At 35.4% G+C, this 72,089-nt stretch overlaps 1 non-coding gene across 1 annotated transcript; it reads right to left on the minus strand.

Moving 5' to 3' along the window:
• Window positions 1-30,062: 30,062 nt before the first annotated feature.
• LOC126025093 (U6 spliceosomal RNA) lies at window positions 30,063-30,169 on the minus strand. Its single transcript, XR_007501139.1, has one exon. It is a non-coding gene; the product is annotated as a U6 spliceosomal RNA (small nuclear RNA).
• Window positions 30,170-72,089: the final 41,920 nt, after the last annotated feature.

Below are 72,089 nucleotides of genomic sequence, written 5' to 3' on the forward strand. Positions count from 1 at the left end.
ACTTTGATTTGGGGCTCACACTCAGTGATACTGAAGAGTTCTGCTCTCAGAAATCACCCCTAGTAGTGCCAGTGGGTAATATGTGATACCTGGAAGCAAACCATACTTGGTTTCATGCAAGGCAAGTGCCCTACCTACTGAACCATTTCCCCAGCCCTCTCCCACTCCCTATACCTCTTTGGTCTTAACAGATTTTGTTCAATAATCCTTTCCTCACTTTTTTTTTATAAAGTAGGTGAGAGGGTAAAATTAAAGCAGTCCCAATCAATTTTGAATGTAATAGTATTATTCCAGATTGCTTTTAAATCATGTGGTTTTACTTAAAACTGTAGTTTCCAGTTAAGTAAAAATATTATAGTATGTCAAGTATTGAGTAGACATAATTCAAAAATTAAAAATATAAGTTTAATTTAGAAAAGCAAAGTGTGGGTAAAGGCAAAATAAAAGATCAGCTTGAAACCAAGGTATTTGAAAACTAAATATCTTATACATTATATCATATACTTAAAAAAATTTATGTTCACCAAAGCCCAATAAATTTGGACTTGTTTTTTATGACCTGTGAAATTATAAAAGTCAAAATATAAAACAAGAACTCATTCAAATGAACAAGGGGCAAGAAATTTAATTATAAATTACTTTTCTTTTTCCAAGATCACTTGGGAAGATATCAAGAGTAATTCAGGAAACTCACAGATTTTTTGTATCAGTGTATTTTTCTCCACACTTTGGCTATGTTGATCCCTCATTGATGTCCTTTATGTTAGAACAAAATGAAGCTATTAAAACTTTCCACTATTAAGATTTTAGAAGTAATGGAAGCACAGCAGATAATATAGTACGTAGGGTGCTTGCCTTGCAATCAACCAACCTAGATTTGATCCCCAGATTTCTATATGGTCCTGCTTGCACTGCCAGAAGTAATTTTTCTCAATGCAAAGCCAGCAGTGAGTTTGGCTCAAACATTTAAAAAAATTTTTTATTAGAAATGTTCATTATTAGCAACTATAATAATGACACTGTGTAGATAAGTATTGCTTTGTGTCAGTGTTTAAATCCCTTTTTAAGATTTTAAAATTTAATTTAAGTTAGTTTTTCATAATTAGAACTTTATAAATTTGGTAAGAACACAAAAGGAAAGGTCATGAAAAGTTTTAATTATGCCTTTATCCTAGAGAATAGAAGGGAATAATTTAAGAAATTAAATACTTTCTGAACTTATGCTGTTTTAGTTCTTAATATATTTAAGTTTTTCCTATCTCTGAATTGATAGTTCTCCCAGTTTTCTTTTATTTGTGGGGGAGGGAGAGATATATACTAGATGGCTCATAGGAGTTATTCCTGGCTCTGCACTCAGAAGTTACTCCCGACAGGTTCTGAGGAACATATTAGATGTCAGGTTTTGAACCTGGGTCGGCCTCATGCAAGGCAAATGCTCTACCTACTGTGCAATCACTCTGGCCCTCTCCCTGTTTTCTATTTAGAAAATTCTTATATGTCTCTCAATATTCAAATTATGAATCCTTCCCCAACCACAATTAATTTCAACTCACCTTGACTTAATTATGTTATCTGTATTTGCATCACACTCTTACCATGGAATTCACATATTTTTTGTCTATATCCCCCTGACAACTGTAATTTTATATAGATTATTTTACCACTCCATAATCAACCTGGTTTTAGCATACTGTTAACCCAACAAATACTTGTCAAATAATAGAGAGTATGTTATTATTCCATTCTTGCTGAAAACTTTTGTCTCATCATTTTAAAGTCTTTTATATGTGTTCAGTTAGTAATTGGCAATATAATTTTGTCAAGAGCAGGAACAAATTAATTTAACTCAATATACTATCTCAAACAGGTAAATATCAGTTTTCCTTTCATCATTGTTTTATATATATTGTGTGTATGATATAATTATATACATATATACATATAAATGAAGAGAAGTAAAATTCATGTTAACTCCATCTGGTTCACTTAATTGTGAACCTCGTTAAACTTAAGAATGAGTTCGCAATGAAAATAAAACAATGAAACATAATATAAAAATGACACCTGCCTTAATTGCTTTCATCATTTTCTTACTCAATATGAGAATCTTGTACAAAGATTAAAGATATTGAGGAAAGAAGCAGTGAATGTCAATGAAAAAGCTTTCAAAGTGTAAAGACAAGGCAGTTCAAAAACCTGAAAGTGGATACTTGTTTAAAGTGTTTAAAATAATTGTAAAGAGACCAGGAGGGCAGCAAAGAGAGCAATAAGCAAGAGTGAAGGTAATGCAAATTGAATGAAGAAAGATGCATCAGAAACTGAAATCATAGAAGGCCTTGTAAACACTTAGAAGGTTGTGACTTTTAGTTTGAAGAACATGGATGTTCTTTAGAAGATTTGAGTTGAATAATGCCATGTCCAAAACATAATTTTTGGAAAACTGTGGTAATAGAGTTGAGAACATAGTGTAGTTAGCAATGAATGGTAAAAAAAGGAGACTACTTGATTCTCTAGGTAAGCAATTATGATACTAATTTAGGTAAATATGAATATATTAACCCAAATAAAAGGGAGAGAAATCAGAAATTCAGCTGTAGGAATGTTAATTACTTTAATGCAACCAAAAGAAGACATCAAGAAATAAACAAGAGAAGGTAGTTCAAGATCTAAATTTGTGTAGATATATGAAACTAAAGTCATTAATTTATGTCTTATAAATTAAAGTTATTAATGTATTGGTTAGATTACCAATATTAACATAGATTAAGTAAAAGAATGGCAGAGAAGCTGCAAGATATGAGCCCTGAGAACCAGAGATATAATCAAAATTTAAGTACCCAGAATTTGAAGCTCTAAGAATTCTGTAATTTATTAGCATATATATTTGTAAGGATATATATCCATATTTTAGGCACTGAAACATGTCTCCTGGTAAATGTTCACATGTAGCAGTTATTTGATAATGCTGATGATTAAAATTTTCCTAACAGCAGTTTCCAAAGAGTTTCATGACATTATATATATTTGGATGGGTTCAAATTCTAAATCCCAATTTGGTATGAGCAACTTATATAATATTCTTGCTTACTTAGGAAGGTGAGAAACAGGAAACATAGACAAGGCTTTTATTGCCAATGCTGAAGATGTTTCTCGACTATATGCTTGTTTTATTGTTGGGGGGTTATTAATATTTGAGGTCACACTTTGTTATGCCAGGGCTTACTCCTGGATTTTTGCCCAGGAATCACTCCTGGCAGAATTGGGGATCAAACAAGGGTTGTCTGCATGCAAGGCAAGACCCTTAGTCCTAAAAATGAGGGATGTGGATGATATATTTTTCTTGGAAGACTTACACAGAGCTGGGGATAGACTGTTGTCAGTTGCATGCAAAGTAAGAGCTTTAGCACTTGTATTATATTACTGGTCCCAATCCTAACCTTTAATGTTGGTAGCAAATAAACTGTTAATATCTATATACTTTCTAGAAGTACGTCTTCATATGTATCAGGAATGGTTTTGACTTTCTAACTTTTTGACTGTTCCTTAAATTTGGAGTTTTCAGAAATGAATTGTATTCTGTACCACATTAATAAAGAGAATTCTCTAATTATGAATCTAAAATATTTATGTATAATAAAGATTTCTATCATGATATTGGACTCATATTTCTGACCATAGACTATTTTTTAAACATGCACCTACTTTCTTAGAACTTGATATGCATTATTCCTGCACCCTGGGAACTTATTGGCCATGTATTGCCTATCACTTAGACTGAAGATATTTACTTCCAGAATCTTTACTAATAACTTGGTTGTACTTTCATGTATACATGTTCTAAAAAATGTACCTTATTCAGGATCAGTGGCCAACTCACTTCTTATATTCAAATATATTTAAAAGTAGCTGATAACTAGCATTCTTTAACATTCATGAGCAATGGAACTGTAATCATGCCCACAAATGTTGTCACCATATTTAAACACAGCCAGCTCCATTGACTCACTCTTTTCTTGAATGAGATGTAAACCAAGTTATGAAAGACTGGTCACACTGGCCCATGCAGCACAAATCTAGCCATCTCAGGGGGAGAGTTTGGACCAACCTGCTGACGTCCAGCTTGCTACCTCTATTATCCAGATGCACTGTTTCCCTGATGGCCTGCCTCATCACTGACCTCTACAATTCTCTGTGGGGATGCTCATCTATCTGATCATGCTTCAGGCATACAGGATGGTGGGCTGATATCACCTGGGATTTTTTTTTTTTTCAGAGAAAGTGCAGGCACCTTTCCCTGTATCATCTTTTCCCAGGGATTCCTGGCATCTGAAACCACACTTACAAATTCATTCACCATACTTTAACTGAGCCTTCTTTCAGGAGGCCAGGTAGCTAAGTATATGCCCAAAAAATTCATAGTATTGTAGCTTTGCATTTTTTAACACTTCATTTGTTTGATGCTGTCATCCCTAAAGGCACACCCCAACTTAACAGAGTGGACATATAACAGTTAAGTTATGTGTAAACTTACTAAAACATCAGCCATTATATTAATGACTTCATTGGTGATACAATAATTTTTACAAATGAGCTTGCTACTGTAATTTCATTTCTTTCTTTTTCTTCGCTTCTCTTTTTTTTCCATTTTTTCAATAATTTTGCTTTCACTTATCTGGAAACAAATGTATTATGATGAACTATGTCATTATGTGATGCATTTTCTTCAAATAAGTAAAATAAAAATCAAAACAAAAAACTTACATGGGAGCCAGAGTGATAGCATTTGCCTTGCATGACAGACCCGGGTTCAATTCCCAGCATCCCACATGGTTCCCTGAGTTTGCAAAAAGCAATTTCTGAGTGAAGAGACAGGAGCAACTCCTGCATACTACCTGGTATGGCTCAAAATATGAGAAAAATTAAATTAAATTAAATTTAAAACAAATTTACACTAGCAATGAAAAAAGAAGTGATTTTACTAAGGAAAAGTGAGAGTCAGTAATAAATATAAAGATAATACAGAAACAGTTAAAATTCAAACTAGCAAACAAACAAAAACAGCCTTTGTGCATGTCCTATTGATAGGGAGTTGATAATTAAAAAATCATAAATATCTAAGTTATAGCTCTTTATTCATGGATGTCTCTGCATGTTCACACATATACACAATTTTGTGAGTCATATTTAATTTCTGGTATAATCTTGATGTTATATTTCAAAATTAATATTTTACTGTCTTTCTAGGATTCCTTAAAGATATAAAATCAGAAAGATAGTAATTAAGGTCTTACTTTGCTATATACCATTTTGATTCATGGGAACTCTATGTTTCACAAATACTGCCAGTAGTGCTTCCTGAGTACAGAGCTAGCAGTAAGCCTTGAGCACAATATATTGTGGCCAAAGCCTCCACCTCTTCCCATATACCTAGAAAATTTTTAACTTTAAAAATAGTAGTAAAACGATAAATCTTATGAAACAATTATGAGTTAGAATACGGAACTGGTTAGTTCTAAAAAGTCCTTTCTTATATAGGTAGATATAAATAATATCAATATAATTATATAGATAAATATAGATGATGATATGAATAAAATAGTATTTTGGACCCAATGTAATTAGTGTGTAGAGGATTCCACACTCAAGTAATTCTTAAACATCCAAAGGGTTTCAGAAAATTCAACTCAGATCTGATACTGTTAACCAGAGGACACCAATAAAATCCATAGATAACACCCTCCACTTAGACCAAGTTTTAAATCAGAGCTATTATTTCTGCTTCTGACCAACAAGCTGTATCAGAGGATTCTACAGCTCCCTCCTGTTGTTACTTTTTGTTTGTTTGTTTTTATTTGGGGGGCACACCCAGTGACTCTCAGAGGTTACTGAGGGGGCACACCCAGTGACTCTCACAGGTTACTCTTGGCTATGCACTCAGAAATCACTCCTGTCTTGGGGGACCACATGGGATGCTGGGGGATTGAACTGTGGTCCTTCCTAGGTTAGCATGTGCAAAGCAAATGCCCTACCACTTGAGTCACCGCTCTGGCCTCTTAAGATTGTTACTTTTTATTCTGAAAAACTGGCTATAAATCAGAGGTTCTCAGGAAACTATCCTCAACTTCATTAACATTCTACAACAGTCCACAAAACTCAGGAAGCCATTTTACTCACAAGCTTACCAATTTATTTAAAAGAATAATATTTAAGAATAGATCATTGGGGCCGGGAAGGTGGCGCTACAGATAAGGTGTCTGCCTTGTAAGCGCTACCAAGGAACGGACCGCGGTTCGATCCCCGGCATCCCATATGGTCCCCCCAAGCCAGGGGCGATTTCTGAGCACATAGCCAGGAGTAACCCCTGAGCGTCAAACGGGTGTGGCCCAAAAACCAAAAAAAAAAAAAAAAAAGAATAGATTATTAGAAGAGATAGGTGAAAATGGAAATTTTGTGTCCCCTCAGTACATCATTCTTTTCAAATCACCATGAAATGAAATCACTGACTTTAAATACCCTAATTTTTGTTTTTATAGAATCTTTATTAGCAATGGATAACTAAGACTGGCAATTGAACTCAATTTTCAACCGTTCACATCTCCCTGAAGGGCTGAGAGCAGGACTGAAAGTTCTAAACTTTAAATGATATTGTTGGTTCTATGGGGAAATAGCTCTCATTCTGAGGGACCTCCCCCAAAGTTGCTTCATTAATATTATAAAAGAAATTTTGGGGCCGGCAAGGTGGCGCTAGAGGTAAGCTGTTTGCCTTGCGAGCCCTAGACAAGGAAGGACTACAGTTCGAAACCCCAGTGTCCCATATGGTCCCCCCAAGCCAGGGGCAATTTCTGAGCCCTTAGCCAGGAGTAAACCCTGAGCATCAAACGGGTGTGGCCCAGAAAACAAAAAAAAAAATTGGTTTTTGGGCCACACCCAGCAGTGCTCCAGAGTTACTCCTAGCTATCTGCTCAGAAATAAATTGCTCCTGGCAGGCACAGACGACCATATGGTACAACGGGATTTGAACCAACCACCTTAGGTCCTGGGTCTGCTGCTTGCAAGGCAAATGCCGCTATGCTATCTCTCCGGCCCCTATAAAAGAAATTTTAATGTTAATCTCAACTCTTAGGAAATCTTAAGGCAAGTTAATGAACAGAAACTATGAATGGAGGCAAAATATACATCAGAAATGTATTTTGTTCACCAAAATAATTTTTTTTTTTACAAATCATAGTATCACAAAGATATGTGTATGTAGCCCATTACAGTTCAAATACCAGATAGTCTTTATGGTTAGAGAATGAAAACTTCAGAGATCCTAATACAATAAAAAACAGGAAATTCTGTAGTCAGAGCAGTGGCACAGTGGTAGGGCATTTGCCTTGCACACTCTAGCTTAGGACTGACCGTGGTTTGATCCCCTGGTGTCCCACATGGCCCCCCAAGCCAGGAGTAACCCCTGAGCATCACTGGGTGTGGCCCAATAAAAAACAAAAAACAACAAAAATACCAAGAAAATACATAATAATAACTTTATATGTAACATTCTATAATACAAGGATACTCATGTATCTAATTTAATTCTTTTCTCAAGAAAATGTTGACTGCTCTATTCCACTGCTCTACTGATAATGCAAGCCATGTCTGCTGATTTAATATTCAAACAGAATTGAAAAGAATAATCACCTGCTACCCTAAAAGCCTTTGAGATATAACTCATGGGGAATCAGAAAGATCCATAAGCTTTTAATCCTGAAAATAAAATAGAAACATTTATGGGAGACATCAAAAGGAAATAGGCAGCTAATATAAAACTTCTCAATCAGCCTTTAATGAACTAAAAAATTCTAGTCTATTAAAAATTCTACTACTTAAATGCCAGTGATTTAGGAAAATTGGATTATATGATTCTTTTCTTACAATCTGAGATTTTTTCTTATCTAAACTATTACTTAAATTTTCTTAATTTTCATCAATAAATATTTCAAAGAATATAGTCTAATAATAAGTATAAAACAAAACTTTGTAAGAAAGTATAAAAGTTAAAAGATAAAAGAGGACAGAAAGAAGAGTAGGAAGGGTATAGAATCGAGGATAGAAGGAAAATTAAGGGAAGGAAACAGGAGAAAAATTGGCATAAATATGAATAAAGCTGAAAATTTAAGATTCTATGGAATGGAAGCTGAGAAGACAGCAGGGAAATAAATGATGAGATGTGACATGGAAACAAAAAAAATTCACTCATAATCTGACACTGAAAACATTGCAATATTTGCCTTTATGTTTTTAGCCTTAAGCTTTTCACAGTCTACTACTAGGTAGGTTTGTTAATCCAGGTTTTAAAAGAAGAGAGTTTTGCTGTTCAGAGAACTTTGCTTAAAATGAATGATGTCAGAAACAGAATCTCAAATAACTTCTGTTTATGTATTCAACTATGCTCTTTAAAACTACGTGTTCAAAAATCTACAAAGGGCTCCATAGATTCTGAAAGAAGAGTGTGGTTACCAGAACACAAATTCTTTTTTTTGTGAATGATTTTCTAGACCAGTGCTTGCAAAAACTAAGTTTTCTATGAGGACTTCTTGGAAATACAAATTAAGCATTTGCACCTAGTATTCTATTAAATTTAGGTAATAGAACCTAGAAAGCTACGCCTTAATAAGATGTCAGTGTTGTTAGTTTCAGAACCACTGTTGAAGGTCATTGGAATACCTTGATCTCAATTATTTTTAATTTATTTTGTCTTACTTAGAGTATTTCTTATTTAGTGTGCATTTCTTTATCCAACTCTGCCTTCAAAGGAAAATATTATATATTAGTCTCAGGAACCATTTTGATAATTTTCAAAAACCAACTATGTTGTCTCATTGTATTGACCAAATGATGAAAATTAAGCCTATGGTTTTCAAAAACTTTCAATCTATTGAAAGGAACGTATTTAAAACAAAATTTGCTATGACTTAAACAGGATAATATTAGAGTTCTAAAACAGGGCAGAGGTAATGCATTTGGCATTTTAAAACACAGTTTAATTTATAGGGGTCCACTTTCACAGTTTTTTTTTCATCAGTGGTTTTTTGCATGCATAATTGGTTGAATACAAAGGTAGAGTGTCAGCTGTCAGTTTTTCATGCATTTTTGAGAGTATGGGAGATCTTCACCATCTCTAACTCCACTTTGCTCAAGGCTCAGCTATAAATCTAAATAGATACAATACAAAATGACTTTCCATAAAAAATGTAGCATTTAAAAAAATCAAGAGTATCAGAGATGAACCATCATCATGTGGGTCAATAGGCACCAAAGTTGAAGAAAGTTAATTTAGACTACCTACATTCTATCGTATGTTCTTTTTGATCCTAAGCTCCCATCTTCTACATAAAGAATATCCTAGCTATCAAAAATAAATAGAATTTCACTTTATGACCCCACTCTTAGCATTATGAATTTTTCTTTCTGAAAAGATTAGAATTTATATTGTCTACTTTAAAATCTCTCATGATCTACAAAGACTATATACATTAATTAGGACAAGAACCAACAGCTCTATTTTATCTCCCATTTTTACTTATAAAAGCACCTGATAAACAATTTACACACAATGGATAAGTGCTTGCTAAAGAGAAAAGTGTGAACACAATCATCATGGTCAGAAGTAGAATTATCTTTGGAATCAGAGAGACTAGGTTCAAATCTTGAGTCTGCCTTTCTTAAACTAAGTTTTTACAACTCTGATAACTCCTCCTTTCTCCTTATTACTATTGTTTTAAAATAGAGATAAGCTTACTTTACTAACATGCTATAAAATTTTAAAGAAGAAAATTTACTTAAGGGGCTGGAATGAAAGCACAGCGGCAGGACGTTTGACCTTGGTTCGATCCTGGTGTCCCTTTTGGTCCCCAAGTCAGGAGCGATTTCTGAGCACCATACCCAGGTAACCCCTGAGTGTCACAGTGTGTGGCCCAAAAAGCAAATAAATAAATAAAATTTAAAAAATGTATTTAAACTACTTGGTACAAAAGCACTCACTACAATGATAACTCAATATTTAATATTATGTAAAAGGCAGTATCTAGGAGACAGAAAAAATCGAATAGAGGTTATAGAATAGAGAGAGGGGGAAATAACATGTAAAACAATTAAATGTGCTAGAAAACCTTATTGTTCCTGCCCTTTCCAGACAAATAACTGTCAATCTTTAGTTAGCAGTTTAGTAAGGGAGGAAATATGGATACAGTGTGTGGAATTAAAAAAAGAAAATGATGCCAAAGGGAAAAATGAGAGAGAAATGGAGGAACACAATTCTGGAAGATAATTAACTCACTCAATATAGTCACTGTGTTCAGTGTGGGTGGGGTAGATGGTATGGGTTTTTCTACCTGAAAATAATTTATGCCTGTTTCTTATTGTGTCCTCTATTCATACTTGTTTTTACTATCTCAGTCACAGTTTATTGATTAATTCCTTATAACTAAGGAGATCATAAAGACTCGTATATAGATATAATATAGAAAAGGGAAATACCAGCAAGAATAGAATAAAAAGAAGAAACAAAAGGTAATACTTCACGACTATTATAAGTAGAATTTTACTGATCAATTAATTTAAATAATCATGCCAAAGTATTGTATTTCTGAGAAACTAAAATTAAGCATGAGCACTATTCCATAAGGAGAGAGATGAAAGTTGGGAGACAAAAAAAAATAAAGAACACAAAAGAAAAATACAGGAATTTAAATTGTGATATGAAAGAAATTTAAGAAAAAAAGCCAGATTGGCAGAAAGAAATTAACTTATAAAGGTATGATGAGGTCAGATTGAAATGTTCCTCCAGGTATAAGGTAAAAATAAAAATTACACACACAAATAGGTTCATGCTAGCATAATTTTTGAAGGGTAAAGTTAAGCTACTTTCTTGTATTTCTTAAAGTTTTAAGATAAAAATGTAAGTTACACAGAAAATAAGAGGATTAAATTGAAATCAGATATCTATTTTAACAATAAATGCAATATATTTTAGAATTCTAAAACATGTATCCTTGTTTTCAGTTTAATGTTTCAAACCCAGATAAATTATCCTCTTGACATTTTATCATAACTTACATATGAGAGAGTAAAATTACATCAAGTAAAACACAAGTAGCTAATACATTTATATAGTTTTTAAACAAATGGCTCATGATAAAAGTAACTTAGCAAAATTATATAATTTGGAATTATTACTAAAAATATATTTCTATACTGAGCACTATTTAAAATACAAACGATTGTTATTGTTATTTGTTTTGTTTTGGTCCAATGCTGACAATGCTCTGAGTTAATTTCTGACCCAGTGTTCAGGAATCATGCCTGCTTTGCTCAGGAATAATATGGTGTTAACATCCAATCTGAGCATGCAAAACATATCCTCAGCCATTGATATGTCTCTCTGACTCTAAATGACAGCTTTTAGAAGATAAGATATTATTTACTGATATTCTAAGCAATGGATACTCATTTAATTCTTTTGTGGGGGTAGTTTGGCCACACCTGGCAGTGCTCAGGGAATATTCCTGGCTCTGTGCTCAGTAATCGCTCCTGGCAGGCTTGGGGAACCATGTGGGATGCTGGGTATTGAATTCCGGTTGGTCTGGAGTCAGTTGTGGCTTGGCCATGTGCAAGGCAAATATCCTACAGCTGCATTATCACTCCGGCCCCATAATTCTTAAAAAAAATAAAATAAAAATCTAAGAAGTAATTTTTATAGGCATACATTACAGAAGTAAAAATTGAGGCACAGAGAGTATTTGGGATTATTCCAGATCATGTAGGTGCCATATACTAAAACAGAACTGAAACCAATCTCCAGAATCCACACTTTGTCAATGTAGATTATTGCATATAGATTTCAGAAAGTAAAATCACAAAATGTGTATTAACTCCTCATTGAAATATTCTATTAAGACTGAGGGAGTTATCCTCATTGAAATCTTCTGTTAAGATTGAAGGAATGTGTCAGAGAGTTTAATGAGATGATCTCATATTTTGTATAAAGAGGCTCTAGTTTCAGTTCCAGCACCCAAACAACCCTGCAGTAGAAATCACATAGTAGTGCCTATGGTTGTGAGCCCTAAAGCAAATAAAATAGTTTAATGGAAAACAATGAAAACTTTACTTTTAAGAAATCACTTAATGGAGTAGCAAGGGCAAAAATATTATACCTAAAACAATGAAAGATAAAAATGAAAGGTGAAAAAATGGATCATATGGAAAGCAAAATAAAATGCCAGTGATTTTCTAACATATCATTAATTATTATTAAAATATTCATTTCTATTATAAAATTATCATAAAATATTCTTAAAATATTTATAAATATTATAAAATATTGTTTGATTGGTATCATTAAAATTAATTATTAATTATCATTAATTAATTATAGAACATGGTAATTTTTTCTCCAGGTAAAAATTTTAAACATTCTTATATGAAATTAACATATGATAGTGAAACTATTCATATATTGCTGGAGAAAATGCATTAGGAATATTCCAGGGACCGGAGAGATAGCATAGTGGTAGGGCATTTGCCTTGCTTGTGGCCAATCCAGGATGGACTTGGGTTCGATTTCTGGCATCCTATATGGTCTTCCGAGCCTGCCACGAGTGATTTCTGAGCACAGAGCCAGAAGTAACCCCTGAAAGCCACCGGGTGTGCCCTCCGCCCCAAAAAGACTATTCCAGGTATAATAATATTCATTTATAAATTTTATAATAAGTATTTAATAACTATATTGCTAAAATCTTCAGCAAAATTTTTATATATTTAAAAAGAAAAAATATATATGAAATAATTGTGAAGGATATAAAATGTTGAAACCTTAGATAAACTAGAAAACTATCCCAAACTGTCTCAGTTAGTGGATCTCCTAAATACTGCTGGGAGAAGCTCCTTCTATACTATACACCATCCCCTCAAGTACAATCAAAATAATGAACAGAATAAATTAGACCTAGTGGTAAAATGTTGAATGCCATTTACAGATATTGGCAAAGAGATAATAATAGCCTATATAATTTATATCAATATTTGACCAAAGGTCACAATGAGTGAGATAATTTTTGATAAGGAGAGTATTTATGAAGATAGGTAAGGGGCAAATTTGTTATAATATGTATCCACAGATGGAATGCTTATTTTGCAAAATCTCAAAAAAAATTTGAAGAAAAGTCTTAATAAAAGAAAACTTTAAAAAGTTAGCAAACTTTAAACAAAACTTAAAAAAACGTCCTGCCATTAAATCTAAGATATCATCATCAGCAGTATTAATTTTTTCAAGATAAATTTGATTTAGTTTGGTGAACTAAACTGACTTAAATCTAAAGATGGGTTAAGTCAATACTTCTTATATTAGACTACAATATCTCCCAAATGTAACTAACTCTAAAATAAATAGCTATAATTATGCAGTAGACATTTTCTAGATGTTAAATTATTCTTAAATTGATATTGTCCTAATACTAATTAATGTTTTTAATATCAGTTGAAAAATTACATAAAGGAATTATGCATTGGTTATGCAAAAATAAAATTTCGAGGACAAAGTGGTGGTGCAAGCGATAGGGCATCTGCCTTGCAAGCGCTAACCTAGGACAGAACACGTTTCAATTCCCTGGCATCACATATGGTCCCCCAAGCCAAGAGCGATTTCTGAGCTCAGAGCCAGGAGTAACCCCTGAGCATTACTGAGTGTGGCCCAACCCCTCAAAAAAAAGAATAGTTAAAAAATAAATAAAATAAATAAAATTGGGCCAGTGAGGTGGTGCTAGCGGTAAGGTGCCTTGCAAGCGCTAGCCAAGGAAGGACCGTGGTTTGATCCCCAGACGTCCCATATGGTCCCCCCAAGCCAGGGGCAATTTCTGAGTGCTTAGTCAGGAGTAACCCCTGAGCATCAAACAGGTGTGGCCCAGAAAACAAAATAAATAAATAAATAAATAAATCAAATTTCAAGCCTGATTGATGATATTCAGAGCTAGGTATTTATAAATAAATAGGAATAGAAAGGCCACATTATAAATTCCATCATGTTTTGATCTCTTAGTTGGAAATGCTATGCCTTTATGTTGAGAAAATTGGTTCCTATGTAATTGCTATATAATCCCACACAAAATATTGTAGTTTACAATAATAATAATACATCATAGTCAATATTACAAAAACCTAAGCTTAGAAAGATCTAAGGTTAGATACAAGTAAATTCAATGTCTTTTTTTTGGCCACACCCGTTTGATGCTCAGGGGTTACCCCTGGCTAAGCGCTCAGAAATTGCCCCTGGCTTGGGGGACCATATGGGACACTAGGGGATCGAACCACGGTCCTTTCTTGGCTAGTGCTTGCAAGGCAGACACCTTACCTCTAGCGCCACCTCACGGGCCCCTAAAGTCAATGTCAATGATTATACAAACAACAAAATATTGATTTGGAAATATATTCACTATGTGAGTACATAAAATTTACTTATGTTTGTGAAGAGTTTTATTCATTTTTAGGTTCCAAAAATTAAAGTATCTATCAACAATCATATATATAACAAATATAATTAACAACAAATTTTAATCATCATAAAGACTATAATGTTTTTATTAAGAATATGTTCTTAATAGTACCCAAACCTAATAATATCCCATTGAACTTATTATTTATAAAACGATACACAGAAAAATAACAACAAAGAACCAACATAACAAAATTTCTATTTTAAGAAACAGATAAGAACTAAAATGCCTTTCAAAGAATTTAAATTACTGTTTATTTCATTGGGTGACATTTCAGCATCATTTACAAAGATAATACCTAAATCTTCACTCCAGAGTCCACAGTTAAAAATCAAAGAAAGCAACACCTTTCATTTAAATTATTTTTCAAATACTATCATTGCATTATTTTCTATTATATCCCTAGGCCAGACATAAAATCTAAAGTGAGTTCTTCAACATCATAGACAGTATCTCTTCATAAACTCCCAGTTTATCACAGTTTCTAGATTACTCTGGGTACTTAGATAACAAGAGAATAGTTCACATTCTTCAAGATCTCTGGATATAACCATCTTAGGAAAGTCAGAGGACATTGAATCTGTACATCTTCAATCAAGCCCAGAGAGCAAGTGTTATGCAGTGGCCTATCTGCTGAGACACATTGCAGATCTCCATTTTTCTGTCAGCCTCATCTGTATGTTCTGCATCTTTGGCTACCCAGAATTTTGGCTGTTCAGTTGAAAAGAGAAAAATGCATCAATCGGTTTCAGTCACCCACTCTTCCCACAGCACCATCTGGTGTTCTCACTTTGTGCTTAAGAGAATAAACTTTCACCAGAAAACAACTTTTTCATAAATCAGTCACAAAACCTGGTTGGTTCTCTAATAAGCAGAATTTCAATGATTAAAAAAATTCTTACATAGTTTAGGTTTTAAATCCAGAACAATTTGACTGAGTACTGGTCAAAATATTTCTCATGGTTTCTTTTATTTTGGAAAGAGTGGAGTTCCAATGGATTTTCTCCAAAAGTTAGGAAAAATGTTTAAGAATAGAAAGCTTACCCATGTTCACTTAAATTCAACAAAATATTGACTGATTTTAGCTCCTGTGAGGCTACTATTTTGTCTGGCAAAGGTTATTTTTCTAGAAACTGACTCTATAGGAACCATTTTTAAAACACTGAAAAACATCACAAGTTAATGTAAAATGACTTAATTCCCCAAAACTTATTTTATCTTTTGAGTTATTCATCCCGAAGGTCAAGGAATATGGCTAACAACAGTATCCAACATGGTTCTGAACTTCCAAAATATGTCTACATCCTTAAAATAGATATTTTCTCAAAATCAGAGGCACTGGAACCTCCCTCTTATTCCCATAAAAAATTAAAACAAGTAAGATGTTTTGATTCCAACAATTTACACTCCAGTCTTTGTTTCATATATAGATCAGACACAAAGAGAATGTAAGGAAAGGTGTCCCCATCTCATTCTGGAAATTACCGTGATCAATGATCTCCTCCCTTTCACTCCAGATCAACCCTTATTAATGATGCAAAATACTTTAGAGCCACTTGGGTTTCCTTCTTCCATCATTGTGCAATCCATTTCTTCCATTCTGCAGGAAAGAGACAGAAAAGCTGCCTTCTCTACAGCAGTGGCCCATGACCACAGGTACTGCGGTATAGTATAGAAATCATACTACTATGACAGGCCAAACTTGGCATGACTTATATGCTCAACTTTGGCCAACTTTTCACTCAAGTTAACAACTATTGGAAAAACATTACCACTAATTAAAGTAAACACCCCCCCCAAAAAATATGAAAACAATTTTCAATAGTAATTGTAGGGTTCTTGCCCCAGGCCCCCTAATGAGGCCGATGCAAGGGTGGGTAAGGGTCTCTTCCAGTCCGTGGCCTCGAGGCTGGACTCTGGAAAGAGAGGGAAGACTGTGAGCCACAGTCCACTCACAGGGAAGTATTGTCAGAGCAATAGACTTCATTTATTGAAGGTAGGGACAAGTTTTTTAAAGGTAAACTTTAGGCGGGAAACAGAATGTGGGTGATATAGTTTAGACATTACAGCAACAAGATGGTATGCAGAGACAACAGTCACAAAGTACATGGCATCATTAAATCAGGAAGCATGTAAAGATAGCAGTTGCAATGTTTGTGGCACTATTAGCCTAGACAGTTTGTTTGACCTAGATGACTTTCTTCTGCTCTCATGACAGCAAGGGACATTTGTCTCTAAACAGAGACTTTCTTTTATATTCAAGGCCTGCTTGCTATTTCCTGACATCTCTTCCCACAAGTAACTATGTTCTTGTGAGGGGATTTATAAAACAAACAAAAGCAGAAAGAAAGAAAAATAATCAGGCTTTGGCCCAGCCCAGCGTTTAGAGCATCTTTCCATTGAATAATCTCTATTCTAGAGTTAAGGACTAGAACCAGACAGCCACCTCTCAACTGTCCAATAATGGTGTTCCAGATAGTTTAAGTGCCATTCCTTATTAGAAGCTGTATATCAATTCTGTGCTTTAAAAGCACAGGGCACAAGGCAGAGTAGTCTGAGGATGACAAAGGAGACTACATATCACCAGCACTCTAGTGCAAGATACAGTCTTTTCTGCACCATCAGAAATAACTGAACAACTTCTCTCATCTTGGCAGAGGTGTGGGAGAAAGAGAATTGCATCAGTGTAGGGAAATATTTTCTTTTTTTGTCAAAAATTGATCCCTTTTAAACTCCCTCCCTTCATTCTTCTTTGGGAACTTTATTATTTACTTGGAGTTTTTGTCTGTAAAAACTCTATAATGTGGCAGCCAAATGAACATTTATTTTTGTTTAGGTTTATATTTTGCAGCCTGGGTTCCATTTTGGAGGAGTTAGGGCTCTGTTGGATCAAGAAGCATCTGCAGGGTCTCATCCTCTAGGAATTTTGGGTGAGTCGCAAAGAACTCTGCTTGGAAGCAGGCAGAGTCAAGAAAATTAACTTTGAATATTTGATTTCTTTATCTTGGTGAGTTGAAACAAGACAGTGTGGGCATTCTGTGGCAGAGAGAGAGACAGAGAGAGAGAGAGAGGTGTTCTTAAACAGCATCTGTATACAGCACGGGTTTGCATTCATGAATATTCTCCAGTATAAACCTGGATATTATTAGCAGGTTCAGGGACTAGTTTTCTGAGGTTGCCTTCTGTGTTGGGTATGGGTCTTGCTCTGGGCCCATTGTGGAGTAAAAGGCTGCAGAACGGTGCAGCCCCTAAGAGCTGTTAACTTTCATGCTACAGGAAGTTTCTCATCATCCTTTTGCTTTGTGACCAAAATAATCTGTTATTTTGCATTGTAAATTTCTAACAAATGCTTTCCAATCAATAGTGTTGCTTTAAATTGTGCCCCTCCCAACCTGCTTGATGTTTTTGGCCTGATCTCCAGGCAAAAGGAATGAGATAAATAAAAACCAGTGAACTTTTTTTTTTCATTAATGTTGTATGTCTCCTGAAATGCAAACACTCCGAAATTGCACCGTTTCTAAAACGCTTTCAACTGTTTTTTTTTAAGTGACCCCAACTATTTCTAAAAAGCATACAACTCAGGAAGATCTGTAAGATTGCCAATCACTCCACCCCTACTTCAGCTTTGTAGAGAAAAAGAGATGAGCCCAACCCTGGTCCTATCACAGCTGCTAATTCTCAGAGAAATTGGCATTGACACAGACCTGAAACTAACTCCCTCCTCTCAGGAAAACATTCAAAATTCAACTTCTGTGGTTTTAAACATGGAATATCTCTGTCAATTTAAGATAGAGTGCTTGGAGTATGGCATAATGTCTTCATTTTGTGTTGAATTTCTTGGTAACTCAAGTAACTGTGGGTGTTGGACCCATTGGGACTTTAATACTGTGGCTAAAATCTGCCTGAGTGCTTCCCAACTTTTACAGTGGAAGATGTGGTTTTATGAAGGAGTTAAGACTAAGCTTACTAGCCTAGATCACTCTGGAAGGATGATTTCAGATATTCCTTTGTCTTATGAGCTTTTGATAGAAGGCGAGTTCTCAGAAATAAATACCTGTAAGCAGGAAAAATTACGCTGGACTGTTTTGGGACTCGTTAAAGAGCTCATATTGAAAACTTGGGAAAAAATGATTCTGATGCTGAAATTAATGGTAGCTATACAAAGATTTCCCAGGAAGCTTCTGAGTCATATGCAGAATTTCTAGGGAAATTGACAGAAGCTATCCAGTGGCAGATTAAAGACCTTGTAACAAAACAGTTTCTGACAAAAACAGCTTTTGACAATGCCAATGAAAATGGTTAGGATACATTATGTTCCATTACGGAGAGAGATGTCATGAGATTTCTACATAGTGTAGAAATTTTGGAATATAAAATTCTCCCTCGACATTTGCTGCTGCCACTTTATCCACAAATGTTATTCAGATATAAAATCTGGGGAACCAGAATGGATACAATTATCTATTTAGTGGGCACAATGGATTTTCCCAAGGAGACCACCTGGAGTTTCCCTGTGGTATGGCAAAAGATTCCATTGAGCTAGAGATTGTTCTAATCTTCTTATAATATCTTATAATATCTCAGAAAATTGAGAAGGGGCCCCAAATCAGTCCTGTGAGTTCAGATCAGATTCTTTAACTATGGCAAAATGGAATATTTATGTAGAGACTACAGGATGTAACTCTTTTCTGCTCTTGCTCCTAGATCCATCATCTTGAGGCTAAGGCTTAGCCATCCTGTATGAGGAAATTGGCCAGGGTCCAATTCCAGGCCCCACAAAATAGGGGAATTTTTTTCATCAATAATTCAGCTTCCCATCCCAGCTGAAGACAACTCCACAGCTTAAGCTCATTAAAACATGGTAATGCCCCTGATTCAATCTCACTATGTACCTGAAATATTACTGTGAATGATTTGTAATCCACCTTGGTCAAAATAATAATAATTATTAGTAAAAAAAAAAGCCTGTCACTTCAGAAAACTGTTCCCTGAATATATACTGTCCAGATAATTAACCATAATACCAGCTCAGTGCCCCCTAGAAGACAAGATCTGGCAAAAAAAAAAAAGTCCAATTCCTTCAGAAACTGTGGGTCTGATAAGAAGCAGCAAGTCTGACTCTTAGAAGTATTTCTGTTCATCTTGGAAGTATAGATTTTCACCATGTTGAGAAATAATAGTTCTTCTTGTATCCATGCGCACAACTGGAACTTTATAAAAAGGTGAAAACATAGCTCAAATTGTATTACTTCCAGGCCAGAGAGATAACATGGGGGTAGGGAGTTTGCTTTGCATGCAAAATGACAGTGGTTAGAATCCTGGCATCCCATAGAGTCCCTGAGCCTGCCAGGAGCGATTTCTGAGTGTAGAGCCAGGAGTAATCCCTAAGCGCAGCCATGTATGACTCAAAAAACCAAAACTGGCCAGGGTAAGGCACCCATTCATGGGAACTTTGAGCTCCCAGGACAGGCCAGAGGGAATGTGGGGAGATCGTTGACTGGATAGCTGCAGAAAAACACATGTTTTATATTTTTATTTAAACACCTTGATTACAAATATGATTGTAGTTGGGTTTCAGTCATGTAATGAACATCACCCTTCACCAGTGCAACATTCCCATCACCAGTGTCCTAAAGTTCCCCTCTCCTCAGGCCACCCCCACCTGTACTCTAGACAGGCTTCCTATTTCCCTCAATCATTCACATTGTCAAGATAGTTCTCAATGTAGTTATTTCTTTACATGCACTCATCACTCTTTGTGGTGAGCTTCATGTAGTGAGCTGGACCTTCCAGCCCTCTTCTCTTTTGTCTCTGAGAATTATTGCAAAAATATCTTTTATTTTTCTTAAGCCCCATAGATGAGTGAGACTATTCTGCATCTATATCTCTCCCTCTGACTTATTTCACTCAGCATAATAGATTCCATGTACATTCTTGTATAGGAAAATTTTCATGACTTCATCTCTCCTGATGGCTGCATAGTATTCCATTGTGTATATGTACCATAGTTTCTTTAGCTATTAATATGTTAAAGGGCATCTTGGTTGTTTCCAGAGTTTGGCTATTGTAAATAGCACTGAATATAGGTGTGAGGTAGGGATTTTTGTATTGTATTTTCATGTTCCTAGGGTATATCCCTAGGAGTGGTATAGTTGCATCATATGGGAGCTCAATTTCCAGGTTTGGGAGGAATCTCCATATCGCTTTCCATAAAGGTTGGACTAGATAGCATTCCCACCAGCAGCGAATAAGAGTTCCTTTCTCTCCATATCCTTACCAGCATTTTTTATTGTCATTCTTTGTGATGTGTGCCAGTATCAGTGGCGTGATATCATACCTCGTAGTTGTTTTTGATTTACATCTCCCTGATGATTAGTGATGTGGACCATTTTTTCATGTACCTTTTGGCCATTTGTATTTCTTCTTTGACAAAGTGTCTGTTGATTTCTTCTCTCCATTTTTTGATGGATTAGATGATTTTTTTCTTGTAAAGTTCTATTAGTTCCTTGTATATTTTTGATATTAGTTCCTTATCTGATGGGTATTGGATGAATATTTTTTCCCACTCAATGGGTGGCTCTTGTATTCTGGGCACTATTTCCTTTGAAGTACAGAAGTTTCTCATCTTAATATAGTCCTATCTGTTTATCTCTGCTTCCACTTGTTTGGAGAATGCTGTTTCTTCCTTAAAGATGTATTTAGACTCAATCTCATGGAGTGTTTTGCCTATGTGTTGTTCTATATACCTTATGGTTTCAGGTCTGATATCAAGGTTTTTAATCCATTTGGATTTTACCTTCGTACATGGTGTTATCTGGGGGTCTGAAATCGCTTTTTTGCAAATGTCTAACCAGTTGTGCCAACACCACTGTTGAAGAGGCTTTCCCTGCTTCATTTAGGAATTCTTGCTCCTTTATTAAAAATTAAGTGATTGTATGTCTGGGGTGAATTCTCTGAGTACTCAAGCCTATTCCAGTGATCTGAGGGTCTGTCTTAATTCCAATACCATGCTGTTTTGATAATTATTGTTTTGTAATACAGTTTAAAATTAAGGAAAGTAATGCCTCCCATATTCCTTTTCCCAAGGATTGTTTTAGCAATTCCAGGGTGTTTTCTTCCAAATGAATTTTGTATGCGTTTAATCCACTTCTTTGAAAAATGTCATGGGAATCTCTGGAGAGACCACATTAAAGTAGAAAAAACACTTTAATGAAGGTGCTAAGTGCAAAAACCAATTGATTTATCTATTTAGGTAAAAATTTAAAATGACGGGATTTCTGGTAATCTATTTTGACAAAAGGGATATATTTATGTTTCCACAGATGACAACCTTGTTAAGCTTGTTAAGTTTGAGTCCCCCCAAATCTTGTCAGAAGCAGGATTCTCTTCTACAGATGAAAACAACACAGATACCAGTACATGATAAGGCTCTCAGCTACTCCTCAAACCCAACACAGATTACTTGAAAGGATGAAAGGAGGAAACAAACTGTGACCCCAAAAAATTATAAGGATAATAAGCTGAAAAACACACTGAGACATAGACTATGAGGAGTGGAAATGAACAGGTCCAGGACCTCTGTTTTGTAGATAAGGGAACAGGTCCTGCTCTTACCAAACTTCATAATTTAGTAAACATTTGTTACATGAACTCAATCTTACAGAACTGAATAATATTTTAGTGCTGACATATTAAATTCATTATTTTTACCAGAAATATTACAATGAGGACATTAACAGGTCAAATTTATTTGGAAATAAAGGCACAGTGGCAGAAGCATTCAGTAAAATTATAAAAAGCCTGTGGGCAGGAAAATACAGGTATATCAACAAAAAATACTTTAAGTTGACTAACGGAAATTAAAAGACCATGGTTTTCATGGCACAATTGACACGATCTACATAAAGTACTTCTATTCCTGATGGATATTTTTCATCATTACTTGAACAAAGCTGACAGGCAGAAAAGAGATAAAGAGGAAAATAGTGTTCACATTGTCTCAAAAATCACAAAGAGTGTTTGGCAGAGACACATGCAGTTTATTATTGCTATACTTTTCAAAGGCCAGTTAAAATTCACAGTTCAATGTCTCCTCTGTCACCAATAATCTCACACATTTGAGATCTTTACTCATTTATCCTTGCCTTTGATATCTACAGATAAATGTGTATTATAAGATAGCCTTAAGTTATTTTTCAAATAGGGAAAATTGAGATCCAATATAGATTTTATTACTACCAGGTAGTGGAAACAAACCAGGAAAGCTCCATCCCAGGCACCCAGGCTCTGTAGTGGCCAAGTTGGCAGAACAGACCGGAGCTCTGTATGGGCAATGAACTCCAGAAAAACATGTAGATAAAACCACACTACAAGCATGACAATGGGAAAATAACACAGGTCAATACCATGCATAAAGAATGAAGATGGCAGCTCTGATGATGTGACCTCATAAGAGCTAGCCACGTGTTTTGCCTCTCAGTTTAGAGGAGGAAAATGGAGGATCCTCATAGAAATCAAAGAAATCATGAATAGATCTTTACAAATCACAAATAAGAATCAAGAGGATATGAAGATAAAAATAAGAAAAGTCCAAACTAAATTAATAGTACTGATAAACTCAGTAGATAAAATGCAAACCTCAGTGTAAAGCCTCTCCAACTGAATAACAACTGGTGAGGAAAGAATCCGTGATTTTGAAGATGAGATGCATAACAACTTCATACAACAAAAGAGAATGGAAAAGAGCCTTAAAGAAAATGATCAGACAACAAAAAAAATTCTCAAAGAATGGGAATATATGAGAGTAGAAGTATTTTTATAAACTCAACAGAAACATTGGAGTAATAATAATAATAATAATTACTACTCCTACTCCTACTACTACTACTAATAATAATAAGAAGAATTATTGGATTTCCAGACATACAGGAAGAAAGTCCCCAGGAAGACTCCCAGGAAGAATCAACAGTCAAGGACATCATTGCAGAAGAACTCCCTGAGCTAAAGACTGCATGCCCAATATAAACTAATATGCAAAAGGATCCAATCAGAAACAGTACAGCAAACCACAATGCCTAAAATGGAAAATAGTTAAGGAAAGGAGAATGAGGACAAAGAGTAGTAGAAGAGAATAATAAGGAGAAAAGAAGAAAGAAAAAAGATGAAGTAAAAGAGAAAGAATAGGAAGGAGGAGGAGAAAGAGAAGAACAGGAACAAGAACAAAAACAAGAACAAGAAAAATAAGAACAAGGACAGGAAGAACAAGAATAAGAAGTACAAGAAGAAGAAGAAAAAGAGGAGGAGGAGAAAAAGAACAAGAAAAAGAAAACTAGAATAATTAGTGGATAAAGAAGAAGAAGAGGAGGAGGAGAAGGTGATGGAGGAGGAGTAGGAGGAGGAGAAAAAAACAAGAACAAGAAGAATAAAACTAAGAACAAGAACAAGAAGAACAAAACCAAGACCAAGAATAAGAACAAGAACAAGAAAAACTAGAAGAATTAGGGGATGAAGAAGAAGAAGAAGAAGAAGAAGAAGAAGAAGAAGAAGAAGAAGAAGAAGAAGAAGAAGAAAGAAGAAGAAGAAGAACAAGAACAAGAACAAGAACAAGAAGAAGAACAACAATAACAAGAAGAAGAAGAAGAAGAAGAAGAAGAAGAAGAAGAAGAAGAAGAAGAAGAAGAAGAAGAAGAAGAAGAAGAAGAAGAAGAAAAAGAAGAAGAAAAAGAAGAAGAAGAAGAAGAAGAAGAAGAAGAAGAAGAAGAAGAAGAAGAAGAAGAAGAAGAAGAAGAAGAAGAAGAAGAAGAAGAATGGTGTCATAGTGACTGTCATAAAACTCTCTTGGGATTAAAGGAAAACTGGGGAATTAGGTTCAAGGAATAATAGTCAAGGGATGGGTGTTGAAACACTATGATTAAACTCAACTATCAATGACTTTTAACTATGTATCTTATAATGTTTTAATTTAAAAAGTAAAAGTATGCTAAAATACAACCAAATCAACTTCTCATTCTTCATTATCCTATACCTCCCCCTTACCTTTCTCTTCTATCTACCATTCTTCTTCTCTATATTCTGGACTTACATGCTTACGTTCTGGTTTTGAGAAACACATAGTGTGCAAAGCATCCTACCCACAGTACCCCAAAACTAACTATCTCTGGCCTCTAAACTTCTATTCAATTCATATTAAGGGAGGATATCTGATCAATCACTTTATTTGAGCATTAAAGGTCAAAATCCTGGCGTGCTGATGAAATTGCAGAGTAGGTTAAAACTTCATCCCAGAAAGCTGCAATGTGATAGTTGTGGGAATTGAGCAGGGAGAGGGTCTGCTCTGTAGCCATCACATCTCCAGGATCCCAGTGAGAAAGAAAAGATCCGGAGCTTCCAGGTTCTGAGCATTGTAGTCCATGAATGGGTAGGGGAGGTTTACTTTTAATAGTAAATTTGCTGTGTGTGTGTGTGTGTGTGTGTGTGTGTGTGTGTGTGTGTGTGTGTGTGTGTGTGTGTGTGTGTATTGCTTAATTTTGGGCCACACCAGGCAATGTTCAGGGTTTACTTCTGGATATGCCCTCAGGAATCACTCTTGGGGATGCTTATCCACCCTTGATGACCCAGCAATTCTATCTTCAAAGCTAAATTGGCACTGCCAACAAAAATTACAGAAAACTTCCTAACAGTTTGTGCCAATATGAAAGAAGATAATGGAAGAGTTTGGAAAAACAATGAAATATAGAGCTAGAGATATAGTTCAAAGGCTTATGCACACTAGGAGCAACACCTTCCCTTCTCCCTCACCTTTAAAAAATATACTATATGGAGAAATCCTTTGAGATTTATTAGAGTCTAGTAAGATAGATTACAAGAATTATTAATATCTCAGAATATGAAGAAAGAGATGGGAGCCAAAGTTTATTAAAGTTTTATTAATAACAGAACTTCCCAAACTTAAGGAAAGAACTAAACCTTACAATTCCAAGAAACTGATAAAACACCCAAGTTCCTGAATGCTAAATAGAACTGCACCAAGATACATCATTGCGAAAAGATATGAAGTCAATAAATTATATTAAAAGATTACTAAGAGAGAATAGAAATCATACAAAGTAAAATCAAACTCATGAAAGTTCTCAGGCTTAAGTGCATAGGCTGAAAAACTGCTTTTTGCAATGATTTTACTTTGCAAGATTCATAATTGTATCTTGGTTATTTTTTTATGTCTGGGCAGTTAGCTTTCCTTTCAATCTGAAATAATTTTACAAGAAATATATTAAAATTAGCATTGAGATAAAATCCCCCAAATTAAATCTATCTGCTGGTTCAAGGCATATTGTTCCTTTGGTGAGAACTAAAAGATACTTGGGACTGGAGCAATAGCACAGTGATAGAGTGTTTTTCTTGCATGCAACCAACACAGGACAAACCCCAGTTCCTGGCATCCCATTTGGTCACCTGAGCTTGCCAGGAGCAATTTCTGATGCAGAACCAGGAGTAATTCCTGAGTGCTTCTGTGTGTGACCTAAAACCCAAAACCAAAAAAAAAAAAAAAAACACCCCCCCCAAAAAAAACAAATAAACAAACAAACAAAAAAAACATACTAAAGTAGCTCTTGACTGAGAAAATTTAAAACCTAAATCATAGTTACTTTATTTATTATAATCAGCCACTCTTCGGAAATTATAAAATTCTTATTGAAGAAATGCATACTGCCATTCATACAGTAGTTTGAATGATCAAAATGTGATCATTTAACACTGTATAAAAAAGAATACTTTGCAAAACCAAGATGCCACTGGGGACATCTAAATTTGTATATTAGAGAGAGTTGCAATCATTACTGGATTGAAAGCAAATAAAGGGATATTTATGAATGGGGTAAGGATCAACTGTACTTTCTTCATATTACTGATTTAGCAGTAAAACATTATTTCTCACTATTCAGTGAAATATGACAACTTGTTTAATATATGGACCTTAGAATTAGATTCCTATTTTAATTTTATTTATTCCTTTACTATCTGTAACATCAAGGGAAATGTATAAACTTCATTTGTGGATTAAGTTGTAAAATTTCTATACAGTTTATGTACAATTTATCTAAACAGATTTAGTTTGCAATTTTTAAAACATATAATATCTTTTTGAACATATATTTTGAATATATTTTGAACATATAATATCTTGGTCTTATTTTTTTAAAGGACTTACAAGTGCTGTGAGTCTCAACATTGTCTGGTTATTGTTTAAGTTGTGACAAATAATTACTAAGTACATGCTCTATTCACATTAAAATGAGGAATTAGGCAAAGAGCAACAAAGAAATAACAATATAATTTTTATTATTACACTCTCAGAAATTTTTATGGAGTTAACAAATATTTCCAAATCATATGAGGATTTCCTAAAAGTAATATTCTTAATAGATTAAATCATATATTCATGTAATTTTTAAATATCTCTTCATTCAAACTAAGTATTCTAGATATCTGGAGGAGGCTCGAAGCACTGTTGAGTCTGTCCCCTCCAAAAAATGTACTTCATTGCCTTAGCTTTAATTGGCATCCTCCTGTTACAGGTTTTCTTTTTTTCCTGGTTCTTTATGTAATAGAGAGCTGGAAATACTATCTTTCTCATTTGTGTCAGTAGTAATAATTTCTACTTAAGTGGATATCAAACAGAATAATCCCCTTGACTTTTTTCCTGTTTTCTAGAGATTATTTAGATTATTTTTCTTTTTTATTTTTTTCTGTTTCTTTTCTCTTTGCTTACTTGCTTTCTTCTTTCTTTCTCTTTCTTTCTTTCTTTCTTTCTTTCTTTTTCTTCTTTCTTTCCTTTCTTCCTTCTTTCTTTTTCTTTCTTTCCTTTCTTCCTTTTTTTCTTCCTTCCTTTCTTTCTTCCTTCCTTCCTTCCTTCCTTCCTTTCTTTCTTTCGTCTTTCTTTCTTTCCTTCTTTCTTTCTTTCTTTCTTTCTTTCTTTCTTTCTTTCTTTCTTTCTTTCTTTCTTTCTTTCTTTCTTTCTTTCTTTCTTTCTTTCTTCTTTCTTTCTTCCTTCCTTCTTTCTTGCTTCCTTCTTTCTTTCTTTCTTTCTTTCTTTCTTTCTTTCTTTCTTTCTTTCTTTCTTTCTTTCTTTCTTTCTTTCTTTCTTTCTTTCTTTCTTTCTTTCTTTCTTTCTTTCTTTCTTTCTTTCTTTCTTTCTTTCTTTCTTTCCCTTCCCTTCCCTTCCCGTCCCTTCCCTTCCCTTCCCTTCCCTTCCCTTCCCTTCCCTTCCCTTCCCTTCCCTTCCCTTCCCTTCCCTTCCCTTCCCTTCCCTTCCCTTCTTCCCTTCCCTTCCCTTCCCTTCCCTTCCCTTCCCTTCCCTTCCCTTCCCTTCCCTTCCCTTCCCTTCCCTTCCCTTCCCTTCCCTTCCCTTCCCTTCCCTTCCCTTCCCTTCCCTTCCCTTCCCTTCCCTTCCCTTCCCTTCCCTTCCCTTCCCTTCCCCTTCCCTTCCCTTCCCTTCCCTTCCCTTCTTCCCTTCCCTTCCCTTCCCTTCCTTCCCTTCCTTCCCTTCCCTCCCTTCCCTTCCCTTCCTTTCCTTTCCTTTCCTTTCCTTTCCTTTCCTTTCCTTTCCTCTTTCCTTTCCTTTCCTTTCCTCTTTCCTTTCCTTTCCTTTCCTTTCCTTTCCTTTCCTTTCCTTTCCTTTCCCTCCCTTTCTTTCTTTCTTTCTTTCTTTCTTTCTTTCTTTCTTTCTTTCTTTCTTTCTTTCTTTCTTTCTTTCTTTCTTTCTTTCTTTCTTTCTTTCTTTCTTTCTTTCTTTCTTTCTTTCTTTCTTTCTTTCTTTCTTTCTTCCTTCCTTCCTTCCTTCCTTCCTTCCTTCCTTCCTTCCTCTCTCCTTCCTTCTCTCCTTCCTTCCTTCCTTCCTTCCTTCCTTCCTTCCTTCCTTCCTTCCTTCCTTCCTTCCTTTCTTTATTTCCTTTTTTCCTTTCCTTTCTTTTTTTTTTTGGTTTTTGGGTCACATTCAGCAGTGCTCAAAGGTTACTCCTGGTTCTGCATTCAGAAATTGCTCCTGGCACTCTTCAGGGACCATAGGCGATGCCAGGGATTGAACTCAGGTCCATGCTTGATTGGCCAGTTTCAAGTTAAATGACATATTTCTGCTATCACTCAGTCCCCTAGAGATTATTTTTTTCTTATCAAATATGTGAAGAATTCTTGTATACTGATTCCTGACTAATTAGAATGGAAAGTAGGTATTTTATTCCTCATTTCCAGGAGTGTGTATGTGTAGGGGTGGTGGTGAATGGATGTGTCTTATTTGATTTTGTTTGAGTCAGAAGGTGTCCATGTACTCTAAAGAAAAGGCAAAGCTTTGAAATAGTCATCTAAAGGTCAACTAGCTACATAGTTTCATATATGTAATATATTTAGTGGGTTTTGTTGCAGAGGAGTTGAGCTAATAAAAAACTAAGTTCCAAATTTATGATTTTCTACATAGCAACATGTTATTTTTTTACATAATCTTGGTGTTAGTATATGCTCCCCAATGTTGTTTATGAATTAGGTTTAAAAAGCATATATAATGGCCAAGGTTAATTGTAAATTAAAAACATTACTGAGTTCCTACATGAGAAGAAAACCATCCTTTCATAAGTTCCTAAACAGCTCCTACTAAAATTTTAAGCTGAAGAAACAGTACAGTAGGTAGGACTTTTGTTTTTTATGTAATCAGCTATGGTTTTGTCCCAGCACTACTTATGGTCTGCTGATCACCACCAGGAGTGATCACTGAGTGCAGAAACAAGTGTGAGTACAGAATACTGCCAGATATGGTTTCAAAATTAGTATAAATGAATATAATTTTCTATAATATTTTTAGCAAATCCATTTATTCTCTTAATAAAACATGTTCCCAATACTTAATATCTTATTTTACCCTGTTTAGTTTGTTCCACACACACATAAAAAATAAGTTTGATTTTTCAAATATGCCTTCTGAAGACAACCAACATCTTCAAATTGAAAAATTAATCTCATCATTTCATTTGTTAAATTTGTAGCTCATCAGTGGGGGATTGAGATTCCTCCGTAAAAGCAACATCTGCATATTATATTAAATTTAATTAAAATTTATTTTAGATACGATGAAATGGATACAAATCAATCAATAAATATGATTTTCAGAAGTATGTTATATCTTTCAATATTAAATTTTTATACTTATGCAAGTTTTAGCTATACAAAGGCAGGCTATTTTTTACCAAAACTTATATTTAGGGGCCAGAGAGATAGCATGGAGGTGAGGCGTTTGCCTTGCAAGTAGAAGGATGGTGGTTCAAATCCCGGCATCCCATATGATCCCCCGAGCCTACCAGGAGTGATTTCTGAGCATAGAGCCAGGAGTAACCCCTGATTGTTGCCCGATGTGACCCAAAACAAAACAAAACAAAAAAAATCAAAACCAACCAACCAAACAAATAAAAACTTATATTTAAAGACATTTCAATTTTAGTTTGGGCTTCATTTGAATATAATGTTAAGATATAACTTTTCTTTCCTTTAAAAAATGTGGAATGCTTCACGAATTTGTGTATCATCCTTGCATAGGGGCCATGCTAATCTTCTCTGTATCTTTCCAATTTTAGTATATGTGCTGCTGAAGCGAGCACAAGATATAATTTTTTATATAGGATAAAATTTAAGAAATAATTTTCATGTATTAATGCTCTTCTTACTCCCTTTCCAGTATTTTTTGCTACATTACCTCCAAAATTTCCACTAGTCTGGAGATTCTTATAATTCACCTTAATACAGTTTAATAATTAGGTACTTTGTAGAAAATTAAACCAGATTAGATGATGATTTTAGGATAATAATAATACTTATAAATTAATACTATAAAATAAAATAGTATGATAAAAGTAATACTTCCATTTAAAATTAGTGCATCTAATCATTATAAAAGCTTCCTATTTTATTTCCTCCTATCTCATTTGAATGTGGAATTGTTTACAGTAAAAAATAGAATGTTTCAGAAATCATGTACTAAAGTATGGAAGCACAAATTTAGCAGGAAATTTAGAAGGTACAAGTATTTTTGACATTTATTGTGCACAGTCAGACACTATAATTGACTCATTCGTTATTAAAAGCATATTGTAAGGTAATGCATTATTTTAATATTCCTATTAAAAATAGGACAAGAACACAAAAATTACTCTTTTATTATTTCTTAGCAATTTTGTACAAGTCAGATACTCCTTTCCCTGGCATTAAGAATTCAATTTCTGGGGCCTGAGAGGTGGTGCAAGCTGTAAGGCATCTGCCTTGCGTGCGCTAACCTCAGACATGCCAACGTTTGATCCCCTGGCATCCCATATGGTTCCCCATGCCAGGAGCGATTTCTGAGCTTGTAGTCAGGAGTAACTATTGAGCATCACTGGATGTGCCCCTCCCAAAAAAAGCAAAAAATATATATAAATTCTAAGAAATAAAACATCACTATTTAGAGTGCTAGAGAGATAGCATAGTGGGTTTGGTGCTTGCTTTCCCTAGTACTGTCCTGTGTTAGATACCTGGCACCAGACGTGCTTTGCCAAAGTTTTCAAGAGTGTTCCTATAGTACAGAGCCAGATGAATACCTGACACTACAGGATTTTGCACAAAATGCAAAAAAAGAAAAATAAATAAATCTCACTCTTTTAATTGGCTTTTTTTGTGTTTGGGGGGTGACACTCGGTGACCTCTGGGTTTACTCCTGGTTATATGCTTAGAAATTGCTCCTGGCATGGAAGACCATGTGGGAGGCCTGGTGATCTAACCACTGTCCGTCATAGGCTAGCGCTGGCAGATAAGGTATACGTCTTATCGCTCTGGTCCACCACTCCAGCCACAACTTATTAATATATTAATATAATGATTAAAAAGGACTTATAAAAAACAAAGAATGCAACATTTGTATTGCATAAATCTTTAGATGTCTTTTTATTATTTAATTAATTTATAAATAAAAAGTACTTTAATAAAGTGCTAAATATTTCATGTTATTAAATTTTCTAATCTCATTTATTTTTATGATGTATTTTCTAAATTAATTTGATACTTATCCAGTTTTAATAAATAATAACAAAATAAAATTATGAGAAAATGAAACTAACAAATATTTTAAGTAGAATCTAATATAAAATTGGTTCTTATTACTAGCTAATTTTTCATTTCCTTCTTATTTCTTTTAGTAAATTAATAATTTATTAAAACATCTTTTTTAATTTTGTATTTTATTCCTTGTATGCTAAGTTCAGGAACCTGGAATTAATGGATATAATTTAAAAGATTTTCAATGTCAATGTCTTAAGAGTGGTGTGTGATGGTGCATTTTCTAGTGTTAAATGTAAGTGCTCATATCAAATAAAATTATCATAAAATTAAATTTATGAGTTGCTCCTTTTGAGGATTTCTCTGAACAAATTATATCCTGATTCTATGTGAAATATAAATTAAAATACTCTGGTAACTTTTGAAAGCTGATTTGGAGCTTAAAATAAACTGATTGTAATGATCATTTCTCTATGATTGTCTGTCAATTATGAATATAATAAAAGAAAGAAGGGTTGGTAGAGGAAAGAAAAAAGAAGAAAGGAAAAGAAGAGGAAGGAAAGAAAGAATGGAAAAGGAAGGATGGAAGGGAGGGAGGGAAAAAGGAACAAGGGAAGAGAAAAAGAAAGAAAAATTGGTGAAGAAATGAAGAGAGCGAGGGAAAAGGGAGAGTGGAAAGGAGGAAGAAAAGAAAGAAGAAAGGGAAGGAGGAAGGGAGAGAGGAAGGAAGGAAAGAAGGTAGGAAGGAATAAAGGAAAGAAGGAAGAAAAAGGAATTGAGGGAGGGAGGGAAGGAAGGGAGGAAAGAAGGAAGGAAGAAGGTAAGAGGGAAAGAAGGAAAAATTGGTGAAGGAATAAAGAGGGAGGAAACAAGGGAGGGAGGAAAGGAGGAAAGAAAAAGGAAGAAAGGAAGAAGGAAGAAAACAAGGAAGGAATGGAGGCAGCATGGGAGGGAGAAAGGAAGAAAGGGGGAAGGAAGAAAGGGAGGGAGGAAGGAAGGAAGAAAGAAAAGGAGGAAGGAAGGAAGAAAAGGAGGAAGGAAGGAAGAAAGAAAAGGAGGAAGAAAGGAAGGAAAGAAGGAAGGAAGAAAGGAGATTGATAGTGCTGTGTGAGAATCCAATAAATACATGATATGCCCACGTGGTTTCAAGAGGCTTGTATAGTGACAAAGGAATCTTTATTTTAGGGGCAGAGAAATAATATAATTATTGGTGTCTGCATTACATTAAGCCAACCAGGGCTTGTTCCCAACATACGTATATTCTCCTGAGCACTGTTTGCATTAATTCTTCAGTGAAGAGCCAGGAATAACCCCTGAGCATCAGCATCATTGGATGTTAAGCAAAATCCTCATACCTTATTTTAATAGTTAAATGTATTTCCTTCCCTTTGTTGATCTGACAACATTGGTGTCATATAACCTTGGCTGTAATTCATATTTCTCTGCAGTAGTCACCAGGGCTCACACTGTTTTGGTTTCGGTAATTGTACACAGCTCACCACACGATTCTCCTTCATTTGTAGTTCCTAAACACAGTGAATTGAAGTGTTCCAGAAACCAGATACTCCATTTTGGTACCATATTCCTTGACAGTAGAGCTGCAGTGTCTATGCTAAGTGAATGTGGGAAGTATTTGGTTTGGACTCAGGGCCTAAGGCTAGTAAGGCCTTTAGCTACTAGACCATCTCCTGAGTTCTCTACAGTTCATTTACAATTTTAAATAATTTTACAGCACTTAGAGCAAGATTTGAGGAGAAACAAGATATTGTATTATTTCTATTATCTCTATTCTTTTTTTAACATCACTTCTTATTTTAAAAGACTGATTGATAGAAAAAATTCTTTAATCCACAAATATTCAACCATAAAAATTTGGTCAAAGAAACCACATCATTTCAAAGGAAAAAGGGAGAAAGACAAAGAGAGAGGGAGTGAGAGAGAAGGAGAGAGAGAAAGAGAAAAGGAGAGGAAAAAGCCTGACACTGAAGCAGGCAGGGAAAGGGCTGAGGCAGGGCAGGAGAGAGAGTGAGAGGGTAAGTGGGGACATTGGTAGCATTAAATGTGCACTGGTGAAGGGTGTTGTACCAATGTATGATGGGAGCTCAATCATGAATAACTATAATTGTATATAGAAACATAACTTTGTTACATGAATTTATTTAAAAAAAAAACCAATGGGCTGGATCAATAGTATAGTGGGTAGAGTACTTGTTTTTCAAGTGGCTGACTGAAGTTTATTTCTTGGCATCCAGTATAGTTCTCTAAACTCATCAGGTGTGATTCCTGAATACAGAACCAGGAGTAACACCTGAGACAGCAGGGTGCGACTACAAAACAAAGAAAACTTTGGCAAAAAGAAATGGTTCTTCTTAATTGTGATGAAAAGAGTGTCAGCAAAAGCTAAGAAAATTTTTAGAAATGTCAAAAATTGTGCTAAGTGTTTAATATGCATTTTCTTTACTGGAGAAAGGCGTTTGTACCGACACAAACCTATTGTAGTCTACTCTACTATGGAGAGATAGTCTACTACACTTATAGGTGAGAGAATACTATAAGTATGAGAGAGAGATTGATAGATATATAGTTATACAGGTAGATGAAGATAGGACAATAGATGTTAGATAAATAGTTAAATAGATAAATAATAGATGCATAGATAGGTAGATAGGTGATAGACAGATGATTGATAGATGATAGATTGATAGATAGGTAGATACATAGATAGATAATGATAGATAATACAGAAAGTGTCTGTGTGTGTGTGTGTGTGTTTGGACTCTAGAAACTAGGACTAGGTTGATTTTTAATGTTATTTTGGGTTGGGTTGCGTTGGTCTCTTTCTGATCTCTTGAATGACATCACCCCAGAAATTTCCAAATTGCACTCCCACCCATTTCCAATGATTTCATTAGAAATTCTGGGATTGAGTTTCACTGCACCAAATTGGGTTCAGTGCTCCTCTTTTGACTCATCATTGGATCCTGAGATGGAATGTACTATTGGATCAGACTTTCATATAGATCATATGGAATGGAATGATGATCTACATCTGAGATTGTTCCTAACAATCCTTCTAAACATAAAAGTCCTATTAACAGAGAAACAGAGGGTAACCACAGAGGTTAAAACAAGTGATAATGACCTCTTCTGCAAGTAAGGGGTGGTGGTTCTGCCTATTGGGGCCTGTGCACACTCCCAAAACACAAGAAGCATCCTTATTACTCTCTGGAGACATTCTCAAATTCTTGGAACATGAGAGCTCTTTAAAATAAAATGTTTGGGGTCAGAGAGATTGCATGGAGGTAAGACATTTGCCTTGCATGCAGAAGGTCAGTGGTTCAAATCCCGGCATCCCATATGGTCCCTTGAGCCTGCCAGGAGCGATTTCTGAGCATAGAGCCAGGAGTAACCCGAGCGCTGCCGGGTGTGACCCAAAAACCAAAAAAAATTTTTAAAATAAAATGAAATGAAATGTTTATCAGAGCAACATGCACTGGTGAAGGGGGGTTGTTCTATTTATGATGAAAACCAACTAAATTATGCTTGTAATTGTGGTGCTTAAATAAGATATTTTACCAAAAATATAATGAAATAAAATGAAATGTTCAGTTTTATGGGAATAAAACATTACTGAAGATTTGGGGTTTTCATTTTTAGATACCACCCTCTTGGTGGTATCTAAACATGTACTTTATATATTTAAATTGGATAGTTTTGTATCTAACCCCATGCTTCATGACTACATATATTCTCTATATGCCACAATGAAGTCAGAAAAAAGAAATGAGTGGATGCAATTTTGTTCCTGATGGGATACAGAATGGTAAACAAATTGTGTTTTATTTTAAAACAAAGGTTCAGAAAGTTACTACAGCATGTTAAGTTAATTACCTTGCCATGGCACCACATATGATTGTCCGAGCACTTCCAGAGTAATTCCTGAGAAGAGCCAGAAGGAAGCTATAAGTGCAATTAAATGGCCCCCCAAACAACAAATAAAATAAAATAGATAAAATCAGATCAGGGAACTAGCAAGTGGTTATGGTGAATGTGGCAAATCATTAGGAGCATTTTGTATATATACATAGGAGCTGTACCATAATCTTCTAACATTTTACCCTCAAATGGTCATTCCTCTAAACCTCCTGGGGAATCTCTGCCTCCTAAACTGGCTCACCTAGGTTCAAAAAATTCCCTGCCAAATATTTCAGGTGGTAACTGTTTCTTTTATACCAGTTGCCACTAATTCCATTTTCCATCCCAGAGACATGATGAACTCATTTGCTATTGAGTTTTTACATATCCTGTCATTTTATACCTACTTTTAAACCATATAACAGCCTTTAATTGTTTTCAAATATGCCAATGCAAGGATATTGTTATTAATGGATGTGTGAATTACACTAGATTCGTTAATATTGTATACCAGCCAAACATGTGCAATATAAATGAAAAAAAAAAAGACCTGTTTCTGTCATTAAGATTGTCATCTCAGTGTGGATTACAATGGTTTCCAAACAAATATGACTCTTTGTAATGCAAACCTGTAACACAGGTTTAATGACTCCACCCCAAATAGTTCTCTGGGCTCTAATATGAGCATCTAGGGGCACTACAACTTGTGGTTCAACAGTGGAAAGAAAAACGATGACAGGAAAGAGAACAGACATGAAATTGTTCCTCCATGATTCTGAATACTCCATTATATACCACCACAAAATAAAATATGAGGTTCTACTACTATGCATACAGGTACTTCAAATACTTGCAATAAAGTAGAGTTTATAGATAATATCACTCATATAAGTATAAATCACCACGTTCTAGAAATGTGATGAAATATGTGAACAACAAAAAATTCGAGATTATACTATTTCAGTTCTCCTAAAAAGATCACTGGTAGGTGATATTATCAATCACCTACCAATTCCTCCTCAGTTCTATGCACCTAACAATTCTTTGTGCTTATAGTGTGTTTTCATGAGACCTCAGAGAGATGCTAGCATATTCTATCAGAATATTTGTTTCTTTCAGTTAACTGGATTTTGCTTGGTTTAGTCCAAGTATGTACCAGGTTTTGGCAAAGTCTAATAAATCATCATAGGGATAAAGCACATTTTCTTTATCCTTTACAAGTCTATAAGTCACTAGGTTTTTGTCTATTAGGGACAAAGTTGTGTCTATCTGAATGCAATCTATGAATATATGTGCCCGATTCTCTTGAATATATAAAAAGGGGTTGAGCATTTGGGTAACTAACAATAACACAATGTCTACTTCACAACTTTAACTACTGTGATTTGTTCCTATGTCCTCTGAAGACTTCAGGTCCGCCATTCTCACCATGCTCTGTTCTTTTAATTAAATGAGTACCACTTATTGTGGATATCTGATTATGGATCAATTCCTGTACACCAGTTGTGAATATAGTATTAAGCATTTATTTTTTATTTAATTTATCTTGTTTGGTAAAATGTCTCTTCAAATATAATACTTCTAATTGCACCCTATAAGTGGGAGGTGGGAGCTCCTCCTTTCATTATAATTGGGGAAAACTCCAGGAAGTAATCAGGGGAAAAGGAGATTTGAGGGATCAAACAAGATTGATAGATATGCAAAATAAGTGCCCTAGTCCCAGTGTTCCCCCTGTGGATGCCATTTAAAAACATTGATCTGAACTTCAAATACCAGCTGGGGAATGCACCCGTTTTGGGGGCCTCTAAGACAGTGCTTGGATGGCCACTGAATGCAAGAGATTCTATTGGGGGCCAAAAACAAAAGCATAAATTTCATAATTTTGAGCTATCTTCCTAGCCCAAGTTTATTTTAAAATTTCAAGAATGTTAATTTATAGATTAACAAAACTGAGGTTATAGATTAGTCTTCACCAACAATAGAAACTATCATTTATATGAAGCCCTAAAATCTCAAGAACTTTCTACCTGTCTAAAGTTCTATTGCTTCATTCTTTGACACTCTCTCTAGGTTAACAGTTAGCAAGTTTTGGTGTGTTTATTTTTCACAGAGGGTTTTCTTGTAGTGTCTGTACTCTTGGACATATTTTATTATTAGTCATTCCAAGTACATAAGAACTGAAAGTAAAGTATTGAACTATGTGTGACCCAAAGAGCTTATCAGATGCCGCCAATGGAGCAAAAAGAAAAATCAAGGCAATGAAATTTGATGTCCTAAACCATCTTGTAAGATTCAACCGTTGATAGAAATGACATCAGCTTTAGGTAAAGTGTGAAGAATAAGACAAATACTCTAACGAATGAAGTCTCCTCCTGCTGTCTCAACTGCTTGCTCAGCAATCAATCTTAGCAGAACTTGCAAACATCTAGATGTTACGTGCAGGGGAGCTATACTGGGGCTTGTGGTCAACCAGGGTACATGGCACATAAGAAGGTACGGTTGTCATTACATAAGGATAATATTTGGTATGTTTTTATGGGACTTACGAAGAGGAATATATTGACGAAAATAAGAGCCCCATCCCTGGCGTGCTTTTGGCTTGGGGACCAGATCAATTGGATTGGGGATAGTCTGGGTTTTAGGCTGGTGGGCTGAAGGCTCTTGATCCCCACAGAACTCTGGGAACGTGGTTTTCAGTTCCTCGGCTCCGCTGGAATCTTCCTCAAGCTCTTCCGGCATGTCGATGATCACCCAGTCTGGGAATTGCTTCTGGAGAAAGAACAGGATGGAATTTGCTTGTGGAGGGTCCTCAAGAAGGGGGATCCCGTCCAACTATCAAAGACTATCCATGGTATTTCGAGGAGAATGTGATGAATGTGGTCCCAGGTGTTCAAAGGAAGTAGTGTTAGAGACAAAATGGAGAGAGGAAAATGATGAGTTGCGAGTGTTTGATCAAGAAACTCAGAGGAGGACATCAGCCTTCCTTCGTCTCGGTGCCTTCCATGGATCCTGCCAGGATGACTTCTTGTTCTGTTGGATGGCGCAGTGGGATCATCCGGGATGCAGTAATTTCCAGCTGGGGAAAAAGGCAGAATGTGGAGTGTTCTTAGAAGGGTAATCCCTTCTAGCCACTAAAGGTTTACATGAGATTTTGATGAGAATGTGGTGTATGTGGGCCCATTGTGTTCAAGAGGAAGTAGCGATTGAGAGAATAAAGAGGGCGGTGAATCAAGACTGTAAAGCATTAGACACAGGAACTCAAGCATTTAATGTCAAGTCTGCCTTGTCCTCTGTACCAAGGACATATCATGCAAGGCTCGACTATTTGGCTGCACTTTCTTTTGCCCATTGGTCTCTGCCACATCCACATAGTATAAGATTTCTAAAGCCAAATCATCTAAGAAGTTCAAATGCTGCTAGAAATAACATCAGCTTTCGGATGGTAAATTTCAATATATTAAAGAACTGGGAAGGGCCGGAGATATAGCACAGCGGCGTTTGCCTTGCAAGCAGCCGATCCAGGACCAAAGATGGTTGGTTCGAATCCCGGTGTCCCATATGGTCCCCCGTGCCTGCCAGGAGCTATTTCTGAGCAGACAGCCAGGAGTAACCCCTGAGCACCGCCGGGTGTGGCCCAAAAACCAAAAAAAAAAAAAAAAGAACTGGGAAGAATCAGGCAAATATAAAGAATTACGTCTCCTCCTGCCTCCCTCCATACTGGGCAATAAATCTGAGTGAGAACTTGCTACATTCTATGTTGGAGATGCAGGGTAGCTAAAAACGAGGTGTGTGGTCAACTTGTTCTAGACCAAAAACAAAGAAGGGTGGGCATTCCATATCGATGATATTTGGTTTATTGTTTACAAGGGGTTTGTAAATATGAAGATACTGGAAAATACAAAGATCCCCAACCCTGGACTGCATTTTATTTGTGTACCAGATGAACTTAATTGGGTATATTCTGATTTTCAGACTCTTGGGGTGAAGGCTCTTGCTCCATGCAGAGCTGTGAGAATGGAGTTTTCAGTACCTTTGAGTTGGTGCACTCTCCTTCGACCTCTTCTGGCATCTCTATAATCACAGAATCTGGGAACTGCATCTGGGGAAATTCAGGATGGAATTTGCTTGTGAAGAGTCCTCAGGAAGGGTAATCCCTTCCAGCCTTAAAGAGTGTCCATGGGATTTTGAGAAGGTAGTTATTGTGGGCACATGTGTTCAAAGAAAGTATTGTTTGAGTCCAAATGGAGGAAGGAAAATGCTGAGTTCAGAGCAAGTTCTCCAAGAGCTCAGTGTGGCATTTGAACCCTAGATAGGCCTCTGTGCCATCAAGGGGTCTTGCCAGGATGGACTGGTTTATTGCTTGTTCAATGGGCAGATTGGTCTGTGCCATCTCCCCCAACACCTGGGATTGGAGTCTTGGGAAAGAGCCATGAAGGAATTTGCCTGTGAGGTCCTTAGGAGGAGAATCACTTTGGTACTCCAAGAGTTTCCAGGAGATTTTGAGGAGAAGGGGGTTGTGTGGGCCCATGTTTGCAAGAGAAAATAGCAATTTAGAGAAAATGGAGGGAGGGGAAGAGGAATTGAGAGCGTTTGACACAGTTAACTCAGAGTAGGATGTCAAGCCTACCTTGTCCTCTGTGCCATCCAGCTCCTCTGGCAGGCTCGAGCGTTTTGCTGTTTTCTTAGTCAGCTCTATGGTCTCATAATTGCCAAGTTGAACCACCACAGTGGACAACTCCTCAGCCTCCTTTTGCTCTCTATTTCCTGTGAAGGTGTCAGAAAACCAAGATGTCAGAGCAGAATGAGGGTCTGGTCCCTGCACAACCTTAGCTCCTCCATCCCAATGTGTGCCCAACACTCCATGGGTATCTCAAACTCACTATTTCTTTCATTCAGCTGGGATTGGAGCTCCAGGTTTCTCTCCTGAGATATTTTAAGGAGATCCTAATGATGAGGGAAAAAGGTTTTGAATGCTCAAGGGACAAAGCTCGCAAGGCCTTCATGCCCACCAGCCCAAGGCCCCTCTCTCACTTGAGTTTTCCTGAGTTCCATTTGCAACTGCTGGATGATTTCCTGGTCTCTGCTGTGCTGGAGCTGCAGCTCCTCTAAGAGCTGGCTCTGCTGTAGCACCTGCATTTCATTCCTGATGCTTGGAGAGCTAGGCAGATGGTCCTGAATCTCACCCAGGCCAAGCTGCAGTTTCAGGAGACTGGTCCACTGCTGCTTGTTCCCAGCCATTGCCTGCTGGTCCAGTTCTTTCACCTGTGGGCATAATGAGGGAAGTGAGGGCATAATGAGGGAAGTGAGGACGAGCAGTAGTGATAGCATGACCCTAAGTCGGGACAGGCCAGGCCTCTCATAAGTTCAAGGCAGACAGGACATGGGACACTCAGCTAGTTCCTTGTGCAAGTCCTGATGAACTTGCTCTCAAGACCTGAGAGATGGGGCTTTGGTCTATCACAAGGCCTCAGGCTCCATGCTTCATTGTGTACCTCCTTGGAACCTCCACATTGATTTAAGGCTCCTCTGTCTCAGTGTTGCTCTGTGAACGATGTGTGGTCAAGTTCACATTGGCTCATGTCTGATACCATCCCTTACCCATCTCTTTCCAGTATCTCTCCTGCTATTTTATCCTTGACCATTACCTCCAAGTCTTTATGTTATAGATATCCTGGCCTCTCCACTTTAAATTTCCTAATGGTTCCACATAATGCCTTAGTTCTCTCTCTGGGACTGGCCCTAGGAGCATGTACTGCCATCCCATCACTGATACCTCCCTTGTCCCACCATGCTGGAGTAGGAGTTACCTTTTGCTTGACATCTGCCATTGCTTCCTGGATTTCACCCTGGAAGACACAGGTGGTACAGTTAGCATCGCAATAGATTCCCCCTGGAGGTCTCATTCTATCATACAATGTGGTCTCTTTGCTCTCTCTTTGGTCTCTTTCCTCATGGAATATGGAGAGGAAAGTAAAATACCAAAGCCCACCCCAAAATTCCTTACTCAAGGTAGCAATAGAAAAGGCCACAAAACTTCCTCAGCTGCAGAAAAGCAACGCCCTATGATGTTTCAGGTCTCCTTTTTGAACATCCTATTGACAAAATTTTTTAGTATTTGTCCCTAGCAAAGGACACTGACAGGAAAGAGCACAGGATCCTTAATGACTGTTCACTACATTGTGCTCAAACTTGTATGGGGCTTGGAATGCATGTATGTTATTTATCTTTCTTTGTATAACTCCAAAGCCTGGGGCCAATCCAGGGTGCATGTAGTAGAGAAATGTACTTGTGGGTTGTTGGAGATCAAATGAGAATGTGTGGACATAAATTGAGTGACAATGCCCAAAGTCCTAAAGAATAAAAAAGATAGGAATAAATGGAACTAAACTTTTATACAGTGGATGGAGTGATAGTGTGTTCAGGAGGTTTTCAGGAGGACCTGCCTCAAATTGTTCACACACCCTAGTGTCCCAAAGTCTCACCTACTGAGACATCTGACTTCAATTCAATGTGCACCAAAGAAAATCGCTGTCAGGGGAAGTAGTAATACTTTGGGCACAATGATGTCCATAGATGGGCCATAGCAATAGGTAAAGTAGTTTACTTCCCTAGCATCACAACTGGACATAGAAACACATGACAAAAAGAGAAGAGGAATCCCTAGAACCTTGTGAACTTGAGAAATTGATCCAAGGACAGCTCTAGTCTAGAGGGGAAAGTCCTGATTTCTCCCTCTCTGTGTTTAGAAATGAGAATTTCTTAAATGTATGCAGGGTTTTGGAGCCTGAGTCCAATGAGGTCTGGGTTAGGTGAAGGAAGGAGTGTACGTTCCAGCAGAGGAAATCCTTGGAGAGTCACTAGCCAAATTTCCCAGAATGCACCGGTAAGGACAGAGGCAGTTGTGGACGGACTGGTGGAAGACTCAGGCAGAAGACGCAAGGGTCTCAATTTGGGGGCACTGACCACACACACTGACCCTGGGTTGTTGGCGTGAGAGCCTAGCCTTTCGCTCGTCCAGATCCCACCCCAGCATTTTAGTTCTTACTATTATTTTGGCTCTTGCCAGTTTCCGTCTCTGCCTCTCTTCCAGAAGCTGCTCATGGGAAGGGGATTGGGAGGGGATTAAGGCGTCCATCTAGTCCATATAGTGGGTAGTGGGTGTTCAGCAGGATCCTCCATAATAAATGAAAAGATGTTACCAAGGTAACAGAAACACGCAACTTATAAGTGAGCTAGTGGGCGGAGTTCAGGTTCTCCCACCTCATTGGCCAGTGAGAAATACAGAACCCGATGCGAGTGCTGAACCCACCCCCATGCCAGTGGGATGATGACAACACCAAGGGGCCTGAGCCCGCGCCTGTTTGTCAGGTGCCTGGATAGGCACGAGAGATGTTCTCCAGCCGCCATGGTGTCCAGTGCCATGCTGGGGATTTGGAACTCCAATGCCAGGCTTGAAGGAGAGAGACTCCCAAGAAAGAAAGCGTGTCTTTTCCTCCCTAGGTCTGTCCATGACTTTCTCCTTCCAGGAATCAATTGAGGAAGGAAAGAAGAGAGCGACTGAGGGGGCAAGAACAGGGGAGAGAGAGAAGAAGGAAGGGAAGGGTGGGTGGAAAGAGGTAGGGAGGACAATCGTGCAAGCAAAAAGACATATTCAAAAAAGGTAACTAGTTGTTCAAGGGAGAACATGTCTTAAAGATTAAGCCAATAACATCTTTTCAATTGAGTTTGTTTGTCTAAAAGGTCAAAGTCCGAAAGTAAATAAAACAATGTTATAGGATTCTGTGATCTTGTCTTCTGTCAGGGAACTGAAGTAACTATCTCCTGTAATTTAAATTCTGAACAATTTTCTGAATTTGCTGACCACATACTCTGGGTATTTTGAATCCAAACATATTTGAAATTTCTATATAACAAGCTCCTCAATGGACATATATGCACTATAAGTTGTTTTTTCATATGGGGCCAGTGACAAATGCTAGGGCATTTGCCCTGCATGCAGCTGATCCAGGACAGATAGTGGTTCGAATCCCTGCATCCCATTGGTCCCTCATGCCTGCCAGGAGTAACTCCTGAGTGCTACCGGGTGTGACCAAATCCCAACCTCCCCAAATTCTTCTCTCTCAATTACTTTTAACAGTCTAATGTAATTTGGGACTTATAAAACGAACTTTCATACTCATCTGTTGTGCACAGAGTTTAAATAATCTTTGTGAATCTTTTAGTCTATGACTAGAGAATAAATAACCACTCACTTTCATTTCATAATGGACTTCAGGAATGCAATGAAGTGCTAAATGTTTCCACAGTTTAGACTTGTTTTTATTTTCTCTTTAGACAAATATTTATTTTGAAACTGGTGTGATTTTATATAAGAAAGAGATTATCTTTGAAATATCTGTAAAATAGTTCAAAATCAAATTTTCTTCAAGATATCTTACTAGAAAACTGTGGAATACTTTTATACTTCATATTTTTATATCCTGTATCTACAATAATACTCTCAACGTTTACTTTAGTAGGGTAATACAGTAGCTTATCCACTTGAAAAAGATTCTGTATTGGAGTCTGATAATGGCTACACTCTACTGCGCTCTATCAATTACAAAGCTTTTTACTTTCTTTCAATTTGATGCATTTTGGGGACAATAGAAAGCCTCACTTGGAATTGGAGAAAGAAAATCATATTCATATTTGGATATTTTTGAATAGAAATATAATATTGCAGCAAATCAGCACAAAGATTTTTCTTTGCGGTTTTAAAATTATTTAGAGAAGAAATTTATATTTATGGTCTCTTTAGATCAATAAAACAAAATATTTATTCCGAATTTTACATTAAGAGCTGTTAGGAAACATTTTAGAACACTTATTAACTCTTCTCATTACATCTGTAGTTAGGGATACATTTTTCCCTAAACAGTTGTTTTGTATGGTTTTATTCAACCAGTTTTGAGATGATGAGGTGAAATTTTATGGATATAATCTTCTATTTTGGTGATTAAATTTCTTTGGTGAATGCAATCTGTTAAACTTTATTTAAATAGTATCTTATGAAATGCAATCAAGTAGTCTACAAAACATGATAGAAGCAAAAATGAGTTAAGGGTATGCAAGTGAAAATATTGTGGTTTTTAGTAAGAGTTTGACATGCCTGGGTAGAAAGGCCTGATCTTAATTTAAAAAAAAATAAGGGAGCATAATAAAAGTCCTTAGAAAAGAGAGAAGAGCCTTTTGGGTCATTTGTAAAACATTAAAATTTAGCAATAGGTTCACTTCTTGTAAGTTTGAACTGCTTTAGTTGTGCTATAAAATTAATTATAACCAGTATTCCTGATTTATTTGTATGATAAGGCATATTCTTTCCATATTTCTAAAAAGTTGACCACTACTATCTTACTAACTCTAAGCTTATATTAAATCTGATCATGTAAAATCTTATGAAAATATATGGCACCTGCTTCCCTAAGAAGTGCACCAAATACTTAGGCATGTCTGATAGTTTCACCAGTAGATATTCTTTTTTTTTTTTTTTTTTTTTTGGTGTTTGGGCCACACCCGGTGATGCTCAGGGGTTACTCCTGGCTCTGTGCTCAGAAGTCGCTCCTGGCTTGGGGGACCATATGGGACGCTGGGGGATCGAACCGCAGTCCGTCCTAGGCTAGCGCAGGCAAAGCAGGCACCTTACCTCTAGCGCCACAGCCCGGGCCCCAAGTAGATATTCTTGATACTCATTATATTCTTATATAATCTGGAATTAGCAACACATAAGTTCTGAAAGAATAGATAGAAAAGTGCCAATTTTTAATGTAGAGATTCTAATTAAATAAGGAATCACAAAATAAAGGATGAAACCAAAAAGAAACACAGGAAACATAGTAAATATGTCTGTATTTGCTATTTTTTCATTCTTCATACAGAGCACTGTAATATTCAGGTATATGTGTATGTTGTGCTTCTGTATGGCAGTATATGAAGTCTTGGAAACAAAGACTAAAGTTTTTCAATACTAAAGTCTTGGAAACTAAAGACTTCCTTACAAAGCTGCAGAGGAGAAGCTCTCATAGGTTTAAAAACCTCTGGAACTAGAAGCAGATTATAAGAGCAAAGAGCTTTAAGATCTCATTGAATTAGCTAGGAGTAAGCTCTAATAACCATAAACTGCAACCAAAAAAAAAGAAAACCCTTTTGGAATTTGCCTTAAAATCAAGATATTTGAGACCCAAATCACAACTCATTTTTCCTATTTCTCACTTTGGGGATAAAAATGTCTATACAATCCTTACTAACTCTACTTTGTTTTGCTAACACAATTCTTGTTTTGGTTTTACAGATGCATAAATGTAAAGCAATTTATCTTAAGATGAGTCATATTCTGTATCACTCCCATTTCAGATTGAAATAATATTTACACAGGGTCTTTTTTGTCTTTGGTTGTAAAACACTAGAATTGATGCTGGAATGGTGTTTCAAGAATTTGGGGTGCATTTACATGAATTGGGTTGGAGCACAAACGTCAAATATTACATGCAGAAAGTATTCCCCCAAACTCTCATATTGATATTCTACCCTCTAGCTGGGCATTAGGTGATGGCATTTTTCTTGTGATTTTGTGACAGAAACAATGTTTTTTTTTGTTTTGTTTTGTTGGGTTTTTTTTGACATTTTAAATTGCTTTATTTAAAGACCATAATACAGGTTGTTCACAATACAGTCAGGAGTATTTTTTTACAGTTGCAAAGTATGCATGATTGAATTTCAGTTATACAATGCACAACACCATTCACCAGTGTATGTTTTCTGCCACCACTTTCCCTAATTTCCTCCTGCCCTGCTGCATCTGAGTGAGATATTTTCTTTTCTCTCTGTATAAGTATATATACACACACATATATATACACATATATGTGTATGTACATATATTTTTTTTTCTTTTCCTTTATTTTTATAATAGTTTATTTTTATTGAAGATCAGAAGTTAATATACGGTTAACATTATTTCTGCACACAACTTTCCAACAGTACCCCCATGGCCTGAGCGCTTCTAACCTTCACAGTAGCCCAAGGGCCCCTTTCATAATAGCTCAATCCAGGGCCTATTTTAGTAACATAGGATTGAAACATAAACCAATCAGATTTGTACAAGTACAACAATTTTAACCAATGGGAGCATAAACACATTTTGATGGCGGGAAGGATAAAGAGGAACCTGGCATGATGGGGGGAGGGGAAGCAAATTCTTAAACAAATAGCTAAATTATATTTACACAAATACAATTATTTGTTTAGCCTATTTTCCATTTAGATCTATCTTTTGTGCCAGCAATAAGGATCATAATTTAAACTTTACAAAAACATATCAATAACTACATAAACTCTCCCTAACGTGGACTGTTCCTTGAAACTGGGCCTAGCTCCAAAAGTATCCCCATTGCAAGAACTCTTCCAAGACCTCCCTGCCGCAAATTTTAATAATGTGAAAAAATTGTAATCAAATTCTTGTTATTGATTTTTCCTTTCAGTTCATGATTGCCCCCAATTTAACGTTTTTTTTGCCTGTTTCACTAGTTTATCTCCCCCATTGTTTTACATTTGTTTCTTTAGTCCTAGTACCACTGTGTTTTGGTTGTTTTAATGCCTAAATTGACTGTTAGATCAAAAATTGCCTTATTACCTCTTAAATATAATCTTGTGTCTCTCCCCGCTGCAGCACAAAAATCAAACACTGCCATCACCCTAGCCTTATTAAAAGGCCTAGGTGTTATTGGTGTAAGCACAATTATTTATTCATTGGTTCATACTCTAGAATCTGCTAATGCCTTATAACTGTGGCTAAAAATGTTTACAAACTTAAAGAAGTTTACACTACTGTTGATTTCCTAGCAAAGAGTGCAGAATAACCGCCGTGGTTCAAAATTAACATTTTTTTTGAGGGAGGGGGGAATTTGTGTCATCCTTAGAGTAAAATGTTGCTTTTTAAAATAAATTCGGCTTAGCTAGAGATAGCATTCAACACATAGAGGATAATTTAGTAAATAGACAAAAAGATATAGAGCAGAGTGAGAGCTGGTACAAAAATTGGTTTTCTACCACTCCATGGATAACAACAGTGCTCCCAGCCTTTTTGGGGCCCTTCATTGGCTTTATGTTGCTAGTTTCCTTTGGTCCTTGGGCTTTTCGCAAACTCACCACCTTCGTAAAGAATCAAGTGGATGAAGCAACCAGAAAGGACTCTAAGGTTCTGTACCAACAACTATGCACCTCAGAAGACCAGCTGACACCTGACATCTCCCCTCCTGCCAACTCTCCGCCACTTAAGTTTGAAGTTATCAAGGAGCTGGCACATAGACCTCAATCTGTGCCTTGCCAAGCTTTGGAAACGACTGAATCAAGGGTAGCAGATGCGGTGACTGGAAGCCCCACACCTCTTCACCCAGTGTGGCCAGTCCACCGAGGCACGTATGTCCCTTCTATATTGTATACTAAACAGGGGGAGATGTGGGAGATCGAGCACCCCACATATCAAAGGAACTCTGAATGAATTTTCCACCGCCTGTCTGATTCAAGCCACAAAAGTTTGCATAGCCCTGAACCAACAGAAAACTCTGCAAATAAATTTAGCTCAGCACAAAGAATCTGGCTTAACCAGATGCTTTAACCTTTCCATGGAACCTGTTTTTGTAACTGCTCTCAAGTATGTAGTTATTGATATGTTTTTATGAAAGGAATAGAACCCTAAAGAGAGCTAATGCAGTAAACATCTTTCCTCTGTTTCTATGAACCAGAATTCAGTTCTTAGCCAGGTACTGAATCTGTGAGCAATTATAACCGTGACTTCCAAACTCCAGAAGTATGAGAAGCAAACCTGTTATTTATAAGATAAATAGTACATTTTTATAGCACCAAGGGAAACTGAGAGATTGTGTCCTTTCTTTAGCAAGTTGGAGGTAAATATTTCTCTGTCCAACTTCTTAAAGTTTGTCAGTACTTACAGTGTAGAATATTCACTTTCAGTTGCTTTTGTGACACATTCAGTGATTTTTGGTAAGATACTTTGACATATTTGAGAAAAAAATCATGTATATTCTGAGTATTCCATTTATTTTATTGATTCTTCAATGTTTAGTTGGAACAAGATGAAAAACTTGCTTTCTATTTTTACTAAATTTAATTTTCTGTCAAAAATAATAAGTAAAATAATTCAATTGATTTAGTACATATTTTATAAGACATAAAGGAATCATAAACTACTATTTAGACAGAAAAACTGACATAACTGGTTCATACATGAAGGAAATAAAATCAGTGCTCCAACTTGCTTTATATTTATGATAGAATTTAAAGTTATATGTTATTTACTAAATGAAACAAATATTGCACACATTTCTATCAGCTAGTGTTTGTGTAAATAAAAAATCCAACTATGAAATACATTATTATTTGCAATGACAAAGGAATACAGACACACTTAGTACAACAAAGGTGAGTTTTAAATATTATGCTGAGATAATGCAATAGTAAAAGGCTATGGTATGATCCCATTTACACAAAGTTTTTTGAATCGTTGAAATAGAAACTATAACTTGATTGTTTAAAAGCAGATGAATGGAAGATGATTACTATTGTCTTGATTTTCCTTTTTTGATGTGGCACATATGATATAAAACTGTACTATTGGGAGATTGTACACCAAACATCTACATGATATCAAATTAAATCTTCATAAAACTATAATGACAGCCATGTCCCACCTTATTTATAAAGAAATTCAGATAGGGGTTGGAGTGATAACAGAGTGGGTATGGCATTTGCCTGGCATGCGTCCAGCCTGGGTTTTATCCCTGGTATCTCATATGGTCTCCCGAGCCTGCCAGGAGTATTTTCTGAGCCAAAGAACTAGAAGTAACCCCTGAGTACTGCTGGGTATGGCCCAGAAACAAATAAACCAATAAATACATAAATAGAATATTTAAAATTCAATTAGTTTGGAATTAAATTTAAATTTGGTTTTGGGGCCAGTGCTCATGCTTATTTGTGTTTTTGCACTCAGGAATCACTTCTGGTAGGGCACCAGTGACCATATGTGAAACTGGAAAGTCAACCCTGGCTTGTTGCATGCAAAGCAAATGTACTCTCTCCCTCTCTCTGGTCCTATGATTGGATTTTATTCTTTATTAACATAAATTGTAGTTTCTATGTAATAGAGGCTTGTTAGTATATGAGCATATGTTCAACTTTCAGTTGAATGTACAAGAACTTACAAGTGTTAGCTACTTTAGTTCTAAATTTTAAATGTTTGGTTCAAATATCCAAAATTTGCCATTTACATTTAGAAACTTTTATCTAGAGTTTACTTTTAAAGTCAAATGAAATCAGATGTAAAACAGTATTGTACTTACTATAGATCCAGCTGTTGCCTGGTAAAGAAGAATGGTATATTAAGATTTTTTCTAATAATTTTTTATTGTAACCAATGTGAAATACAAGTATTTTACAGTTATAATTAAGTTACATAGTGACAGTGAAATAGGGACATTCCTACTACCAATGTTGTCCTCCCTGAGCCCTTGTTCCCAGCATGCATTATATGCCATCTCTTTTGCCCCCTGTGCTGCTAGTGTAATAGGTCCTCTCTTTGTATAGCTTGATGTAGATTGGATTACCTTGATTCCGTTGACATTGACTTTGGGTTTGCTTTTTAGGTATGATCATTTTTTATTTCCAATCAATGTGAATGTGAATGTGAGATACCATCTCACACCACAGAGATTGGCATACATCACAAAGAATGAGAGCAATCAGTGCTGGCGGGGATGTGGAGAGAAAGAAACTCTTATCCACTGCGGTGGGAATGTAGTCTAGTCAAACCTCTATGGAAAGTGATATGGAGATTCTTCCAAAATCTGGAAATTGAGCTCCACTTCGACCCAGCTATTTCACTCCTAGGGATATACCATAAGAACACAAGAACACAACACAAAAACCCCTTCCTCACACCTATATTGCAGCACTATTCACAATAGCCAGGGTCTGGAAACAACCAAGATGCCCTTCAACAGACGAATGGCTAAAGAAACTGTGGTACACAGCATACACAATGGAATATTAAGCAGCTGTCAGGAGAGATGAAGTCATGAAATTTTCTTATACATGGATGTACATGGAATCTATCATGCTGAGTGAAATAATTCAGAGGGAGAGAGAGAGAGATGCAGAATACTCTGGGGAGAGTGATTTCTACATCGAGCAACTCTAAACTCACCAGTGACTCAGACCTTGCCAGTGACTTCTACATCTTGGGATCTCACTGTACCAGTTTCATTTACAACTAGTAATTCAATTCACTGAGAGGAGTTATAGAAAATGATTGATTGGCTTATCTGAAGTCTCATGGCTTTTTATTTGCTATGCCCTCCCTTATGGTGCCCCCTAAAATTAAAACATAAAATATTATCATCCTCACACTTTGTATCTGATTCTACCAGTAAGTCCTGTCTACATAACCAAGTGTCTTGATTATGCTCTAAAATATAACCTTTCTACGTGTAATTGAGAAACACACCAATGACAATTTATATATATAAGCTATATATAAATTATAACATATATTAATATATAATATATAAATATATATAAATAATATATAAATGATATATATTTATAAATTATATATATAAATATATGTATATTGGGAAACCTCTGCTTCCTTCCCTGTCCTTTCTTCCCTGTCTCTAGTTGACACCACCAACCATGCTTGTAAAAAATTTAGCAAATCACACACTTCTCACAGGTATATTTCTTGTCACTGGGTGAATACAGGGAGAGAAGAAAAAGAAAAATTTCCACTCTAATCTCTCAGTGTTCCAGGTGATCTAACTACAAAGACTTACACTTAGTAGGAGCAGTAGGAATACCAAAAAATCAGTGGGAAAAATAAGTAGAAGCTCACTACATTTAATGAGTGAAATAATAACAGAAGACACAGTACAAACTAGTTATTCTAATCTTTAGAATGACTAGTTGGGGCCGGAGCGGTGGCACAAGTGTACGGCATTTGCCTTGCAAGCACTAACCTAGGATGGACCGCAGTTCGATCCCATGGTGTCCCATATGATCCCCCAAGCCAGGAGTAATTCCTGAGCACATAGCTATGAGTAACTCCTGAGCATCACTGGGAGTGGTCCAAAAACCAAAAAAAAAAAAATCATGACTGTATTGACACCATGGTGAGGATGTTTAATAAACTCATAGAAATGATGGCATAATTAGAAATGATGGCATAATTAGAAATGACAGAATTGGAAAATATGGTAGATGATTTTTTAAAAATCATGGGAGGCTCTAAGAAGCAAAATTATAGAAGCTGAGGAAAAGATCAAGAAATTCCAAAATGTGATGGTGTAAATCTCTAGAAAACAGAAGATAGAAGAAAGTCTGCAGAGATATAAACTCTAACCAGAGAATTGTGGGATGGGCCAGAGAGATAGCACAGTGGTAGGGTGTTTGCCTTACATGTGCCCAACCCAGGATGGACTCAGGTTTGATCCCCAGAATTCTATATGGTCCTATGAGCCTGCCAGGAGTGATTTCTGAGTGCAGAGCCAGGAGTAACCCTTGAGTGCTGCTGGGTGTGCCCCCTCCTCAAAAAAAAAAAAAGTGTACTTAAAAAGAAAAAAAAGAACCTTACATCAGAGTCATTAAAGACCAGGAAAGCAAATGTGATTAAAACTAATAAAGAATCATAACATAACTGTATTAGTGCAGTGGTAGGGCATTTGCCTTGCACATGGCTAACCCAAGACAAGCCTGGGTTCAATCCCTGGAGTCCCATATGGTCCCCTGAACCAGGAGCAATTTCTGAGTGCATAGCCAGGAGTAACCCCTGAGCGTCACTGGTTGTAGCCCAAAAACCAAAATAAATAAAAAATAAATAAATAAAAAATCATAATTGAGAGCTTTCCAGAGTTGAGAAATACAATATAATACAAGTAGGCCAAAGAGTCCCATTAAAAATAGACTCAACTAAGAAAACCTTCAAGACACACTTTGTTCAGAATGACAAAAACATTTGTGGAAATAAAAAGTGATCAGACTTGAACACCAAACCCAAAGTCAACAACAACAGAATCGATATCTAATCTCAACAATCTGTACAAGTGGGGAACAGTTGTACTAGGATTACAGGGGGTAAAGGAGGAAGATATGGGATGCATGCTGGAAGCAGGGGTGGATGGAGGACAACACTGATGGTAGGAATTCCCTTTATTCATTGTCACTATGTGCCTTAAATAATAGTGTGAAATATTTGTAATTCACTTTGACCACAATAAAAATATCAAAAATAGAGTTTAAAAAACAAGAATGACAAAAACCAAAGATAGACAGACTACTGAAAACAAGACCAAAAGGAGCTTATATATAAAGAAAAAAACATAAAATTCACAGAAAATCTATTAAATGAGGTTCTAGAAGCCAGAAGAGAATGGACTGGTATAGTAAAAAAATATCAACAAAATAAACACCTTCCCAAGAATACTCTCTCCTGCTAGATTATAATTTATATTTGAAGAAAAGCTACAGAGATTCATGGATAGGTAGCAGTTAGGGAATTTATAACCTTAAAACTTAATTTTTTCAAGAAGTATAAAAGCTTCTTTAAATGACAGTACAGTATTAACTTTCCAGCATGTGAACAGAGTATGGCATTCACTATTAGTGCTTGTGATTGCCATCTACTAGATTAAGAAAGGTATGTTTATGTTTATTCCTAGCTTGATAAGAAATTATATATATTTTCAATAATGAATCAGCATTGGTTATATTGAATGGTCTGTGTCTGATAAGTTTTTTACACTCATAGAAATTTTACTACAATATTTTACTTATTAGTGCAGACACAAACAGTATTTATAAAATATTTTAGAATATAAAGGCAATATTCCCTTTTTACAATTAAACATATATATATATATGCCTATTCAGATTTTATAATTTAACTGTTTCTTTTTTTTTTTTTTTTTTTTTTTTTGGTTTTTGGGTTACACCTGGCAGTGCTCAGGGGTTACTCCTGGCTATCTGCTCAGAAATAGCTCCTGGCAGGCATGGGGGACCATATGGGACACCAGGATTCGAACCAACCACCTTAAGTTCTGGATCGGCTGCTTGCAAGGCAAACACCGCTGTGCTATCTCTCCAGGCCCAATTTAACTGTTCTTAATTCTCTTCACCCTTACTAAATTTTATAATTTTAGAGTTTACCTATTTCATGTAAACTCTAAAATATATTAGCACAGGATTATACAGAATATTTATTTTCAAAGTTATAAACCTAAAAATTAAAATATTTAATTTTTGGAAAAATGTTTTTCATTTACATTTTGTGAAATATTATATTAGGTTTATTTATCTATTTTGTGATAGGTGTCACCACCTATACATACCATATGTGAAAAAAAAGTGAGAAAAATAATAAGAGAGCAACAAATGCTTTAAGTCAGAGACTGAACATACATGAGAACAGTGATATTGGGAGGGTTTTTTGGGATAATAGAATAGGGAACTGAGGCTCTCTAGAGATGAGTGTGATGTTGGAGTGATATATACCTGAAAAACATGACTAATCATATTGAAAATCCTATTATTATAATAAAACTGGCTTTTAAAAATAAAGATTTATATATCGTGGATGGAGAAATGGCTCAAAGGCCTAAAGCATATGCTTTGCATGTTGAAGTACTTAGGCCCCCCCAACCAAACTTGAGCTTAGTCAGAAGTTGCTGAGTGCCATCAGGTGTGAAACAAAAAAGAAAAACAAAAATTATATAACTAAAAATAAAGTATTAAATAAGTAAAAATATGATACTACCAAATGAAAGCATTAACTGGAAGTTTTATAGTTACTTTAAAATCATTCTATAAGGAATTTAGTCCCTAGGATTGACAAAATTGCAAAGTTTTGGTAGCAATAATATATTTGTGTATAATTGAGGTATGCAAAATATATTTCATATTGTTAGATGTTTTGTCAAATATAAAGTAGTAGAAATCCTACTAATTAGTTATGATTTTTCTATTACTGCTATTCTTAATTTCTAACTACAAAGTGCTCTTAAATTTTCTTTATTATTTTCATTTTCACTGTGATTTTTTGCTTAGCTCAATAAATGATATGATAACATTTTTTGTTTGCTTAGGGGCCACACCTTACAGTCCTTACCTTTGTGTTCAGGATTCACTCTTGATTGTGCTCAGGAGACCATAAGTGGTTCCAGAGATGTAACCAGGGTTGTTGGCCACATGCAAAGTAAGCCTCCTAACCCCTGTACTATCTCTCTGGTGTCAAAAAAAAAAAATTAAAGCAACAACAATTTGGATTTATTTGTCTCATGATTAGCTTTTGAATAATGTTATTTTTACAGAAATTTGCTCAAACACAAAGTATTTCATCAATCATTCATCTGGAGTCAAGATTTATTGTGAGTAAGCAGATACACCAGTGAGCAGAGAAAATGTTGAGGCTCTGGAAGATCTTGTGTGAATAGTCAGTACTCTATTATGAAAGCAAATATAAAATACTTCCTAAAGTATTTTTATGCTAACTTCATTTTGATAACTAAGTTCCTTTTGACCTTATAAAAGCATATGACACCAAGCAAATCCAGGGAATTTTCTTGACTAAAATGAATTAACTTTCAACTGTTTGATTCTTTTTTGCTTGCTTGTTTGTTTGTTTTGGGAGGGCCACTCCCTGCAGCACTCAGGGGTTCACTCCTGGCTCTGGGCTCAGAAATCACTCCTGGCTAGGGGGACCATAAGATGCCAAGGATTGTACCTGCATCAGTCCTGGGTCAGCTGCGTGCAAGGCAAATACCCTACCACTGTGCTACCACTTTGACCTCCTACTTTCTGATTCTTTATCCCTAATATACCTACATATATCTGTAATTAATCTCTGGGGATACATCTGCTGTTTAAGATGAGATACGAAAAAGCTTTAGAATATTTTTAGCCTCAAAGTCACAAAATGATTCTTTACTGCAACCTAAATTGTGTAACTTGGATTTCCTAAGTCCCTTTGATCAATTTAATTTAGAAAATCCAGCACCATGCAACCTGTATTAGCAACTGATCTGCTTAGATTCTCCTAAAGTCTGCACTATTTTCCTTCTCTCCATAATGTATCTAGGCTTTTGTGTCTTTGTGGCTACTTTAGCTAAAATCTCACTGTAGTTTTTCTGGGAAGCAAATAAAATTTCAATACAGGCAAACTAGCTAGGGGGAAATTACTTATGGTTCAGCATATATGTGGGTCAAATAGTACAGAAATAGCTGTGCAATCATTCCATTCATTGGTCTGAGTTGGACAACTAGTGGAGCACTATAATTAGATTGAGTCGCCACTACTATCCAAATGACTGAAACATATTGCAGAGGGATAAAAAAAAAAAGTACTTCTAAAACCACTCCATATTGCTGCTGTGTTTGTTTGGGGAACAAAAGTCAAGGTTTACTTCTGGTTCTGTACTCAAATTAATCCTGGTGGTATTTGATGACCATATGATATTTGAGGTATTCAAAACCTGGGTTTGTTTCACACAAGGCAAACACTCTACTTGCTCTGCTATCATTATTCTAGTCCCCAAATTACTCCATATTTTAATATATATATTTTACACATCTTTTTTTGTTGTTTCTTTTTTTTCTCATACCCAGTGATGCTCAAGGGTTACTCCTGGCTATGGTCTCAGAAATTGCTCCTGGCTTGAGAAACCATATGGGACCCCAGGGGATGGAACCACAGTTTGTCTTAGACTAGCGTGGGCAAGGCAGATGCCTTACCACTTGTGCCAATGCTCCAGTCCTACACATATTAATTCAAACATCTGTATTAAGTATTATTGTAGGGAAAAAAGCAACAACTTTGAGGTTGGTTATGACTACTTTCTATCAAGTTTCCATTTCCACAGCCTTTATTTTCTTTTATAATATTTCACTTATTCAAAAATGTTTTAATTTAGTTAAAGAACTTTGATTTAGAAATATATTAATAATTGAATTTAGATTTTGAATGTTTTCTATGAGATTTTACTCAGTCTGCTTTGTCATGTGTAAAGACATTTGTATCTACTCTATGGATTTTGAGACATTGAAAATACAAATTTATATTATTATTTGGCATTTAGACATTCTCAAAGCACATATTAGTGATTCATTAAATGGACGTTTTCTGATACATTTCTAAATAAAATTAATTTGGGACTTAGTCCCATTAATAATGCAGCAATATTTAAGTATCTAGTGGCATACATATTTATTTTAGAACTGAAACAGTGATAAATAAAATAAAGTTCACAGATTATTTAACCTCATATTTAGTTTATTTCAGTTATGAAATGCATTATTTAAATGAAAGTTCCTTTGTTATTTTGATCGGAATAGAAAAAAGATGGACTAAGCTAATCAAAACAAAAAAGAACTCTCTAAGAATTGCATCTTTTCTCAGAAATGAGCCAGAACTTAAATGAATGTTTTTTTTCACTTCATTAAGCTTTGTTTGAAATCTATAACCATATTTTCTTTTGTTCAGATTTTTAATTTAGTACCAAAGTGGACAAAAGACGTTTCCAAGATTAGTTTTTAGGATTAAAATCTAAATATGTAAGTCAGTGGCTCCAAAGATTTTGTTAAGGTTTGATCTTACATTTTTTCAATAAATACATAAAGACAGACATTTGTGTCAAACATTGTGCTGTTGTTCAAAGATCAAAGGTAATGTGATATTAGCCTTGTTCTTCAATAGGTAAAACTAAATGGTTGGTAGTTAACCAAATATATACTTCAAAATAAGAACATGTACTATGAGAAATTTTCATATACAGTGAACAAATACCATTGAAATGTAAAAAAAAAGAGATAATTGTTATATCCTAGGAATATAGTATTGTAGAGGCCTAAAGTAATTTTTGCAGGATTTCTTTTGTGGTGTTAGGGGTCAAAACCAGAATTTCATACTGCAGGTCAAGTATCCAGTAATCATTTTAAAAGTTAGTTATTAGAAATGAATTAAATCACCAAAAAAATTTATAGAGACTGAATATTAAGAGTAAAATAGAAGATGAACCAAAACACAGAATCAGAACAGTATCTCCTGAGAATATTGACTATTTCATGTTTGCTAGAGCAAATTTCTCATATAGGAGTGGAAAAATAATAATTTAATTTTGACTTTGTGTGGTATAGGGCCTCAAATGCTGGGACATGAGACTTTCACTTAATCCTACAGGCAGTGAAGAACAAGGAAATAATTATGAGCACTTGAATTATAGTTGGAGTTGTGCTTCAGTAAGATTATTATCATGTTAATTTGCAGCAAAATATTTACTGAAATAATGAAATATAATAATAGAGTATAATATAATATAATGATGAAAATATTTTTATTAACTATTATTGGTTTTAATCAATATAATCTAATGAGTTAGATTCACCATATACCATATCTTCTATCCAACAACTAATAATCAAATATACTTTTCTGGATAGCATGATTACAGCGGGTATGAAGCTTGCCTTGCACACCATTAATCTGGGTTGGATCCATCAAACCCTAGCTGGTTCCCTGAAGCCTGCCAGAAGTGATCACTGAGCATAAAGCCAAGGAGTAAGCACTGAGAACCAGTGTGTGTGGTCACCAAAAACAATATTTTAAAACTTATTATTTTGTTAATATATGGAAATAAAGATGATATTTATCAATAGGACACCTATAATATTCATTTTCCATATTTACCTCTCTATGTGTAATATAGATAAAGAAACCACCCTTCATACATTGCCCAAGATTATGCACATAATAAGGGATAAATGTAAGATTCTCACTCTGGTTTTATGAATTTAAAACGTGTGCTTCTGCACTAAGAATAACCACTTAGCTGTATCAAATAGTGTCAGATTCAAAGCATAGAATGACCTGGAGACACAGAACAAATTTTCTTTCAATAAGGAAATTGTTTCTTTAACAGGGGTTAACATGAGCACCCAGCAATGTCAGTCACTAAAGAATCTCACCTTCAAGTGCAGCCGTGAAGAGACAGTAAAGCTTGTAGGGCACTGGCCAAGTACAGGGCTGATTCCTGTTTGACTCTGAGCATCCCTTTATGGCTAGGAGTAAGGAGAGCACTGCTTGTTGCAGTCTAAAATCAACCCCAAAATATACAGTTGTGACAGTGCATAAAGACTTGAAAATTATATAATATCCTATGTATAACAACCAAATCAGGGGGAGCCAAGGGCAGGAGAGATATAAGAAGCCAAAATTACATTCTTATCAGGCCTAGCACAGGATCAGGAACTCTTTTTTTTTTTAAACAACTTTATTACATACATGATTGTGTTTGGGTTTCAGTCACGTAAAGAACAGTACCCATCAGGAACTCTTTATTCAGAAAGATGCCTGGGTGTAAATATTCTTTCTTTTATTGTGTCAGGGTCAAGGCATTCAGACTGAGGTATACCACCAAAAAACTAGAATCAGACTTGTTCTAGGGATTCCCCTTTCTTTTTCTCTCCAAACCATTTGTTTTTCTTTCCAGGACTGTCCTAAACACTCCCAATTGGGTGTCACCTATTTGTTTCCATCATGTCATCATAGTTCCTCCCTTTAGTTTCCCAGGAAGTTTCCAATCTCCACAGAACTGTTCATGCTCCTACTCTACACAAAACCTGAAACCTTTCAATGAAATACAAAAAGTTATATTGACTTAACAATCTTTACAAGCAACAAAACTTTTAAAGAGCTCTGTATTTTTGTTATAATCACGTCATTTATAGGGTAAATTAAATTTACCCACAAAAGAAAAATGGCCGTGTTTATTTTCTTGAAAACAAAGACATTTACCACAGTATTGTTCATAATAGAAAATAAAGTCTCAATAGCTAAACATTGAACTAGAGTAAAGTGAGTAGAAACATTAGCCATCAAAATATAGAAAGAAAATCAGCAAACTTTTTTTTTTTTTTTGCTTTTGGGCCACACCTTGTAATGTTCAGTGATGACTCCTGACCCTGAGCTCAGAAATCGTTCCTGAGTTGGGGACCATATGGGAAACCTGGGGATCAAACCGGGATCCTTCCTAGGTCAGCCATGTGCATGGCAAATACCCTACCATTGCACTACCACTTTGGCCCCCAAATTAGCAAACTTTTATAAATATCATACGCTAAGAATGTTGTTTATATTATTTAAAGTGTTTTTAGAAGTGTACATTTCTCTCAATAAGTAGAAGACTGCTTAATATTTTGGGGGAAATATATAAGAGGTTTATCTTTACCCAGAACCTAGAATTCTATGCAAAAGTCTGTGTTTGTATGGGTAATGCCAATATTTTACAATAAATTTTATAACAATATCTGCTTCCATTCAACAAGGTAAGATCCAGGACTTGGGAACACTCTAAGAACATACTAGTGTCCCATTCAATTGATGAATTACAGATATCTTTATCTAACAAAGATAAATACTCTAATATCAAATCTAGAGGAACACTACTCATACACTCACAATCCAATTAATAAAGTCCATGGAGTAATTATGATCTATGTCTTTTTTAATATGTCCCATAAGATAAATATCCATTAGATCTTTAAAGAGGTATAGAAAGGGGAAGGAGAATTAAAAATATATGAAACTGGGGCTAGAGAGATAGCATGGAGGTAAGGCCTTTGCCTTGCATACAGAAGGACGGTGGTTTGAATTCCAGCATCCCATATGGTCCCCCAAGCCTGCCGGGGGCGATTTCTGAGCATAGAGCCAGAAGTAGCACTTGAGTGTGGCCGGGTGTGACCCAAACACCTATATATATATATATATATATATATATATATATATATATATATATATATGAAACAACGTTCACATTAGATAACACAGAAAAATGTTGAAGACCAGTGATTATATATTTTAAATTTATACAAATAAGTACATTTGTAGAATATAATTCATATAATAGTTTTGAATAACTCGTTATCATAGCAAGGAAATCTAATACAATATTAATATTAAATATTAATACCTAATATAATAATTGAGAATATTTTAATGCTATAGTTCTATAGATTGCAATTCATATTTCTCCAGACACATTTCAGCATTCTATCTTTGTTGGGAGTCAGGGTTTAGCTTGACTCAAATGTCTTATTCTTATGGAGTCTCACTGGTTCATGGTTCAACCAAGTCAAAGCTTTCTTATACTGGGATAATAAAAGGTTTTGCAAGGCCTTGAAGTTCTGCTACACTTGTAAAATATCACTAAAAGATTCCTAAAAATTTCAAGAGGATAAACCAACATAATAAACAATATTAATATCTATAAAATGTTGAGAAAACGGTGGGCCCAGGATTTTTCTGGAGTCTTTATATACAGATAAATGAACCTATAAAGCATTGAAGTAATTTATATTAAAAATCTAATATTGGTTAATTTAAACTAATGTCTTTTATATCTGGGAATCTCAGATTCCTAGATATAAATTGAGGAGCATGTTCTGATTGGACTAAATGTTTGTTGTTTTCTTTTTTTTTTACACATAGGAGAATTCACTGTTATTATGCAACATACTCATAAAAATCACTGGTTTGAGAACATGGTAAATGCTAATGATATAAAGCTAGAGAAAAGCAAGATAAACAATTATAAATTTTATCATAACAATAATACTACTATACCAGGTAGCTATAATTACTGTTAAGAAGAAATAATTATTTTAAAATCTTCATTGGAAAATATAGAAAAAGATTTCTTTAAGACAGTTTTTAACATTTTTACAGTAAAGACTAAATTTCTAGATAATACAGAATACAACAAAGCCAATAATATATTTAGAAATCAATATGTCTTTTCCTTTTTTTTTTAATCTCTCAATCAGCCTTTTATTTCCAGTGGCATAAAGTTCAAACTCCTTAAACTGCTACTCCAAGTTCTTTAATATCTGACCTCGAACTTATTTTTTTAAATATAATTTTTATTTTGATCATCGTGGCTTACATATTGTTGACAATATTATTTTAGGTACATATTTACATAAAATCAAGGGGGATTCCCATCACCAGATTGTCTTCCCTATACCTCCATTTTTGTCCTCCCTTCCATTTCCTCTTCCCTCACCCCCAGGGCGGCTAGAATATGTGGTCCCCTCTGTATCTGACCTACTACTTAGTAGTCTTGCACCTGTTTGGTCTTGATGTCTCCCTTATTTCCCCCTCTAACTGGAGGCAGGACTAGCTAGTTCAAGATGCATGGTTTTGTTTGAAAAAGAAAAGTAATAAGCTGGGGTAAGAGTCTAATATGCCGAAAATGGGCGGAATCCTTCTAGGGGCTCTCATCAACGCTTTGAGAGATGAAGGAGATAAAGAAAGTGAAACACTCCACCAGTACCCAAAGAAGTGTCAAATATCCAGTGAGGATTAGCACCACAAAAAACAAACAAACAAACAAAAAACAAAGAAAAACAGACAAACAAAAACAAAAACAGAAAGAAAGAAACAAAAACAAATCAAAACAAAAAAAACGCCATGGTCTTGAAATAAGAAACATGGCATAGCACATAAAGAAAGAAAAGAAAGGAAGAGAAAAAAATAAGTATAACTGGGGACAACAATTTTAATAATCACACCCAAACAGAGAAATCTACCAAAGATAGATAGGTAAATAAAAATAATAATAATAATAAATGAAGATAAAAAATAATATATAAAAAAATAACCGAGGTTTTGTGCTTTTTGTATTTTTGTTTTTTTCCCTCCTGCCCTGGCACAGTAAATATTGGGGTCATTCGAAGAGGAATTCACTTGGCCTAAGAAATATGGGGTTTCTCCGTCCTTGGAGTATATTGTCATGGGATCAACTATAGACCCTGTTCAGGATCATTTACTCTCCCGGTGGTGCTTTTGTGGTGTGTGGAAGACTTCGGCCCTGTCCTGGGTGATACAATCAGACCTCTGTGTCTAGAGGTCTCAGTATCTGCACGTATCCTGAGGTGGGACTTATGATGAAGTCAGTCTTTGTGGTTCTAGAGGTTAAGAAGTCTTTTGTTAGTTAGAATGGATATGATCCTAAGAGGTTCCTAGAATCTCAAAAAAAAAAGTTTCAGAATTCTACTTTTTCTGGCTCCAGGCCATTTCTGAACCCTACATATCTATGAATAAATAGTAATGATTCTGTCAAAGCATCAGAATGGTGGAATTTCTTTAAGTAGATTCCAAACTACACCAATTATGAAAATGGCATATTTGATTTATTGTATAATACCTCTCCTATTTACCTTAGCAATTGTATTTTATATCTATTATATATCTACATCTATTGTTTATTATTATATTATGTCTATATTTTACATATATTATATATAATTATATCTATATCATAGATATTTCCTGAGCTACTTTATTGATACGGAAATTCATTCACTCAATGTAGCATTTCTAAAATGGAAAATAATTACTTCAGTATTTTTTTATGTTCCAATATGAGCTGATTTCTGAAAACTAGGTATTTTTCCCCAGGGTGGACTGAGAACCAACAGAACCCATATAAATTTACTAAGAGTCTGATTTGGTGCTAACTTTGGGCCAAGCCAAAACAGAGTCATGATTTATTAGCTAGAAGTTTTATGTACTACATTTAATTAAAATCATATTTTGTCAAATTGATATCAAGATACTTTTTTAAATCTTGGGATTCAGTGCTTTACCATACTCTGTTGTCCTAGGTTACCTCACAAATTCTTCATTCTTAAAAGCAATTGATTTTTTTTTTTTTACATTGTTCTGTTCTTTCTTACACCTCCTTCCTGGATTCTATTAGCTTTATTGTTTGAAGCTGCACTTTTCTGGTGTACAAGCTTTTTCTCCTACAAAATGTAATTATTCTGCTTAGCCTCTGATCTGATCTTGACCTTTTTAGTCCTTGAGAAGTCCACTTCCTCTATAACACGCCAAAAAAGGTTCTTGAGTTTCATATTCTTTCAGTATCTATTTTGTTCCAGATACTCTTTATCATTGTGCAAAATCTTACTTAATCCCAGTTGGAAATCTTACATTTATTTCTAAACAAATTACATGAAAAAAACAATTAAAGTTTATTTGCTTTTAACTGAATATCTTATTATCAATTTTAACAGAAGTTGAGATTTTTTATATTGCTCCATTAGCACAGTTCAGGAATATAAATTCTTATATATAAATAATGATGTTTTGCTGACAAAACTAGTAATAAAGACATATTGTTAATAACTTTTTTTTTTTTTTTGGTTTTTGGGCCACACCCATTTGACGCTCAGGGGTTACTCCTGGCTATGCGCTCAGAAGTCGCTCCTGGCTTGGGGGACCATATGGGACGCCGGGGGATCGAACCGCGGTCCGTCCTAGGCTAGCGCAGGCAAGGCAGGCACCTTACCTCCAGCGCCACCGCCCGGCCCCATATTGTTAATAACTTAATAAAAAATTTCTTAATGGTAAAAAATTTGTGAACCAGAAAATCCTATTCACGGTATTTATCTACTGTCTGAGACCACATGGGTTCAGAGAGATCTATCTACCTTGGAAGAGACTTGACTTTTAGAAATGCTGCCAGGAAGTTTGGGTGGAAGCCAAGTAAGAAGCAGTTGAGCTGAGATTCCGGGTCAGTAAATATATATTAGTCATGTCAAAGCAGCCTGACTGACTTTAAACTGTTGAAAAATAAGATTAAGAGTCAACAGGTTGGTCCTTAAAGAAAACTAACAATGTGTCTCAGTATTAGAGAGTTGCTAAAAGTTGACATATATTTAAAAAAAAAAACTCACTTAGTCACAAATGATAAATCTTTTCATAGAAAGAAGAAGAGTCCTACTTAATGTCACAGTCAATTTGTGGGAGAAGAAAACTAAGATTCAAGACAATTAAATTTTGGTTTTGTTTTGTTTGGAGGCCATACCTGGTAGTGCTCAGAAATTTTATATTTTTTATACTTTTATATCATATGACATATGAAGGACTAAAACAGATTTTTTAGAACACTAACTTGGAAGAAATAAGATGAATTACCTAATTCTAGAGTGACAAAGCATATACTATATTCTAAGATATAAGATGTACTTATGGCATATAAAATAAGCATTGATAATATTTTATAACTATAGTAAATTTTTTAAAATAATTAATTATCTATTAGTTATTAAGAATACCCTAAAATTTTACAGGTATAAGAATATCCAATAAGATTTTGCATAATTATATTTGTAAACAGTTTGTAAAGTAAGCACTGAGTCTTCATAACAGAATACCACTAACTTGACATATATGCATGTATAATGTTAACTCTAAATAATTAAGTCCATTCACATGCTTTTCTTATGACATTTTGCAATGTCATTTGTTTATCATTTGTATAGTATAGTTATAAATTGGTTATATAAAATGTACTGAGATCATATCCCAGGACCTAGAACTTAGATATAAGTATTTTTTTAATTTATGGTATTTAAAAAACACTGAACTTTTAAAATATTTACACTATTATAAATCATAGTGTCTACATAATAAAATTAAACAATATAATAAAGAAGCTTTCAAAAGCAGTATTCTAGGTTTTAAATATTCTTCAGTGTGGTATGAAAGGAAGACACAAAACAGACCATTCTAGTATAAGGTAGTCATTGATGAGAGAGTGGATACAGGACATGAATGACTGGTTATACATGTGAAAATTGATGACATCAAGGAAAAGAAAGAAAGACAAATTTAATTACAGTCTGCCTTTAAAAATTCAAAAGAAAACCAGTCTGAAACCTGTCTTTCCCAGAGCACCTTAAAGGAAGAAAATGATTACAAGAGATTAGATCATAGAAACTCAACAATGATAGTCAGTAACAAGATACTGTTTTAACTAAAAAGCAAGAGAATTATTTCTCCCTAAAGGAAAAAAAATGCATTTTCTCCCATTATCTGATTCCTTTTTGCAGCATTTTGGGTTTAGAGGAGGTGTATGATTTACTCATGTTTTTTGTGTTTGTTAGAAAACAGTAAACTCTGTTGTGAAAATGTGATGTGGAGGTTGATTTAGGACAGGTAATAACTTTGTGCCATGAACACCCAGCAACTTGATAAAGTATAAAGAACAAGAAATATAAAGCCAAGAAAAGATTTACAAAAATAGCCTTTTAGCTTGAAGTGCATAATCATATTTGCTCAACCTTTATCTGCTTTATCTTAAAATTACAATACCCTTTCTTCTTCACAGGATTTCAGAAGCTAATTATATACAAAGAAACACCCTTTGAATTTAAGGAGCATCCTTAAGATTTCTGGCAGATTTGGGGCCAGAGCAATAGCACAGCGGTGGGGTGCTTGCCTTGCACACAGCCGATCCAGGATGGACCTGATTCAATTCCCGAAGTCCCATATGGTTCCCCTAGCCAGGAATGATTTCTGAGCCCATAGTCAGAAGTAACTCCGGTGTGTCTCACTGGGTGAGGCCTCAACTCCCACACCCACAAACAAATAAAAAAAAAGATTTACCAAATAAAACCACCAGGTCTGGAGATAGTGGTGGTATATAGTAAAACAAACAAGCAAATAAAAAACCCACCAAATAACAACAAAACTCAATAAAATGAGTACCTCACCAAGAATACTTTATCCAGCCAGATTTCATTCTGATTTAAAGAACTTCAAGAATAAACAACAACTCAAAAACCATATTTTACTTTATGCAACAAATCCCATAAATATTCCAAAGTTTTATAAAATCATGGCACAAAACTTCATGACAATAATTTCTCTCACTATCAACTGGCTAAATTCACTAAAAAGAGGCAGGGTGAATTAGAAAATTGAACCTAACATTCTACTACCTGTAAAAAACACGTTTGAATTGTCAGAGCGAACAGACTCAAAGTCAGTTTGGAAGACAATTCCTCAAGTAACTTTTCTCCCTCCCCACAAGGTTAAAATGGTCAAATTAGTATCAAATGATATATTTTGGCTTACAAATACTATGAGACAGTAATTTCTTAATAATGTGGGGATATGTGCATCCAAAAGAACTCATATTCTTAAACATACACATATTTATCAGAGATCAGCAAAATACTAAAAATAACTGCTAATAACTTTGAAGAAAGATACTGATAATGACCCATTAATAGTTGGTGATTTCAACACCACTCTGTCACCTTCTGATACATCATCTAGACTAAAGCCTGTGAATAAAGTATTCACTTTGAAGAAATGAAAGAGAGGGGTATAGTTTGTGTACAGCATTTCATCCCTAATGCAAAAGGGTCATTTTCATAACAGTCCATATGCTGGGACACAAAATACAAAGACAGCCCATGGAATGGGTAAATCACTATCTGACAAGAGGCTAATATCAAAGATATATCAGGAACAAATAAAAAAAGTTTACAAGAAAAAAATAATACAACCCATCAAAAAATGGAGAGAGAGATCAAATGAAATTCTTCAAAGAAGTAATACAAATGCCAATACACACATGAAAATGTTCTGCGTCACTAATTATCAGGAATAATCAAATAAAAACAATGAGAATCTCATATGTCAGAGACTGGCACACTTCAAAATGAACATGAACAATCAGGATTGCCATGAATGCAGGGAGAAAGAGACTCTTTTGTGGCTGTTGAGGATACCTATTGGTTAAGCCTTTCTGAAAAATAATATAAGTATTATTAAAAAGTTTAGAATTGTACTTCAATTTGATGCAACAATTTCACTTCTTGAACTATGCTGAAATCTTGAAATATCCCCTGATAAGATAAAGTAGCAAAACCACAATTGCGCCCCTAAGTTCCTTACAGCACTAGTCACAATACTCAACAACCCAAGTGTTCAAGAATGGATGACTGGATAAAGAAACTATAGTATAAACATATTCAATAGAATATATTACTTGTCTATAAGAAAAGCCAAATTCATGCAATTTGCTGTTACATGGAGAGACCTAGAAGGTATCATGCTGAGCAAAATTAGTCACAGGAAGATAGACTGACATAGAATGATCTTTCCCAGATTCAAGATTTAAAGAAACAATGATGAAATAATGAATACGCAAAGACAATAGACAAAGACAAAGAACATAAGAATTAGTATTCAGTAGGAAACATGCCATTTAAGAAAGCTGACAGGACAGGGAGGGGGCAAGGACTGTGATGGAGTGAAACTTAACTGGGAGAAGGTGGGGCTGAAAAGGTGGTAAAGTATTGTGTATGAAACCCTTTCAATAGCAGTACTGAAACTACAGTGAAAAAAACTTATTTAAAATAAACAAAGCTTCTTATAGATGCAGAATGGTGGATGGGAAGCAAGCAGAAGTGTGGGGAGACATTGGTGGAAAAATGAAAAGTGAAAAGACATCAGTGAAAAGACACTGATGAAGTCATTGGTGTAAACACATTTTTTTTGTTTGTTTGTTTTTGGGCCACACCCGGGCATTGCTCAGGGGTTACTCCTGGCTGTCTGCTCAGAAATAGCTCCTGGCAGGCACGGTGGACCATATGGGAAACTGGATTCGAACCAAACACCTTTGGTCCTGGATCAGCTGCTTGCAAGGCAAACACCGCTGTGCTATCTCTCTGGGCCCCGGTGTTAATACATTTTATACCTAAAACTCAATCATAAAAAACTGTAGCTTCACAGTGAAAACAAAATTTTAAAAAGGAATTTTGTATGGGAACTAAAGGGATAGTATAGTGGGTCAGGCATTTTCATTACCTGTGATTGATATGATCCAATTTCTCACACCCCATATGCACTTCCAGGAGTGATCACTGAGTACAAAGTCAGTTATATGTCTTCAACATGCCTGGTATTACTTCCCATCAAATAAATATCTTATGTATAGAAATCTTAATTTATAAGCCACTTACTGTTTTTATCAATACTTTAAGGGTTTTTATTTTTTTAATTTTGAATTTATTTAAAGAAAATGCATTACATAATTGACATAACTGATCATAATACATTTGTTTTAGGAAGACCAAAAGCAACATGATTTAAAAAAATAGAAAATTGAAAGAAAAACTAAGTAGATGAAAGAGAAAGAAGAAAAGTTCAGTAGCAAGTATATTTTTGAAAATTATTGAATCACGGTGAATTCATTAAAGCACCAGCAGAAAGTTTAATAAGCTCTCTTTTTTAAAATAAAAAAGGATAAGAGTTTTAAAAAAATAGCAATAACAGCGTGAGAGTGGCAAATGTTGTTTTTGCATAGGCTCAGCAAAATATGGGGAAAATAGAAAGAAAAAAAGCCTTGGCCTAAATACAAGGGAGACCTTATCCATGAAGTTTTCTGGCATAAGACTGACTCTGGGTTCCAGGCATAGTAGGTTGTCCAACTCCTAAGCCATTCTCTGTGGTCCTGGTGAAATGTTTTCACACATTAGCTGTTGTTGGTGTCAGGTTTCTGTAGTTTTCTGGTTTCTGTGCATTTCCTTCATCGAAGTCAGGATGATATGGAGCATCCTTTAGTTTCACCTCACCATTAGATGCAGAGCGTCTTGCCCTGAAAGCAGGTTGTTGCTGTTGCTGAGTCTTATGGATGTAACACTCTTTGAAGTAAGTCATTGCCAGAGTATAGTAGGATCTTCAGTGGTAGAGATTTGCTTCCTGGTGGTGTTATAGACAATTGTGGATGTTTCCATAGATGGTCAATGGTTCAGGGGTGTATGGGCAGCCACCTACTATTTTCATGTTTCTTTTTCTCCGTGTTGAATCAAAGAATAGGCCCTTCCAGTTGGACAAACTATTTCATCTTTCTTATCCATAACTAATCATGAAATATTCTCTAACATCCATGTTTCTGGGTTATTCTTCAAACCTGTTACTACCCTGATTCAAATAAATACATATGTAAACAAGAAAGAATATTATAACAAGACAACTTGTTCGGTATTGCTTTACTGTGAAGGATATGATGTAAATTCCCAGCAGAGTATGCAAATCCTCACCTAACCTGCCTTTCCAGTACTTCCCCTATTGTTCCCATATAAAATTTCAATTACAAGGGCAGTGTTATTCCCATGAAAATGTTTCAACTGTACAGACATTGTGGACTTTGAGGGTGGTAATCATGCATGATGTTTATTATGTTTGTATGTCAAAACTAAAAAAATTAACATTAGGTATCATGTTAATTAAATAATAATACAATTACCTATTTTCTGGTGTATAAAACAACTGGGCGTATAAGACGACCCCCTAATTTTGCAGTTAAAACATAGACTTAGGCCTATATTCGCTGTATCAGAACGCTCCTGTGCTGCAACTGTATGTACCACAGTGAGCCAATCACAACAAGCAAAGGTTCAAAGGTTATACTGTAATAGACTTCCTCTCTGACTCTGGCCAATTTGAGCAGGCTTTTTACAGTGTAGATTCGGGTCCAGAACATTGTCTAATTTGCTTGCATAAAAAGCCTGCTTGGATTGGCTGAGTCAGAGAGGTTGTCCGAGCAGCCTGGCAGTGATTGGTGCAGGATCGAGTTGGAATATTCATTTTGTGGCAATATTCAGACAATTTTCATTTAGCGGCATATTGAAACATTTTCGGGATATACTCGGAGTATAAGACGACCCCCGATTTTAAGTTGACTTTTTTTTTTGTTTCAAAAGTTGTCTTATATGCTGGAAAATACTGTATAAAAAATTGAGCAAACTCAACTACATTCAACTTAGTGACTCTTGTAACAGACCTGTTACCAAAATGACCTTGCTTTTCCTTTACTTTTTTTTTAAAAATATAATTTCTTTATTTAAGCATTAAAGTACAGAGTAGCTTAATATATACACACATATACAATGTACATGGGTCATTCTCCAAGACAACATCCTGGCCAATAAAACATATCTACATAAAATAAAGAGGATATAGATTGTAAGAACTATATTCCAGATCATGCTGCACTGAAATTAGAAATGAATTAGAAACAGACACAGAGGAAAAAAATTTAACTTCTGGAAATTAAACAGCTCACTACTGAACAACTAGTAGGACAGAGATGAAATCAAAGATGAAATCAAAAGATTCCTGGAAACAAGTTAAAATAAAGACACATTATTAGAATTTGTGGGACACAGCAAAAGCAGTATTGAGAAAAATTAATAGCTTTGTAAGCACTCATCAGGAAGGAAGAAGGGCCTACATAAATAATTGATTGGCACAGCTCATAAAGTTGGAAAGAAAGCAACAAAATAAACCAAAAAATAGGCAGATTGATGGAAATAAATAAAGGATAGGGCAGAAATTAATGAACTGGAAATCCAAAATAAGACAACCTGGAAGAAATGGATAAATTCTTGGACTCTTTTTTCGTTTGTTTGGTTTTTGTTTGTTTATGGGCCACACCCAGGGACGCTCAGGAGTTATGGTATGACAGGGATCAAACTGAGGTCTGTCCTGCGTCAGCTGTGTGCAAGGCAAATGCCCTAACATTGTGCTAACACTTTGGACCCAAATTCTTGAACTCTTATAATCTTCCAAAGTTGAACCAAGATAATTAGGCATATCTGAATAGACCCATAACTATTAAGTAAATTAAAATGGTAATCAAAGCCTTCCCAGAAACAAAATCTCAGACCCAGAGGGATTCACTATCGAATTCTTTCAAACCTTAAAAGAGGATCTAATACCAATCCTTTTCAGGCTGTTCCAGGAAATTGAAGAAACAGAAACACTATCAAATAATTTTTACAAAACTAACATCACTCTGATACCAAAAGCAGGAAGAGATGTCACAAAGAAAGAGAAATACAGACCAATATCCCTGATGAACATAGATGTAAAGATCTTCAACAAAATCATAGAAAATAGGATCCAACGTCTCATCAAAAAGATCATACACCCTGACTAAGTTGGTTTCATTCCAGAAATGAAAGGATGGTATAACATATGCAAGTATATCAATATAATACATCATATAAACAAAAGATAAATTAGAAACCATATGATCATAGCAATAGAGAGAAATCATTTTATAAGATACAACATCCATTCATGCTAAAAAAATATGGGAATGGAAGGAAAGTTTCTAATATTGTCAAGGCCATTTACCACAGCCCATGGCAAATATTATACTCAATGGAGAAAAAAATGAAAACCTTCCCTCTAAAATATGGCACAAAATAAGGTTGTCCACTCTCTCCACTCCTATTCAATATAGTAGTGGGAGTGCTTGCCATAGCAATTAGGCAAGAATAAGAAGTCAAGCTCTTACTGTTTTCAAATTACCTTGTATTATTTCTCAACCTTTTAAATGTTACCATTTTCCTTAAAGTTCAACCTGGATACTAATTGTGCTTTTAATTATGCAAGGCAATCAAAGTGTTTTAAATTTTACCCACAGTAGTAGAACATTATTTGAAATAATAAAGCATGCATTTCCCATGCCATTAACTTAAAAGTCTTTTTAATTGGCAAACAATACTTAATCTCTTAAATCAATTAAGCTACTTTGAAAGAAAATTTTTTATACTTCTGGAAGTCTTTATTCTCTATATGCAACTCAAGGATAGAACAGGTTAACAAATGAA

Source organism: Suncus etruscus, chromosome 12 (assembly GCF_024139225.1).
Source record: "Suncus etruscus isolate mSunEtr1 chromosome 12, mSunEtr1.pri.cur, whole genome shotgun sequence".
In the NCBI taxonomy this organism is placed as follows: Eukaryota; Metazoa; Chordata; class Mammalia; order Eulipotyphla; family Soricidae; genus Suncus; species Suncus etruscus.